Source organism: Gossypium hirsutum, chromosome A11, assembly GCF_007990345.1.
Source record: "Gossypium hirsutum isolate 1008001.06 chromosome A11, Gossypium_hirsutum_v2.1, whole genome shotgun sequence".
In the NCBI taxonomy this organism is placed as follows: Eukaryota; Viridiplantae; Streptophyta; class Magnoliopsida; order Malvales; family Malvaceae; genus Gossypium; species Gossypium hirsutum.
The window spans coordinates 35,431,180-35,503,268 of record NC_053434.1 but is presented as its reverse complement, the minus strand read 5'-3'; the positions used below and the strand labels follow the sequence as shown (position 1 = coordinate 35,503,268).

Sequence of the window (72,089 nt, the reverse complement as noted above, 5' to 3'; positions counted from 1 at the left end):
TGGTTGAAATGTGAAATAAATGAAATTTTTGGGCTTCTAGGGACTTATATGTAATTCAACCAAGCTTGGGTTTATTGAAAATATGAGAATTTTGTGTATTTGTGAAATAGAGACTAAATTGATTAAATGTGAAAGTTTAGAGGCTAAAGTGCAAATAGGCCTAAATGTATGTTTTGGACTAAATTAAATGAGTGGTTGATTAAAGAAGTTAATTTTGAATATATTTAGATAAAGAAAAGAGGAATCCGGAATTAGATCGGGGGAAAGGCAAGATTATCGAGTAATTGACTCATTTTGCCGTTTTCATACTCGAAGTAAACTCATATGTATTAATTTCATTATAAAAGTATGTTAAATGTGTTGATATTGCATAAAATATGATTATGAGATTACGGATAATGTTCGAATTGTGGAAACGACTCTACGAGTACATTCGATGATAGAAACGGAAGGTGTGAAATCCTGGTTGAACTATAGGAATAGATTTGGATACTAATGTCTTGTTATTAGATGATAAGTTGAGTTGGCTTCGGGCCATAATATTAGCACTTCAAGTGCGAGTTATACCAATTTGGCTTCGGGCCATGATAATTGTTTTTCGGATAAGTTACCTTCATTTGGCTATGGGCCATGCTATAGGTATTGATCGTATGAGACTATTAAGTATCCAATTTGTATTCTGGATGGTTCAACGGGTAAACAAATGATGTGTTTGAGAAAGAGGTTAGAACGAGGCGATACAGTTATGTACAAAACCTATTTGAGTATTAAATAGAGAAAGTTCAATGAGATGGTATTTAATCATGTTTTAAGACATGAGAAAGGTTTGTAGTTAATGTGAAATTGGTTGATTTACATTTATTCGATGAATTAAGTTATTTACATACGAGCTTACTAAGCTATGAAGCTTAATTTCTGTTATTTTTCTATGTTTTATAGTGAATCAAGGCTAGCTCGAATCCGGAAGTCATAGGGAACATCATCACACTATCGGACATCTATTTGGTACTTTTGAGTTGTGTATATATGGAATATGGCATGTATAGGCTAGATGTGGTATTTTAGTTGTGTTTATAGCCATGAGAGTTGGCTTGTAAATGATGTTAATGTTGATGTGTGTTTGGCTATTAGAAATGGTTTATTTTGACATGTATGGTATGAGCATGGTTATTGAATGAATTACACATTTGGTTGATGTTTTGTCTACCTAATTGTATAATGAAATCATACTATTTTGATTGTTTAGGTGTGCATGAATAAAGGTGGACAATTGGCCTTGCAAATGACCTATTTTTGTCCACACGGGCGTGTGTCTTAGCCTTGTGTGACACACAGTCTTGTTACACGGCTGTGTGTCCCTTGGTGTTGTGATTAAAATGAAGTCAGTATGCTCCACACGGTCTCACACACGGGCGTGTGATGGCCGTGTGGTACAAGTCAGTACACCCCTAATTGGCACACGACCTAGCACACGGGCGTGTGACTTGGCTGTGTTGCATAAGTCAGTATACCCTATAGTTTTGGCACTGCCTAGTGCATAGCCTGAAACATAGGAGTGTGTGGCCACTTCGAAGGGCACAGGGTATAGACATACGGGCATGTGGTTGACCGTGTGACCCAAGTCAGTATGTATGCCCTATTTCTACACGGTCTGAGACACGAATGTGTCTGAACCCTATATGTTTGAAATTTTTTCTAAGTTTCCAAAATTTTTGTATGATATCGGTTTAGTCCCGAAGCACTTCTAAAGCATGTTTAAGGCCTCTAGGCCCTTGTAAAGGATAATGTGACTGTGCTGAATGATTTATGAGAATGAATGTTTTGTGGTTAATAAATGTATGCCCTACATTGTGTATTGATCTGTAATACCTCTTAGCCCTACTTTGGCGACGGATACAAGTTAGGGGTGTTACAATTTGTATCAGAGCTACGGTTTAGTTGATTATAGGACTAACATAGCGTGTGTGAGAGTCTAGCTATACGTGCCATATATACTCTGCGATAGTGTGATGATTCTTGATAGCTTAAATTGTGTTTTCTTATAGTAATGGCTCCCGAAAGAGCTGTAGCTGATGATATAGAGAGTAATACGCCTGCTTCCGCTCTAGGGGCAACGCCATCAGATTCTAGTCTTGTAACGAGTAGCCACGAGGGAGAGGCTAAACAAGCCTTTTTCCAAATGATGAACGAGTGGTTCACGGAGTTCATTCAAACGAATCCGGCTACTCAACAACTTCCACCCCTACCTATTCCTCAACAAATCCCTGTTGTTCCTCAAGTGATAGACCGAATATGGTTGAACAAGATGCTAGTAGATAAGATTTGTAAACATGGTGCTGAAAAATTTCAGGCTACTGTTGATGATGATGCTGAGAGAGCTGAGCTCTAGCTCAAAAATATGATTCGAGTATTTGATGAATTGTCTTATTCTCCTGATGAATGTATTAAGTGTGTTGTATCTTTGCTAAGAGACACCACTGATCGGTGGTGGAACACGTTGATATCTGTGGTTCTGAAAGAACGGGTTACCTGGGAATTCTTTCAGACGGAGTTCCAAAAGAAATATATAAGTCAACGATTCCTTGATCAAAAGCATAAAGAGTTTCTAGAGTTAAAACAAGGCAAAATGACTATTACTGAGTATGAAAGAGAATTCGTACGATTAAGCAAGTATGTTCGAGAGTATGTGTCTACTGAAGAAAGAATGTGCAAGCGGTTTGTTGATAGGCTGAACAAAGATATAAATCTTCTAGTCGGAATTCTAGAGTTGAAAGAATTTTTCGTTTTCGTTGAAAGAGTTTGTAAAGCCGAGGATCTTAGTAAAGAAAAGAGAAAAGCAGATTCAAAAGCTAGAGACTCGAGAAAAAGATCGATGAGTGAGCCGTACCAATCTTCATCAAAGAAATTCAGAGATTCGTATGTTCACCCAAATGCTTCAAACGAATATTCAAACAAAGATCATAGAAAATAATACTCAGGTTCTAAAGCTCAAGCTACATTAGTAGCGAGTATTGGCAGCGTGAGAGACAACAAACCCGAGTGTCAGTAGTGTGGGAAGCGACATTATGAAGAATTCTGGAATAAAAATAATAAAGCTTGTTACAAATGTGGTTCACTAGATCACTTCATCCGAAATTACCCTGAGCTAGATGAAAAAGATAAAGTTCAGAATGTGAGACCAAGTAACGTCAAATAGAGGTAGACCACGTAGAATTGTTAGAAATGTAAGTAGTAGTAGAGGGGCGACAAAGGATTCAGCTGTGAGGTCAGAGGCCAGAGCACCTGCTAGAGCCTACGCTATTCGCGCTTTCGAAGAAGCGTCATCTCCAGATGTTATCACCAGTACTTTCACTCTCTACGATACTAATTTGATTGCATTGATAGATCTAGGATCAACTCATTCTTATATATGCATGAATTTAGTATCTAGTAAGACTTTTCCTGTAGAGCACACTGAATTTGTGATTAGAGTATCGAACCCCTTAGGCAAATGTGTCTTGGTTGACAAAGTCTGCAAGAATTGTTCGTTAATGCATCGGGATTTCTGTTCTCTGGCTAATCTGATGTTGTTGTTATTCGATGAATTTGATGTGATTTTGGGTATGGATTGGCTAACGATGCATGATGCTATAGTGAATTGTAGACGAAAGACGATTGAACTGAAATGTCCGAATAATGAGACTATTAGAATTAAATCTGATGATTTGAATAGTCTTCCAGTTGTGATCTCGTCTATGTTAGCTCAGAGATTTGTGAGAAAAGGGTGTGAAGCTTATCTTGCATATGTACTTGATACAAAAGTGACAGAAACAAAGATTGAATTAGTACTAGTTTTGTGCGAGTATCCAGATGTATTTCCCGAAGAATTACCGAGTTTACCACCTATCAGAGAGGTCAAGTTTGGTATTGAATTAGTACCGGGAACAACACCGATATCGATAGCTCCATACAGAATAGCTCTGACAGAGTTAAAAGAATTGAAAGCCCAGTCGCAAGAGCTTATAGGTAAAGGTTTTGCTAGACCGAGTTTCTCTCCTTAGGTGCACCAATGTTATTTGTGAAAAAGAAAGATGGCACGATGAGAATGTGTATAGACTATCGATAGCTCAACGAAGTGGCAATCAAGAATAAGTACCCTTTGCCACGAATAGATGATTTTTTTGACCAGTTAAAATGGGCAACAGTGTTTTCAAAAATTGACTTGAGATCGGGTTATTACCAGTTGCGAGTTAAAGACTAGATGTGCCAAAGACTACATTTAGAACAAGGTACGAACACTACGAATTTCTTGTTATGCCTTTTGGACTAACAAATATACCTACTATTTTTATGGATTTGATGAACCGAACTTTTAGGCCGCACTTAGACCGATTCGTAGTTTTGTTTATTGATGGCATATTAATCACTCTTGAGATGAATCTAAGCATGCTGAGTATTTGAGAATCGTGTTACAAACTTTGAGAGATAAACAGTTGTTTGCAAAATTCAGCAAATGTTAGTTTTGGTTACGAGAGGTTAGTTTTTTGGGACATATAGTTTCAGCCGCGGGTATCCAAGTTGACCCTAGCAAAATTTCTATGATTATATATTGAAAGCCTCCGAGAAATGTAGCCGAAGCCCGTAGTTTTCTAGGACTAGATGGCTATTGTAGAAGATTTGTGAAAGGCTTTTCGATAGTTGCGACTCTAATGACACGACTGCTTCAAAAAGATGTTAAATTTGAGTGGTCAGAAAAGTGTCAACAGAGTTTCGAGTAGTTGAAAGCATTATTGACAGAAGCACCAGTGTTAGTTCAGCCTGAGTCAGGTAAAGAATTTGTAGTTTTCAGTGATGCATCGTTAAATGGCCTACATTGTGTTTTGATGTATGAAGGCAAAATTGTAGCTTATGCCTCGAGACAATTGAAGCCACACAAAAAGAATTATTCGACGCACGATCTAGAGTTAGCTGCGATAGTGTTTGCATTGAAAATTTCGCGTCATTACTTGTTTGGTGAGAAATGCCATATTTATATCAACTACAAAAGCTTAAAATATCTGATGACTCAAAAATATTTGAATTTGAGACAACAGAGATGGTTAGAATTGTTAAAAGACTATGAATTAGTAATTTATTACATCCGGGGAAAGCGAACGTAGTTACTAATGATTTGAGTCGAAAGTCCTTATTTACTTTACGTGCTTTGAATAAACAATTAACTTTGTCTGAAGACGGTTCAATAGTAGCCGAGTTGAAACCGATACCGTTATTTCTACAACAGATTTGTGAGGCTCAAAAATTTGATAATGAATTGCAAGCAAAACGAGCTCAATGTGAATCGACTTCTGATTCAGAGTTTCAAATAGGGCCTGATGACTGTTTGATGTTTCATGATAGAATATGTGTGCCAAGAAATTCTGAGCTCATCCGGAAGATACTAAATGAAGCACACAGTAGTTGTTTATCAGTACATCCGGGAAGCACGAAAATGTATAACAATTTGAAATAGCATTATTGGTGGCACGGCATGAAACAAAATATCTCAGAATTTGTTTCGAAATATTTGATTTGTCAGCAAGTTAAAACTGAACATCAGGTACCATCGGGTTTGCTACAGCCTATTTTGATTCCCGAGTGGAAGTGGGATAGAGTAACAATGGACTTTCTATCAGGTTTGACTTTATCTCCAAGAAAGAAAGATGCGATCTGGGTTGTTGTTGACAGATTGACAAAATCAGCTCATTTCATTCTAGTATGTACAAATTTCTCGCTTGATAAATTAGCGGAGTTTTATATCTCAGAGATTGTTCGATTGCATGGAGTACCACTATCTATTGTTTTGGATAGAGATCCGAGATTCACTTTGTGATTTTGGAAGAAATTGTAAAAAGCTTTAGGTATAAAACTACATTTTAGCACCGCATTTCTCTTGCAAACGGATGGTCAATTCGAACGAGTTTTTTAGGTACTTAAGGATATGTTGCGTTGTTGCATTCTTGAGTTTGAAGTTAGATGGGAGAAATATCTGCCGCTAATTGAATTTTCTTACAATAATAGCTTCCAATCGAGTATAAAGATGGCACCGTATGAAGCTTTATATGGTCGTAAATGTATAACACCGTTGTATTGGACTGAGCTTAGTAAGAATAAGATTCACGGGGTTAATTTGATAAGAGAGACTGAAGAAAAGTGAAAGTAATTCGTGATAGTTTGAAAGTGGCATCAGATCGACAGAAATCGTACGCAGATTTGAATAGAAAGATATTGAGTTCCAGATCGGGGAAAAAGTGTTTTTGAAAGTGTCACTGTAGAAAAAGATATTACGGTTTGGTCGGAAAGGAAAATTGAGTCCATGATTCATCAGGCCGTACGAGATTATCGAGTGAATTGGGCCAGTAGCATATCGGTTGGCATTACTGTCTGAGTTATAAGAGATACATGATGTGTTTCACGTATTGATGCTACGAAGTTATCGATCAGACCCTTCGCACGTTATTTCTCCAACTGAAGTTGAGATACTGTCAGATTTATCATACAGTGAAGAATCGATTCGAATTTTAGCTCGTGAGATCAAAGAGCTGAGAAATAAGAGAATTGCATTAGTAAAAGTATTATGACATCGACAAAGGATTGAAGAAGCTACATGGTAACCCGAGGATTCTATGAGAAAACAATACCCAAACCTACTCACTGGTAAGATTTTCGGGGACGAAAATCCCTAAGAGCTGAGAGTTGTAACAGCCCAGTTTTAGCTAAATCCAAACAGTGGTTTCAGAACCACAAATCCAATGTTGGAAAATTATTTTAATATTATTTTTGGTATTTACAGCATGCTATTTAATATGTGTGAAAATTTCGTGAGCTAATTTTATCATTTGAATAGTCAATTTGAGAAAAATAACTTAATCGCGTAAAATGCAAAAGTTGCATACTATTTGTTTAAAGTGCTTAATTCTTATGATTTAATAAATCAAAGGTCCTTATGATGATATTAGGCCATTGGTAGTGTTAATGGACATTAATGGACCTGAAATGGATGTTATAAATGTTTATTCATTAAGGTTAAAAATGTAGTTCATTAAATAAAGGTTAATAAAATAAAAACAAAATCAAAGTGGTCCTGTTATCATCTTTCTAAAACCGATTATTAGGGCTAAGAAACACCATTATTGTGTTCTTCATTTGGCCAAGCTCGTAAAGCTAATTAAGATTCGGTTTTAGCTCGATTTTTGATGATTTTTATGTTTTTTAATCGTTGCAGCTCAATCTAGCAAGCCCGTACCTTTAATTTCGAAACTGTTAAATAGGGACTAAATTGATTAAATGTGAAATTTTAGAAGCTAAAGTGTAAATAGGCCTAGATGTATGTTTTGGACTAAATTGAATGAGTGATTGATTAAATAAGTTAATTTTGAATATATTTAGATAAAGAAAAGAGGAATCCAGAATTAGATCGGGGGAACCCCAATAGGCAAGATTATCGAGTAATCGACTCATTTCGCCGTTTTCATACTTGAGGTAAGTTCATATGTATTAATTTCATGATAAAAGTATGTTAAATGCCTTGATATTGCATAAAGTGTGATTATGAGATTATGGATAATGTTTGAATTGTGGAAACGACTCTACAAATACATTCGATGATAGAAACGAAAGGTGTGAAATCCCGGTTGAACTATAGAAATAGATTTGGATACTAATGTCTTGTTATTAGATGATAAGTTGAGTTGGCTTCGGGCCATGCTATTAGCACTTCATGTGTGAGTTATACCGATTTGGCTTCGGGCCATGCATATCGGATGATTTGGCTTCAGGCCATGATAATTATTTTTTGGATAAGTTACCTTGATTTGGCTACAGGCCATGGTATAGGTACTGATTGTATGAGACTATTGAGTATCCAATTTCTATTCCAAATGGTTCAATGGTAAACGAATGATGTGGTTGAAAAAGAGGTTAGTACGAGGTAATACAGGTATGTACAGAACCTATTTGAGTATTAAATAGAGATAGTTTAATAAGATGGTATTTAATCATGTTTTAAGACATGAGAAAGGTTTGTAGTTAATGTGAAATTGGTCGATTTACATTTATTTGATGAATTAAGTTATTTACATACGAGCTTACTAAGCTATGAAGCTTACTTCGTGTTATTTTTCTATGTTTTATAGTGAATCAAGGCTAGTTCGGATCCGAAAGTCATCGGGAACATCATTGCACTATCGAACATCTATTTGGTACTTTTGAGTTGTGTATATATGGAATATGGCATGTATAGGCTAGATGTGGTATTTTAGTTGTGTTTATAGCCATGAGAGTTGGCTTGTAAATGATGTTAATTTTGATGTGTGTTTGGCTATTAGAAATGTTTTATTTTGACATGTATGGTATGAGCATGGTTATTGAATGAATTGTATATTTGGTTGATGTTTTGGCTGCCTAATTGTATAATGAAATGGTACTATTTTAATTGTTTAGGTGTGCAAGAATAATGGTGGCAAATTGGCCTTGCAAATGGCCAATTTTTGTCCACACGGGAGTGTGTCTCAGCCGTGTGTGACACACGGTCATGTTACATGGCCATGTGTCCCCTGGTGTTGTTATTAAAATGAAGTCAGTATGCTCCACATGGTCTTGCACATGGGCGTGTGGCTGGCTATGTGGTACAAGTCAGTATACCCCCTAATTGGCACACGGCCTAGCACATGGGCGTGTGACTTGGTCGTGTTTCATAAGTCAGTATACCCTACAGTTTTGGCACGGCCTAGTGCATGGCCTAGAACACGAGCTTGTGTGGCCACTTCGAAGGGCACATGGGCTAGACACACGGGCGTGTGGTTGGCTGTGTGACCCAAGTTAGTATGTATGCCCTGTTTCTTAACGATAAGAGACACGGGCGTGGTTGGAGCAGTGTGAGGCACATGGTCTGTTCACACGGGCGTTTGACCCCTGTCTGTTTGAAATTTTTTCTAAGTTTCCAAAATTTTTGTATGATATCAGTTTAGTCCCAAACCACTTGTAATGCATGTTTAAGGTCTCGTAGGCCTTTGTAAGGGACAATGTGATTGTGTTGAATGATTTATGAGAATGAATGCTTTGTGGTTGATAAATGTATGTCATATGTTGTGTATTAATTGATAATACCTCTTAATCCTACTTCGGCGACGGATACGGGTTAGGGGTGTTACATTAACCACACAACTAACTTCGTAAATATTTTTAATAAATATTTACGAATCCGTTTTACGAAAACGGAGACCCGAATATACACTTTCCGATTACTCGTGACTATCGGGTCGTTACAATTCTCCCTCCCTTAATAAATTTTGTCCTCAAAATTTACCTAAAAAGAGGTGAGGGTATTGAGATCTCATAGTCTTTTCCGATTCCTAAGTCGCTTCCTCAACACTATGACTACGCCATAATACTTTCACTACCGGAACTAGCTTATTACGCAACTCTTTTACTTTACATGCCCTAAATCTTAACTTGTTCTTCGTATGATAAGTCAGGTCGAATCTCAATATCTTTTGTCGAAATAACATGAGATGGATCTAATCGATATCTTCTGAGCATTGAAACGTGAAATACATTATGTATTTTCTGTAATACTACAGGCAAAGCCAAACAATATGCTACTGGTCCCACTCTTTCTGTGATCCCATGCAGTCCAAAAAAACGAGGACTCAATTTTCCTTTTCGACCAAATCTCAAAATTTTCTTCCAAGGTGAAACTTTCAGAAATACCTTATCACCAACAGAGTATTCAATATCTCGACGTTTCAAATCTACATATGATTTCTGTCTGTCAAAAGCTATCTTCAATCTATCTCAAATTTTCTTAACAATGTCATATGTTTCTTGAATTAATTTTGGTTTGATCATTTTGCTCACTCAATTCCATCCAACAAACAAATGATCGAAAACTATAACCGTATAAGGCTTTATATAGAGTCATTTGAATACTTGATTGAAAACTATTATTGTATACAAATTCGGCCAAAGGTAAGTAACGCTCCCAACCTGATTCAAAATCAATAACACAAGTATGAAACATGTCTTCCAAAATCTGAATAACACACTTAGATTGTCCATCAGTCTGCAGATGAAAAGCTGTGCTAAAATTAAGTCGCATACCAAAAGATTCATGCAACTGTTTCTAAATCTTGAAGTAAATTGTAAATCCCGATCAGAGATTATTGACATAGGAACACTGTGCAATCTCACAAAATTTTTTAATATAAACTTCAGCAAGCTTTTGAAGTGACCAATCAATCCTAACTGCGATAAAATGAGCCGATTTTGTAAGTCGATCAGCAATCACCCATACAACATTTTTCTTACTTGCTGATAAAGTTAACCACGTTACAAAATCCATCATGTTACAATCTCATTTCCATTCAGCAATAGAAATAGGCTGACGTAATCCAGTGGAAACCTAATGTTCTACCTTAACTCGTTGACAAGTTAAACATTTAGCCATATACTCGACCACATCTTTTTTCATTCCTACCCATCAATAAAATTCTTACAGATCATGATACATTTTTGTTCCTTAAGGATGCAAAGTAACAGAACTACTATGAGCTTCACAAAATATCAACTCTTTCAATTCAAAAACATCTAGAATGCAAATTCAGTTATGAAATCTCAAACGACCATAATCATCAATGCTAAAATTTTCTAATATACCATTCTGAACCATTTCTCTTTTCTTCGCCAACTTGTCATCTTTTAATTGTGCTGACTTGATCCGATCAAATATCATCGGTTTGATTTTTATTTCAACCAATAGGCTTCCATTATCATTGATATTAAACTGAAGAAAACATTGCTCGTAATTCAATTGCTGATTTCCTACTCAACGCATCAGTTACAACATTAGCTTTACCAGGGTGGTAATCAATAACACAATCAAAATCTTTCAAAAGTTCTACCTAACGACACTATCTCAAATTCAATTTCTTTTGAGATAAAAGGTATTTGAGACTTTTATGATCGGTATAAATATAACACTTTTCACTATAAAGACAGTATCTTTAAATATTTAAAGCAAAAACAATAGTAGCTAGCTCTAAATCGTGTGTCAGATAATTACGTTCATGCATTTTTAGTTGACAAAATGCATAAGCAATCACTTTCCTGTCTTGCATCAAAACACAACTAAGACCACTCAAGGAAGTATCACTATAAACGACAAAATCCTTTCCATAAGAACCAAAGACCTTTAGTAGATTACCTTTGGAGTTATTCTTATAATCTTATATTTCTTTTTTACTCAATTGGTCTTTTGTTTCTTTTCTTTCCACTTAACCAGAAGTCCTTTCTTCATTTAGTTTTCTTAAAATCATCTCTATAATTCTATAGTTCCTTTCTGCATATATTTATCTAGCTTATCATTTGTATTCATTCTTTATCCTTTTTTATCATTTATTTTTATTATTATTCTTATCACAACTATCTCATACAAATCATGACACTATTCTTTTAACTTTTTTTTTCAGACTCTACTTATTTATACTTTTATATTCTCATTTTCATTTCCTTTCTTTTCTTTTTCTTTCCGAGGCAAACAATGATTATCCGAGTTATGGATCAGAGTTATTACTCTTAATCCAAACCTTTTAGAAATCTATTGGCCCGGTCGTTACCAATAGTCTCTTCAAGGTAAATGTTCCTTCCAAGGTTTGCCTCTTTTATTACACAATTTGCAGCTTTGCTATTTCTTTTTCTTCTTCTTCTTTTCACACTTTAGATCGCTCTTTATTCACTAATTCTTAAAATCATTTTGCTACCTTTTTATGCTCTTTAAAGTACTTACACTATTTTTTATGGTCAATTCTATTCTTATCTTCTATAATCTATTTTGAATTTTTTTTATATTCAATTTATCTTCTTATTAATACCCATTACAGACTATTTCTTGGTTTTCTCAACAATTCTGAACAATCCTTTATTCCATGTCTTTTAGAGCCATACTTAAAGCATCTTTTAGAAAATATCCAATATTCACCTCAATGAGATTTTCTTTTTCACATTTATCACAAGGTCGAATAATTCTTTTCCTTAAACCTTTAATACTTTTCTTGGAGATAACTTGAGACCCTATATTATCTTGCTCTTTATGTTCGTATACGAGTACAAATTCTCAAGCTTCTTTACCTTTCTTAGTTGATCATGATAGAATTGAACTTGTCATCGCTTTTTTACCTAATTCTTTTCTCTTTTCTTCTTTCCGTGCTATTTCAAGAAAATCTCCAATTTATCTTCTCACTAGGATTTATATCTTAAAAATATACCATTGATAATTTTCACATTTTTTTTAACAAAAATACTATGCTTCTTAACTAAAACTTATCTCTATCAACACATTATAATATTATATACCATCAATCTCTTAGACTTATTATATTCTCTTCATTCAAAAACCTCTATTTTCTCTTATTCTCTTATTAATATTGATTATTTACTTAACTAAGGTCTTTATTTCTTTCTATACTTCATTCTAAACAAAAAAATTCATTTTCTGATCTTCATAATTGGAAAATATTACTGTTCTATTCCACTTCTCATATTTCTATTGTCTTTTCTATTTCCAAAAGACTAACCTTATATTAATATACCAAAATTTTCATTCAAAAACTTTGACTTTCTAAGTTTTCATTTTGTACATGTACAACTATATATATACTTATTTTCCTTCACATTCACTAGTCCTTAACTTTTACTTTGTTTTTACTTTTAAACACTTAAATCCATTTTTGCGTCTCCTTCCATATCTGATTCTGTATCTTCCCCCAGAAAATTCTTTATATTAAGTTCCAAATTCTCTTAAAATTCATCTTCTACAATTCAATTTGGAAATTCCTCAGGATCTTCTTCCTCTTCCATCTTTATAATGGGTATTGAATCTATAAATTCTCTTGGTAATTTCCTAACAACTAATTTTTCCATCCATGGTATGTCAAAGACATTCTGCTTCCCAATCAACTTTCGTGAACCTACACTTTGTCTCACTATTTTCCTTGCTCTATCAAAGATTATAAACTTCACGTAGTGTATAACTATATTCCAATAAGTTCATGGTACCAATGTCTTTCAAAGTTGATCTAAAATCATTTGATGCTCTCGTTCTATTAATGTCCCTCTAAGGGTCAAGTACTTTATTCTTTCTAACCAGTTCATAACCCTTTCATAACACTTCTTGCATCTTTTTGTTTATAGTAATAAGATGTTGAACAATGTCTTCTTCTGGTTTCTTTCTATAATCTTACACTTCTCTCATCATCTTATCAACTTTCTCATTCTGTGCTAAAGTTGTTATCTCATCAAGCAATGTCAGATTTATTGCCATTTCTTCTAATATCTATGACAGAAAATAAGTTTTTATCAAATTTTAGTATTTATCTATTTTCCTCTTAAATCATTACTAACTAAGTCAAAATCATTTCATTATCAATAACAATTTAGATTTTCAAATTTATCAATACTTCTAATATTGATATCACATCTCATCACATCGATATATCCTATATGGCATGTACTTTTAGGCTCGTTCTTTACCCAAAAATCAGACAACCGAAGCTCTGATACTACTAAATGTAACACTCCTATACCTGGTTCAATCCAAGGAACCTGATATAGGAATACTACATTTGATGCCAAAGTGATTTTGGCTAATCACTAATATATTTGAACATTTAGAAAAGAAAAAAAAAGCTTTTATAACTTATATTTTTATCCCTACTACTTGGAACACACTTGATCTTCCTAAGTACATGCCATTCTATTCAAAATTTTGAAACATACCCTCTTGGCACTTGGAGATGTGATAAGATGGATGCTCACAACATCAATTATAACTCTTCAAAATCACTATACCTAATATGTGCACGGAAAACAAAACTGTACGCTGAGTAAAAACTCAATGGTATTTATATAATTCGAATAATTAAAGATAAGAAATTACAAATATACAATTGAAATATAAACACATATAAATATTTAATTTTTACAAACACCATATCATATTTCATTTATTTTAAAAATATCTCAATTCTCATACTTGCTATATAAATAGCTTTTCACAATTCATTTCACATTTCATTATACAATTGCATTATCCATTCCATAATCATTTCTTGAGTATACAACTCATATACTCCATATATTTGCAACATATTTCACATTCTATTTTTAATTCACTATTTCACTTCCATTTCTCATACCATACCATTTCAATATCAATCATAAAACTTTATTATTTATTTACCCCTATAAACACGACTCAGACTCGGACTCGGACGGATATACGGATCCAACCAAAACAAACCAGTTTGGCACCCAGTGCCTCATCGGATAATTCGAAGTAATAAATTGACACCCGGTGTCTCATCGGTTAAACTGAAGTAATTTGGCATTCAGTGCCTCATCGAATTTATCCGAAGTAGTAAATTGACACCCAGTGTCTCATTGACTCGAAGTCGAAGAATTCCCTGAAGTCTTCCAATCATCCGACTCAGCCCGATACAATTAATAGAGTTTTCAATTAACTTTTCCAATACAACCAATATTCATTTCATTTCAAATAATTAATATATTCAATATGTATATACAATCAATATAAATTCAATAAATTCATCACATACTAAATCAATTCTATTTCAATTGCAAAACACAATAATTCTCACCTCAACACTTACCATGTACATTAAATTAAATTATAACAATTAAAAACTAAATTTGGATTATAAAAATACAAACCGGAAATTTCGAGCTATTCCTCTTCAACTTTGTCGTTTCCCTTTTTAGTCGAAGATTCCAGTACTACATTAGCAATTGAGCTTTGAACTTTAAAAACCCTAACTTTTTCTCCTTTTTCTTTCTCTTTTTCCTTCTTTATTTTTCTTTCGTTTTACTTCTCTATTTCTATTTCTATTCCTTTTTCTATTTCATTTCTTTTATTTTTTTATTTATTCTTTTATAATTATTATAATAATATAATATAATATAATATATATACTTAAATATTAAGTATTACATATATTATTATATACATATGTATATTATTTTTACACATGTAATTATTTTTACCATACACTTGTTAAATAGGGTTTAATTGCTTATTTAGTCCATTTACTTTTTCTTTACTTTATAATTAAACTTTCACCCTTTATGCAATTTAGTCCTTATTCCTAATTACCCTTAATTCATGTAAATTTACCTAACCAAAACCTAATTAACGACACAAATAACTTCGTAAATATTTTTTAATTAATATTTACGAATCCGTTTTACAAAAACGGAGACCTGAATATACACTTTTCGATTACCCGTGACTATCAGGTCATTACACAAACGAGGAATTGGGGTGATGTAGATATATGTGTATTCGAGTCCACTTACTAAAGTTTATTAGATGAAACGATTAATGTGAAAATGAGAAATTGAATGAGATAAAGTGAACTTGACGTTCAAATGGAAGAATATTGAGTGCATTAAGAATAAAGTCTTGATATGTATGTGATTGTACTATCTTTGGATTGAATGAGCTTTTAAGATTAGTTATCTAAAATGACATGAATTGGCATGTTAAGTAATTATGACAATAAATGGTTTTGATTATAAGAATACGCTCACCTTATTGACATTTTGTTTTAGCATGTCCAGTCAAACTATGCCAAGTTAAAGTAGCTTATTGTATTTTGATAAAAGATAAAGTAAGTTTTGTTTAATACATATGAACTTACTAAGCATCCTTTATGCTTACCTCATTTGTTTTCCTTTTTCCTGTAAATTGTCACATTGCGAAACTCGTCAAGCCAAATCATCTCGAAGCTCACACACTATCACTGAATCGATAGTTATATGATCATTTTGAGTCTATGGTTGTGGCATGTGTATTAGTGACTTGATCTGTAGTGAGTGTTTACAACTTGTCAAGTTTGACTTAACCATTTCATATATTATGTTTATTTGGTGTTTTGATTCACATATAGAGATGAACATATATGTATTTCTTGCTTAAAGATTGATGATCTATAGCTATATATATGGCATGTGGAATCATAAAATAAAGTAGAAATGGTAGCTTGGTTAGTAGATGAACAAAAGAGTTATGTAATTGAGAATTTGATACTTGAAATGTACTAGTATAAGATGACTTAATCTTGATTGATGAAATTTAAGGTCTATATAGTGTAGATGTGTTTATGTGTATAAGTGTTTTTATATGAATTGAAATGGTAAGTTTCATTATAGCATGACATAAGAAAAGTTTGGTAATTGCTTGACTTGGTTATTAGGTTGTAATGACATGAAATGTTTAAGTTTAATTGATGTATAATGCATTTGTTTAGCATGTTTTTGAATCAAATGAAATTGGTACTTGGTGTATATATTTTAGGATTGGTTGGAAACTTTGAAATAGGTATAAAATTGTACATTTTTGCCAAAAAGATAGGATCCACATCTTGACGACCAACCTCCCTCGTCTCAACGTCGGCTGACAGTAAATGACGTTGTGATGTCGAACGTTATGAGGTCGTGACATGACTTATTGTTTTGACAAGGTCACGACGTCGACCTTGAACTTTTAAAACTTTACAATTTGATCTTGTTTTGTGCTCGAGCTGATAAAAGAACTTTTGTAAGCTTGTATAAGACTCATAAATGAGTGTTTAACATAACAATCAAAATCGAAGCGTGAGCCTATTAGTGAAGAAAATTTAATAAAGCAACAACTGGTACCATAAAAAAGCGGCCATAAACTGAAGAGTCTTGACCAATTTGAAAGATTATTTAATGTAGTTGAAATAACTAAATTTTGGGTTGTTCGATCAAGTAAGAGAAATTCGATGGAATTCATACTCAAATTTATTGTTATTTTGACTTTTTTTCTTTCTTTTTATTATCTGAATATTCAAGAACTAAGACTATTCCAATGCTCCTTTTCGCCATGCATAAACTGAACCAACAATTAGGATAAGCACGAAAATGAAAGCTTCTATGAATACGGGAATCTGATTGACATTGAATTGCATGTGTGAATGATTGTTTTACTGCATAATTAATTGAAGTTGCTCTAACAACCAATGTAGCATCTTATAACTCAGACTTGGTGATCGAGTTGGGCGAGGGGTGTTACAATTTATTTTGAAAATTTTATACATTTTAATTTTATTATGCACAATTTATTATTTCCATCAATTGTATATATTAATAATATATTTGATTGAGTTGGTGTAATAAGTTAACTTGACACAAACTCATAAACAATTTAATCTAATTTTTTTAATTTTAATATCGTACATAGTTCAGGTGTTATTTTATTAATTATTTTATTAATAATGTATTTTCATGTGTTATTTTATTAAGTAGTTTCAAGCTACATGTTTCATCATTTATTGTACGTTATTTTTAAACACGCATTTGTGCTCTATATGTGTTGTCTCTACACACATATACATGTGATAAGATTTCTATATTAATAATGTATTTGATTGAGTTTGTGTAACAAGTTAACTCGACACGACTCATAAATAACTCAATATAATTTTTTAATTTAATAACCATACATATTTCATAGTTATTTTATTAATTAGTTTCAAGGCATTCGTTTCATTATTTATTGTATGTTATTTTTAAACAGACACTTGTTGTAACATCAGCAATATCCTCGGAGCTGGGTACAGAGAGGTATCGGGTTAGGATTTAGAAAATGGTTAGAACCGATAGCAAATAAGAAAAAATCTAGGTTAGGAAATTTAATTTGGGCTATTGACTAATTTGTAGTAGCATAGAAATTGTTGTGGCCAAAGTAGGGAAACAAAAAGTTAAAGACGTTCATAGTTGTGGTAGAAAGGAAGGAAGGACTAAGGTGAAAGTTTACCAAAAGATAATTGTGAATCATCCAAGAAATTATAAAAGATGATGAAGGATAAAATGCCAATTAGTCAAGTAGATTTTTTTAGATATAATAATTAGGGGTTAAAGTGTAAAGATGGATAGCTAGAGGACTTATTAGCAATTTGACTATTTTAATTAAAAATCATGAGATATTTTAGTAGAATTGTGTAGAAAGGAAGAGAAAAAGATGAAACAAGTCAAATAGTCACCCCCTTTTCACCTTCACCAATCTTTTGCTTTTATCCCAAACAAGTCCTTCCACAATTGTTGAACAAATCCAAGCTTAAAACTTTCCTTTTCTCTAGTGTTTCCTTAGTAAAAATAATAGAGAAGTCTAGTGAGCATCTTAGTTTCATGAAAAGAGTCTCTATAGATGTGTTAAAGGAGAGAGAAAGTAATAACTAGGTATTTAATCTTAAGGGGTTGAGGTAGGGGATGATAAAATTTTCATGCCATACATGTTTGTTTCTATTAAATAGCATAGTAAAGTCACTTGATTATGGTTTTTAAGGTGAAAATGTTATATGTTTGTTATGAAATGGAAGAAAAAGAAAAGAAAGGAGAAGACCAAAATGAAGGAAAAGGAAAAGAGAAGGCCAATGAGTAAGAAAAGGAGAAAATACATCATCTCAACATTTTTTGTAAGTACTACAAGGAAACTTATTTATTTGCGTTAATTTTTAATTATATAGTATGCTAATTAGTTAGAATAATTATGATTCCATGTTGAATAAAAGGATTTAATTGTGAAAATCATGAAATAGGCTATGTGAATATGAAGAATAATTACAAAGTGGTATATAACAATGTATTTAGATGTCCATTTTTGTGAACGAGAAAAATGTATAAAAATTTCATAAAGGCTTGATATTTATGATTTAAGGATTTATTTGCAAAGAAATGGAAAATGAACATTTTATTGTCCAAATAGAATAGTTATCTGTTATAATCCAATTCAAATGCTCAAGTAGATCGAGTTAGAACTATTGGGTTATTAGTGACATGTAATTAAAGAATCTCAACGCGCTCTCCAATTATAGCACATTAGTGTTATCTGTTATCACCTCGGTGCTCTCTGTTTATTAGTGCATAAAAATGCACATCTGTATTTGTTCCGTATATCTTGAATGTTCTATGTAGTCTACTATGGGTAAAGGTTATGAAATGTGATCAAAACAAACCATCAAAGTATCGTGGTAAGTTCAATAACATTCAAAAATAAGTTTGATTTTGATGAGGTAAAGGTATGATTGTAGAAATGTGCATGTATGTAAATATGTTTTAAATTAGTAAGTTTAGATATAATGTTATTTTCTTCTTCTTTTTTATCTTGTAGTGCTTAATAAGCATTCACCGGTTTAACACGTTTATTTCAACGTGTAGGTACAGTTAGATTCGTTGAGTTAGAGTGAAGTTGTTAGTTGCCCATCTCATCATATCGCCAAGTCCAGAAAAAGTAGGTATTAATCCTGGTATAGAATAACATATACATAGGTGTTATGTTATGAATCTAAATATGTAAGATTAAAATGTAAATCTAGCAAACTTTGTATCTTTTGGTGGAATTGAGTTAAAACCTAATGTGCCTATGAAGTATGGTAATATGTTAAAATTATGAAAGACTTTTATACTAAATTGGTGATTAGGTTGAGTTCAAATTGAATTTTACTTGTTGGGACTAAGTAGTGGACATGGTTCCTGAGAGTTACACGACCTTGTGATAGACATAGGCTAGTGGCACTGCCATGTGACCATTAAAAAGAGGTTAATTTTAGAACCATACATTTCTCGTTTGTTACACGAGCTAGCCACATGGCTGTGTGACTCACACGAGCCAATTATACGACCGTGTGAATATTGGAGGCAATGGTTATTACCCATATGGACTCAAAGACTTACACGGCCTGAAGACATGGTCGTGTGCCCTATTTTTCTCAAAATTTTATTTTTGACCTTTAATTGTTGTTTTAAATGCGGAATTGATTTAAAAATAATTTATTGGATTCAAGTCTAATCTTGGTAATGGATATTTAAATACTCAACAAGTAATACTTCAATTATAATGAAGGAAAAGTTAAATGGTGGATCTGATACTCAATGTAGCATTCCTACACTTGATTCGTGTAACACCCCAAACCCGGCCCAGACGTTATGACCGGATCCGACATGCCACATCGAAGCGTTCAAAACATTTTATATTGTTGATCCAGAAAAACTTACTTAGTGTTTTAAAAGATAATTTCATTATAGGTTAAAGTGAATGGAAGCTGTGCACCAGGTAGGAAACCGGAAAAGGGGTGGTGAGTCCATCGGACTGCTTAAGTACCAAGCTCCCTTTGGATCCAATCCTAGACATGCATACCGCCATTGCCACACCTTAACATCATGGATATTTCTAGGAAACTGATTTGATTAAGTCATTTTTAGGAAAAGTGATTAATTTTGGAAAATACTTTCATTGCGGAAGCTTTGCTTGTTGTCGTGTTATTTTGAAATCAATTGTTGTTTTTGAAAACGCGCCCTAAAGCTATCCAATTTCAACAGTTAAAATAAGTAATACCTATCTTAGTAATACATATTAAAACCATCAAAAATAATTAAGCGGCCTTATTATATTTAAAAACCCAAAACTTCAAACGTAAATAAAATGATGTCCAGTTCACCAGAAGAAAATCAAACTTTCAGAACGGGTGGCCACTCCGAATTCCCTCACAGCTTCAAGCCCACTATGGTTGGGGATTACCTGCATGGATGAAAATAAAAGGGGTGAGTTTGGGGAAACTCAGTGTGTAAATTAACCCAACCATAGCCTATATCAGCTCAAACCACAGGAATAGAATAAGTTGGCCTTAGCCCAGAACAGAATTCAGAATAAAGCCCATAGGCCCATAACAGAACAGAACAGATATTACATGTTTTTGCAGAAACCCAACCCAGATTCATCTATAACACCCCCGTACCAGCCTTACAGTCTCCCCACCCAACCGCTACACACCACAGAAATTGCAGCGAGGCTGCCAGATATTGTGACGAAGTCGCCAGATATTGTGACGAAGTCACCAGATACAGATATTGTGGCAGAGCCACCAGAACAGATATATGTGGCAGAGCCACCAGATCAGATAATTGTGGCATAGCCACCAGGACAGATATATGTGGCAGAGCCACCAGATTAGATAATTGTGGCATAGCCACTAGGACGCTTCCTCCATAGTATAACCCAAGTCCCCATGCAACAGATATATAATCATGGCATACATCATACAGAATCAGATCGTCATGCTTTTCAGTCAAAAGTAACCCTAGGGGTATAATGGTAATTTTGCATACATAGGGGTATTCAAGTAATTTAACTATTCTTAAGGTTTTCATACATAATATAGTCATTTACGTACGATCAGAAACACTTACCGCGTTTTCTTACCAATTTGGGCCCGTTGGCCCATTATCCCGTTTTTGGCCCATTAAGCCCAAAAATATCGAAATGCACAGAATCGCGCACTCTGTAGTCTTATCACTTTAATTTACCATATACATCAAACTATTAATCTCATGAGCATTCACACACTCGCAAGATCTCAAAATACTGGCTTTTCGGCATTTCGGCTTTTCGGCTTGTGCCAATTTAGTCTATAAGAGGGTGTTAGTTACACACCTGTTTGTGACGATATGCTGACGAGATCCACACACGAACCGCCTACAATTGGATTACTAACACGTTAATCTAACTATTCAAATACGAACTACGTATTAACCCCTTACAATATTCGGCCAACCACACCTACAGATCAGAGTAAGCTTATAAGAAATCAATAAGCAACTCATTAACAAATTTTTGTCAGTGTTTACCACATAATCATAATTTCACTGCAAGTTGTCTTCCTGAGCAATAGTAACTAAATCATTTATAACTGGAGCTACAAAACTCCAAATCAAGTGCCATTAGTTTTCCCTGAAAATAGACTCATATATCTTCTATCCATAAAATTTTCAGAATTTTTGGTTTAACCAATCAATACCAGATTTTTCTCAAAGTTTCCCATGTTTCACTGTTTGACTAATCTGATCACTCTTCATTACAAATCAAATTTCTCATTGTACAGAATTCAAAATATGTTCTTGTTTATTTCATTTGAAACTAGACTCAATAAGATTTAATTACATAATTTATTCAGCTTCTAATTCATCTCCCACAATTTATGGTGATTTTCCAAAGTCACGTTACTGCTGCTGTCCCAAGCAGATTTATTACCAAATCACTCTTTCACACATACCTTGCATGCATGTTATTTAAACATGTATATCACCAATCAATCATCACATATCTATGATTTTACTTAAGTATAATCTCCATTTCATCATTTTAAAGCACAACATGTTAGCCGATTTTTCCCTTTAGCATCTAAGGCACATGCATGCTCATTTGTTTGGCTCAACTTCACCTATCTTCCATTTTTCATCAAAAGAACATGAAACAACAAGCATTTCCTTCATTTTAATTCATGACTAAATGCTCACAACACAACTAAAAACCAAAATATGCTTCAAGAGTTAAGGTAGAATCAAGAAGAACTCATGAACATCAGGATAGAAGCAAACTACCATGAACTTACCTTCAATTTTCTTCCCCAAGTGACCGAACATTCAAGAGCTTTCTCCTCTCCTTTCTCTCTCAAATGACAAAATCAAAGCATGAAATTTCTCCTGTCCTTTCTCTCACATTCAAGGTCCTATTTCATAATTTCACTCACAAATGACAAAATCAAAGCACGAAATTTTGCCAACATTCACAGAATTCCCGAAAATTGGGGCGTTACAATTCGGTTATTGGGTCGGGTATAGGGGTGTTACATTTGTGCTCAATATTTGTGGTTTCTAGATACAAACACGTGTGGTAGAATTTCTAATTTTCTTAAAAAAATTAAAATTTTCCATCAAATTATTTTTGGATATAATTGCAAAGAATTGCTTAAAATAATTAATATCAAATAAATGTTTAATACAAATTTTAAATTACCAATAAACTTTTCAAAATCCTAAAAGATAAGATATATGATGTGTTTAACCACACTTAAACTTATTAACGGCATACAATAACAATGATGCCAACTAAACTAATACTTAAGCTATAATAAAGCTATAATAAAGGGAAAAAAATTACTTTTGAAGTATTGTATCAAAAAGAGCAAATATAATAAGAATATATAATAAGATTAGTATTTTAAAAAAAACTTTTGAGGCATTAAACACTTTCTTTAAGATTTTATCATGCCTTTCGGATACAGTAAAATCGTGAAATAATCAGAATAATAAAAACAATTGATTATATATAATTTTTTATAAGCATTGAATTATTAACATAAATTGTGTATATTTCATTTTTAATCAAGGTAACATTACTTTCATTAAATCTTATATCACAATCATTAATATAAATTGTAATTTTGCGTACCGTAATTATTCAAAGTTCTGCCCTTTTAATGCACTAGAAAAAGTAAATCATATATTTTAATAATTAATATATTTGCGTTAATTTAATACGCTTACCACATTCTTTATTTGTTTACTCATAAATAATATATATTTATGTGTTTCAAGTATCACGGATTAATTCAATACATATTAGTTTAATTGAAAAAATTACTTTAAAACCTTATTTTAATAAATGATTTAATATTAATATAATAATTTATTAATTTTATACGAAATATTTAAATAAAAATAAAATATTTATGAATTAAAAAATATTAAGAAATGTTTATTCATAAATAACTTAATAATGATTTTTTTATATTATGCCTTTCTTTCAATATAACAAAATCTAATTTATTTTTAACATTTTCAAGTAATATGAAATTAAAATCAATAATATTACAAACTATAACACAATTTTGGCATATCAAACAATTTTCTTTTTAATCAAAATATTCTTTTACGTAATACCTCCAAAATTCAAATATAAATTCTTTTTTAAAAAAAAACAATGTATTTTAGTGGTAACAATATATCAAACAAGAACATGTGAAGAATGGACAATAATCTGGTGGAATGATGATGTAATGTCAATATTACAAAAGTAATGAGTAGCAAGCATACCAAAATTAACACTATGAAGAGCGCAACGACTTACCTCATAATTTATGCTTAAGCCTCAAATTTAATTGGAATTTGGCTAAAAATATCATTTTACCAATAGTTGGATTGAAATTTGGGTTAAATTAGCTATATATACCAAAAAAAAAAGTTAATTGGCCAAATATATCAGTTTTTCTCTAAAATTTATGAAATAAATCATTTTCAGAGAGTGTGTGTGAAAGCAGTACAGTTAGGCGCACTTTCTCTTTCAATCATATTTTTTAACTTTTTTTAATATGGTTAGTTTCTTTAGTCAAATGATTAAATGTTAGTGGTTTTGTCTTTCAGTTTTGGGTTTGATTCCTCTCCCACTCACATTCGTATTTTTTATTTCATTTTGTTTTAAGCATTTTATTATTTTTAATTAATGTTTTTAATATTTTAGCTTATTTGGTTAAATAATAATGATTTCATCCTTAAGTCTCAGGTTCAATTCCTCTTTTAAACACATTTATAATTTTTATTTCATGTTGTTTCAAGCTTTTTTTTAATTAATAAATATTTTGTTTTCAATTTTTTTATTTTTAATTCATCTTTTAAATTAATAACTCTTTTATTCATAAAATCAAATAATAAATATGTAATCAATATTTTTATACGTGAAATATTTCAATTAATTATTTTAAAGATCATTATGTTTATATTTGAAATATTTTAAATACACATACAAAAATATATAATACTAAAATTTACTACATTTATGATATGATTGCAAAATAAATATTACGCATAAAAAAAGTATTTTTACTAAAAGTAAAGGCATTTGTAATAATTATTTGATTTTATAAATAAAAGAGTTATTAATTAAAAAGATGAATTAAAAATAAAAAAAATTGAAAACAATATATTTTTAAAAATAAAAAAATGAAACAATATGAAATAAAAATTAAAAATGTGTTTAGAAGAGGAATTGCACCTAGATTCAAGGATGAAATTACTATTTAATAATTTAACCAAAGGATTCGATATGTTAAAAACATTAATTAAAAATAATAAAAAACTTAAAATAATATAAAATAAAAAATATAAATGTGAGTGGAAGAGGAATCAAACTTAAGACTTAAGAAAAAAAAACCACTAATTTTTAAATATCTGGTTAAATAAACTAATTATATTGAAAAAGTCAAAAAGTACAACTTAAAAGAAAAGATAGTCCAACTGTATAGAAAACACTCGAGATGGATGCGTTTTCATAGTATCTCTCCAAAAATAACATATTTTCTTTAATTTTTAAAAAGTCAACCTATTTAGCTAATTAACTTTTTTTTGACTAGTTTAGGGGATTTTTACTATAATAATATGAAGAAAAAAAAACAAAATGGGTTGCCCTTAAAATTATGTACGAAAATGGGTCATTCCAAGTGATGGAGGCTGGTGCATAGGCGGCACCACCCTCAAATCCAAACACTTTCTGACACATTTGCAAGTTAAAAAAAAATAGGACGAAAAAAATAATAAAATAAGGGTGGAGGGTACCCCACAGGCGTCACCAATGGTGCCTTTCTCACAACTTTGACCCCCTCTAATATATATTCACTCTGCTCCCTCCATTCGACTACCAGATTGGAAAAAAAATTTTACAGAAGAAGAAGATAGAAAGAAAGAAAGGAGAAGAAGAAAGAAAGGAGAAGAAGAAAGAAAAGAAAAGGTAATTTTTTTTTGTTATTTTTTAAATAAAATAGATTATGATAAGAAAAAATTATTTTGTTAGTATTATATGGTTTGTTTAGTGTTACTTTTATGTTTTGTTTTAAAATTTATTTTGTTTATTGTGAAATGTTAGTAAGTTTTGTGTTTAGATTAATTATGTGTTTATTCTAAATTTTATGTTTTAAATTTTTTAAATATACTTGAAAGTTTTTATGTAGTAAAACTATTATAAAGTAATTGTTAATTAGTGATAACAACTAAAAATATTTTTGTTATACATATTGTTAGAAATGACAACATATTTGGTATTGCCTGATGAGATAATAAGTTTAGCACAAAGGGAGAAAGTTGATAAGATGATGAGAGAAGTTTAAGATTACAGAATGAAACCAGAAAAAGATATTGTTCAACACCTTATTACCATAAATCAAAAGATGCAAAAAGTGTTGTGAATGTGTCATGAAATGATTAGAAACAATAAAGTACAATACTTAACCCTTAGAGGGACATTAATAGAACAGGAGCATCAAATCATTTTAGACGAACTTTGGAAGATATCGGTACCACGAACCTATTGGAATCTAGTTATAAACTTCGCGAAGTTTATAATATCTTATGGAGCAAGGAAAATAGCGAGACAAAGTATAGGTTCACGAAAGTTAATTGGAAAGCAAAATGTGTTTGACAAACCATGGATGGATAAATTAGATGTTAGGAAATTACCAAGAGAACTTATATATTCAATACCAGTTATAAAGATTGAAGAGGCAGAAGGTCCCGAGGAATTTCCAAATTGGATTGTAGAAGATGAATATGAAGAGAATCAAGAATTTCTAAATTGGATTGTAGAGAATTTCCCAGATGAAGATACGAGATCGGAGATAGAAGAAAATGTAGAACTGAATATAAGTGGTTAAATGTAAAAATAAATGTTGTTCATGTACAAAATTAGAACTGAAAAAGTATGGGCTTATGAATGAAAAAAATTGCATATTGAGTAATTAATTTTGTATTTAAGTAATTTATTTATTGTTCGAAATTGTTTTGAGAAATTTTGTTTATTTTTTTAACAGATTGAGTATTGAAGATGGATAATCAGTTTTTCGTATGCGTTTATTTCGATGGAATCATCTTAACAATAACTGTTGGATGCATATTTGAATGTCGGCAAAAATAGCAATGAGATTTAATAGAAATGTCTCATTGGATGATATGAAGGAAAGAATTAATGCAAAAATTGTTAGATGTTGTGGGAGAAGGATCTCAAAACTTTTTTACAAGTTTCCAGTTTCGACAGATCCTATCAAATTCACCGAAATGGAACTTGTAGACGACGAAGACGTGGAGACAATGATAGCTCTTTACTGTGGGAATGGGAGTGACAAAAATTCACCGATTCACTTATTTGCTGAATTAGCCGGTATGGAGCAGAATGAAGATCTCACTGCATATGGTGAAGAACATGCAACTGAAGAACCGTGCGTGGTGGCTCCAATTTCGTACGTTGATAATGAATCAACTATACGTGGGATCGATATCGATCTTAATGTTACACCAGATATTGACGTGGTTGGTGATGATGGATCGATAATAGTGATATTGTGATGAAGAGGTCGATAGTGATAGTGATCCCGATGTGGATGATGTCCCCGATGATATTGACGATGAAGATGTGAATGACGATGGAAACATTAACGCGTCTTCAGTGGGGAACCAGATGCGACGTATTGTGATACACAACAACCCTGGGCCACACATATCGCTCATAGACCCCGACGCGGCGTATGAAGCTGAGTTCCTAGAGTACCCTGAAATACTTCTTGCTCACTGGTTGGCCGTAAATTCTGATCATGAGGAGTTATTGGTAGGCCATAGATTTGAAAGTAAAGAAGAGTGTGTATTTGCTATTAAACGGTATAGCATGAATATATCAATGGATTACAAAGTTGCAGTGTCTAAACCGACATTATATATTGGAGAGTGTTAGAAGTCGGTGGAAGGCTGTAGTTGGCGTGTACGAGCTACATTTATTCAAAAATTGCAGATGTGGGAGGTACGTAAATTTGTTGGGCCTCACACGTGCATATCAATACGTATGACTGAAGACCATGGAAAACTTGATTCCAAAACTATCTGTACGTTTATCATGCCAGTGGTGAAGGACATGTCGACCATTAAAGTTTCAGTTTTGATTGCCGAAATGTAGGCACGGTTTCAGTATCGAGTATCATATCGAAAGGCGTGGATAGCTAAACAAATGGTAATGGAGCAATTGTATGGGGATTTCAATGCATCGTATAACGAGTTACAGGGATGGATAGCCGCTATGCGGGAGTACGTACCTGGGACTATCATTGAGTTACAGACACAACCTTATTACGGCTCGGATGACCAATTATAGCTAGAAAAAAGAATTTTCTATCGGATGTTCTGGACATTTGATCCATGTGTGCGCGCATTTCCCCACTACAAGCCGTTTGTGCAAGTTGATGGGACATGGCTATATGGAAAATATACACAGATCTTACTTCTTGCAGTTGCTCAAGACGACAACAGGAACGTGCTCCCGATAGCATTTTCTATTGTAGATATGGAGAACATGGAATCGTGGGAATTCTTCCTTACCAACTTGCGGAGGTATGTTATTAGCAACGGTAATATTTGCATCATCTCCGATAGAGGGAAAGGATTAATTGCCGCCATTAGGCGTTCCGGTGTACCATGAAGATCTGTTTACTGTATCCGGCACATCACAGCTAACTTTCATCGAGATTATAAGAATCAGACTGGAAGAGACAAGTTGTGAAAATGGGTAAATGATTCCCTTATCTTTTCAACATATGTTTTAATGCTTTAGGCCAATACTGTAACTTATCTTTCCTTAATATATATACAACGCACGAGCTGGAGCCACATATTTTTCGCCAAAGAATGGCTCGACTTGAGAGTGATATGGAGGGTCAAATGAACACATCTTTCCAACAGTGGTTGGATACTATGGAGCCGTAGCAATGGGCTCAAAGTTTTTATGAGGGCTTTCATTATGGTCAAATGACCACAAACTTAGTGGAGAGGGTCAACGCTGTGTTGTTGAAAACACGACATCTTTCTATTTCATCTGTCTTTTCGGCTACATTTTATAGGTTGGCAACCTTGATGCCAAAAATGGGTCAGCAACAAGTCAACCAAATAGAGGCGGGATACGTGTTTGTCGAAGATGTCAATGATGCAATGGTTGCAAACCGTCGGATGGTGAGGTCGATGAATGTAGAAATATATTCACGACGCCATGAAACATTTCGTGTTACAGAGACCATCGGTCGCCGACCCGGTATACCACCTAAGTCCTATGGAGTTGATCTCCGTAACAGACGGTGTGATTGCAGGAGGTTCCAAACACTTCATTATCCATGTGCGCATGTTGTGGCAGCGTGTGCTAAGGTGAACCTTAATATTGAACAATTTGTCGATGATGTGTACATACTCGAGCGCATGTTACGTGTCTGGGAAAATGAGTTCCCCGTACTGTCTGATTTGTTTACGTGGGAGGTACCTCCGACGACTTTCGAACTTGTCCCAGACAGAGGGCTACGCAGGAATCCGAGAGGTCGTCTGCAATCATCCAGAATTCGTAATGAGATGGACATTAGGGAGAAATCCGATGGTAAGCGTTGTGGATTTTGCAGGTTAGCTGGTCATAATCGGAGTAAATGCCCGCAGCGAAACTATCATATTGGACAATCGTCACGATCGGGTAGGAATTGAGCTATGTTGTAATGTATTTAGTTTATATAAAAAAATTATATTGTAAAGTTTGTTCCAATTAGATTAATGTTGTAATGTATTTAATTTATATTACAATACTAAGCTTGTTAAGTTTTAGTGTTTTAATGTTCAAAATGTCCAAATTAATCTAATTTACGTTATGGTCAAATTTTGTTACAATTTTCAAAGTTCCAATTAATCTAATTAAATATATAGAAAGAAATACAAACTTTTTAATAACAAAACCCAATAAACCCCTAAAGTTGATGGTTAGATGGTGTGGTCCTAGGGGTATACCTATTCGGAGGTCGACGTTCACGTTGTGGGTGATCGCGACGACCAACGTCCTCTTCAGTCACAGGTGAGGGTGTCTGATACATGGAAGAAAAATCATATGGCTCGAATGGCATTAATGAACTTGAGCCGGGAGGAGTGCCATGCTGCAGCGGATACATCCCAGGAGGAGTTGAGTACTGCGGTGGATATGGGCCGAGGCTAGTGCTGTACTGAGGGGGATACAGGCCGAGAGAAGTGTTGTGCTGCGATTAAGACGACTCAAAGATATCAAAACCTTAATGGTATCCGCCCCCTGACGAGCCCGGGAAATAGTCGTTGTTTGGGAAATCCGGATGATAAGAAGTATCAGCCGAATGTGAATGTGATTGCTCAGACTCGGCCTCAGGTTGTGCCTCGAGCTCCACCTCTCGCTCGGGGTCGAGATCTGGCTGTGGGTCGGGCTCTATATCGGCCACTGGCTCGTATACCCCAGGTCGCTGCACGTGCGAGGGGACTACAGTCGACTGGGCACCAAGTAAATATGGCTTTCCCATACTAAAGTACCATTGCATGTACTCTGGCGATGGTTGCAAATTGGAAGACATATCCATCCGAGGTCTTCGACCCATCCGATTATCCCACATCGCAATATATCTCCGGTGCACAACCCCCCAATGCATTCCATGTTTCCCTCTCTTGTTGATGCCGTGAACCTTCCCCACCTCCTTTGGCAGATCCGGGATATACTGGATGCAACCAAACTGTCGTGGTACTCTATCCCCATGGTACCACTCGACTACATTGAAACTGATAATTTGTGTGTTAGTACACCACAATTGAGAATGAATGTAGGTAGAAGATGGTGTAACGGCCACAATTTCTAGTCTACGATATGACATCCAAATAAACTGCACGATTCATACCATGGTTAAAATTTCACACGGTTTAAGTAAGATATATAAAGTAATTACATGTCGCGAATATTGGAATAGCTTACCCTTTCTCCGGCATGTTGCTCAATCAACAAACGATATATCGGGACAGTGTATGACCTCCCGATACCTGGATAAATACTCCATCTACAAAAACAAATTTCAAATAAATATAGTATCGCTAGAATAGTATCATTATAAAGATACTATCAATTAATAATAAGTTAAATTTTATCACTTGTTAACTAGTGGATATACGTATGGCTGGTGACTAACCGATGCCAAGAATGACATCCGATAAAGAGCCCATGACTGCAACAATATAAGGCATCCGCCTATGTCTGCAGCATGAGGCTTTGTCGTCTGACAAAGCTCACGATACAACATAGCCAGAACTGCGGAGCCCCAGCTATACGAGCGAACATTATACAAATCAGTTAATAGAGGTAAATACATGAGATGAACCCTGTTGTTGTTCGCATCGGGCATCAATACACCCCCTATAATATGCATAATGTACGCTCGAGCTGCGCACATCAACTTTTCTTTAGTGGCATTATCTGGTAAATGCTGAAAATTTGCTTTCAACCATGTAAATTTCAAACCCGATAAATTGGACTCATCATCGCCGGGCGAGGCTCCTAGGAGGCTATAACAAAGTGCAGCCGGCTTAGCTATCGCACTTACGCCCGTTACCGAACTCTCGTCGATTGGGAGCCTAAGTTGCAGTGCAACATCCTCCAGAGTGACAGTGCACTCCCCACACGACAAATGAAAAGTGTGGGTCTCCGGGCGCCAACGCTCAACCAATACGGATATTAAATCGTACCGCAAATCAAACGTCCGGATCAATGCTGCTGACCCGAATCCAGCTAGCTCCAAGTACGGCATCAGTCGTGCATCTGGGGAATATCCTAAACCATTCACCCGGCCCCTTAATACGCGGTACGATTCCTGACAATGTTAAATTGCAGAAAAAAAGTTATAATAACATAATTTATTTCCGTAAATTACATAAATCTTTTTTTAATGGAACTTCTGAGTAACAAATAACAATATATTACCGTTTTATTAACGGTGTCAGCTATGTGAGGATCTTCCTTAATCAATGAAGCCGTTGCCATACCTGCAATTTCAAAATAAATTTCGGTTATTAATTTCAATGTTTGATGGATTTTAAATATTTGTCAAAATAACTAAATTTTATATATTGCTGTTAATTACAAAAAAAATACCAAACCATTTTTCCGACAGCATATTTTTTTCCATACTACATTAAAAAAAATAAATATACCCAATTCAAATACAAATATTTTTATTATTATTTTAAAATGATAACAAGTAAAATATTTTGGTTTAAATTATAATATATATAATATACCCGGCATGTAGTTCAATATATTTTGGTATTTATTTTATTTTCGGATTTTATTTTTTAAAATATATTATTTTTGTATTTTATTTTTATATTATTTTAGTACATAATGTTTCAAATGTATTATTTTTGTATTTTTTATATTAATTTAATAAAAAACTCTGATTTTAGCCGTTTGTTTTTTATTTTATTTTCGGATTTTACTTTTTAAAATATACTATTTTCGTATTTTATTTTTTATATTATTTTAGTACATAATGTTTCAAATGTATTATTTTAGTTTTTTTATATTAATTTAATAAAAAACTCTGATTTTGGCCGTTTATTTTTTATTTTATTTTCGGATTTTATTTTTTAAAATATACTATTTTCGTATTTTATTTTTTTATATTATTTTAGTATATAATGTTTTAAATGTATTATTTTAGTTTTTTTATATTAATTTAGAAAAAAAACTCTAATTTTGGCCCTTTTTATTTTTATTTTCGGATTTTAATTTTTAAAATATACTATTTTCGTATTTTATTTTTTATATTATTTTAGTACATAATGTTTCATGTATTATTTTAGTTTTTTTATATTAATTTAGTAAAAATCTGTGATTTTGGCCCTTTTTTTATTTTGTTTTCGGATTTTATTTTTTAAAATATACTATTTTCATATTTTATTTTTTTATATTATTTTAGTACATAATATTTCAAATGTATTATTTTATTTTTTATATTAATTTAGAAAAAAACTCTGATTTTGTCCCTTTTTTATTTTTATTTTCGGATTTTATTTTTTAAAATATATTATTTTCGTATTTTGTTTTTTTATATTATTTTAGTACATAATGTTTCATGTATTATTTTATTATTTTATATTAATTTAGTAAAAATCTGTGACTTTGGCCTTTTTTTATTTTGTTTTCCTGAATTTTATTTTTTAAAATATACTATTTTCGTATTTTATTTTTTATATTATTTTAGTACATAATGTTTCAAATGTATTATTTTAGTTTTTTTATATTAATTTAGTAAAAAACTCTGATTTTGGCCGTTAGTTTTTATTTTATTTTCGGATTTTATTTTTCAAAATATACTATTTTCCTATTTTATTTTTTTATTATTTTAGTACATAATATTTCATATGTATTATTTTAGTATATTTATATTAATTTAGTAAAAAACTCTAAATTTGGCCTTTTTTATTTTATTTTCGGATTTTTTAAAATATACTATTAAGCTATTCTTTTAATATTTTTATACTATTTTTGTAAAAAAACTCATCACATAAAAAAAATCAAAATATAACATGCCAAATAAAATTAATAAAAAATATATCTAATTAACCTAAAACACACTTATCAAATAAATTAAATAAAATAATAATAAAATATTTTTTGTACATAACATAGATAGGATTTTTTACTTCAATAAAAATTAAAAATAAATTATGAATATATATAAAAAATAAAATAAATACAAACATACCTTAATATCTCTTTTTAACCAAAATATACCTTACAAAAAATTAAATTTAAAAATTAAATCAAAATCAATAAACAATAATAACATTAACAATTAATATAAATCATTTATTTCCTTAAATTAACAATTAAAAATTATTTCCTTAAAAAAAATATTACCTTTTTTTCCTTCCCTCTCTCTTCTTCTTCTTCTCCTTCTCTTTTTCTCTCTTTTTTCTTCCCTCACGAATGCCGCCTCCTCCTCCTCCTCCTCCTCTTCCTCCTCCTCCTCCTTCTTCTTCTTCACTCACGCACACAAAGAAATTGGGGACCATTTTAAGGTCCCCAAACACATAATAAAACAAAAGAAAAGGCAGTGAGGAGTCCCGTCGGTGCAGAGCAGTGACTGGTGCTGCCTGTGGGGTACCCTCCACCGGTGCCGCCTGTTGGGTATCCTCCACCCTTATTTTATTATTTTTTTCGTCATATTCTTTTTTTTAACCTGCAAATGTGTCAGAAATGTTTGGATTTGAGGGTGGTGACGCCTATGCACCACCCTCCATCACTTGCAATGGCCTATTTTCGTATATGATTTTAAGGGCATCCTATTTTAGTTTTTTTTTCATATTATTATAGTAAAAATCTCCTAGTTTAGGTTGAATTTTGATATTTTTTTATTAAAAAAATAGATAAATTAGAATTGTACCCGTTTTTAAAATTATAAATTGATAAAATATAAAAAAAATGGACTCACATAAAAAGGAAACAAATTTATTCATCTATTAAACAAAATAAATAAAATACAATCTCATAACATTCTCTAATTATTTGGATTAATTGGGTTAAATAATTGAGGCACCATCAGCTTGTATGAATCATGAGACGTCTAAGCTTAGCTGGCTGTGTTTGAAATGTTGATAAGCGTTGCAACGTGAGGATCTTAGGGTCTCTGCTCTGCCCCACTCACGGGCTACTCTATATTCTAAGCCTAACCAATTAGAGTTTGACTAATGTTTGACTTCCATCCCTCCTTACATTTCACATGACTAATATTTGTCTCCTCTCCTCCTTGGTTTTATTTATTTACTCAACTGAGTTTTCCATGCAGTCACCTATGTCTTCGCGCCTCTATTTACCATTTCAAGTTAAGGAATCCTTTTATATTTGGGTTAAACCACAATCTCGATAATTATTTTTAAATTATTTTTATTTAAATTTAATCTTTAAATTTAATAATTATTCTTATATTAGTGTATGAAATTTATGATTTTCAAATATTAATTTGGTAAAAAAAAGTTGAAAACCCAATAAAAATATAGTTGTTAAATTTAAAATCTAACTTAAATAAAAATAAATTCAAATAATTATCAAATTCAAGAAAAAAATAAAAAGAGAAAAATTATAAAATTGAAACCCAAAAAGAAAAGAAGGAATGGTAAATGGGATTTTAGTGGGGTTAAATAGAAGAAATAAAATGGAAAAGTTGAAATGAGTGGGGAATGGGAAGTAATAACTAATAAATAATAAAGGTCCAAAAAAACAAGCATCAAAAGTCCTCCAAGTCTCCCCACAGCTTCACGTGACTCTTACAAATATAATGGTTAATGGGGGAAACAAAAGCGATGGCACAAACAGGAGGAACGATGCCCCAAACCATCCCCATACCTTTCCTTCTTCTCTTCTTCTTCCTTACTTGTTTCTCTGAGCCTATAACTTACCCTCCCCAGACCAACTTAATGTTGCCATCCGACGCCGTTTCCATCCTCTCCTTCAAATCCAAAGCCGACCTCCATAACAAGCTTCTTTACGTTCTCAACGAGCGTTTCGACTACTGTCAATGGCGAGGCGTCAATTGCATTCAAGGCCGCGTCGTCCGCTTTCTCCTCCCCAATTTCGGCCTCTTTGGCACTTTTCCCGCCAACTCCCTCTCCCGTCTCGACCAGCTCCGTGTTCTCAGTCTCCATAACAACTCCCTCTCCGGTCCCATCCCCGACTTGTCCTCTCTTTACAACCTTAAGTCCCTGTTTCTCGGCCGCAACCATTTCTCTGGAACCTTCCCTTCTCCCATCTTGTTTCTTCATAGATTAACCTCCCTCGATCTTTCTTACAATGAATTGACTGGTCCCCTTCCAGTTAACTTAACCACATTGGACCGGTTAAACATCCTCCGCCTTGAGTGGAACCGGTTTAACGGAACGGTCCCGCCTTTAAACCAACCCTTCCTACTCATCTTCAACGTTTCAGGCAACAATCTTACTGGAAAAATACCGGTCACGCCCACTTTATCCAAGTTCAATACGACGGCGTTCTCTTTGAACCCTCACCTTTGTGGGAAGATTATCAACAAAGCCTGCACTACGCGTGCACCGTTTTTCGGTTCTTCTTCAGCTTCTAGTCCGGCAGTGCAAAGCCCGAAGGCCAACTCCGGAGGGATTGTAGCTCTGCCACCGCCGCATTTACCAAAGAAGAAGCACCAGAGACCTGGGATGGTCCTTGGATTTACTGTCGGCATTGCGTTGATAATATTTTCAGTTTTGTTAGCTTTAGCTGTAGTTAAAAAGCAAGGCGGTAAAAAGAGAGTAGAGTCGAAAGAAACTAAGCCAACAACAGCTTCATCCGAGGCAACGAACTCAAAAACCCAAGTGGAAGGAGTTTCGGAGAGAAAATCAGTGATAAACGAAATTCAGAAGCTGAAAAAGAGTGGGAATTTAGTGTTTGTTGATGGGGAAGTGGAAGGGTACAGTTTAGAGCAGTTAATGAGAGCTTCAGCTGAGTTATTAGGGAGAGGTAGCATGGGGATTACGTATAAGGCAGTGATTGATGGGCAATTGATTTTGACAGTGAAGAGATTGGATGCTGGGAAAACGGCAGTAACCAGCGGTGAAGTTTTTGAACAGCATATGGATGCTGTTGGGGCGCTGAGACACCCCAATTTGGTGCCTGTTAGAGCTTATTTTCAAGCTAAAGGTGAAAGGCTTGTGATATATGATTATCAACCCAACGGAAGCGTTTCCAATCTCGTTCATGGTATGCTCTTTTTTTTTTTTTAATTATCCTTTTGTCGGGTTTTTGCTTCTGCGTTTTGTCAAGTGAGTTACCGAGTTTTATGGCATTTAGTTGCAGTTGCCCCTTGAGACTGTAGGGTTTAAAGTGGGTAAAGAGAAAACTAAAGTGGGGCCTCTGTTTCTTTATTGTTGTTTGATAATTGGTAATATTCTGGACCAATCGACCTTTGGATTCTGGATGAAGTTAAAGCTAAAATTATGGCGAAAAAGTAGTGGAAGTACTGAGAAAAATGTTTCAACTTTTTAGGCTGACACCGACAATTCCAGCGATGTTTTTTTTATCAAAAGCTTGCAATTTGTCCATTGCAGGTTTATTCAGTTTTGTATATTTGAAGCTGTTAATTTGCTAATTGAATTATTTGCAAAGGTCGGCTTAGTTAGTACCTTAGACAAAGTTTATTAGACCAATTCATTGCTTACAACAGATGCGAGACTTAATGAATGAACAGGTTCAAGATCAACTAGGGCAAAGCCACTTCATTGGACATCATGTTTAAAGATAGCAGAAGATGTTGCAGAGGGCCTTGCCTACATCCACCAAGCATCAAGGCTTTTCCATGGCAACTTGAAATCGTCCAACGTCCTCCTTGGTTCCGATTTCGAAGCTTGCCTCGCCGACTACAGCCTTGTGCTCCTTGCAGACTCTTCTTGTTTTACTGAAGATCCTGATTCTTTAGCCTATAAAGCGCCTGAGATTCGAAAATCCAGCCGCCGACTAACTCCCAAGTCGGATGTTTATGCCTTCGGTGTGTTTCTATTGGAGCTTTTGACAGGCAAACTTCCATCACGACATCCGGTGCTTGTGCCTCGGGACATGCTGGAATGGGTTAGAGCAACACGTGAAGATGATGGTGGGGAATATCACTGGCTTGGGATGCTTACTGAAGTTGCTAGTGTTTGTAGCTTGACATCTCCGGAACAACGGCCAGCAATGTGGCAGGTGTTAAAGATGATACATGAGATCAAGGAGAGTGCGATGATGGATGATAGTGCATCTTTTGGTTACTCATAACGATCACGTTTTCAGTTCTATCTTTTGGGATTTATGGTATGATCTGATGTCATCTATTTACACGTGAGATTTATATCATATATGTAAATGATCAGCAAATTTTCATATCAGCTTTTGATGAAAAATTTACGTGTTGCATCTATGGAACAAGTTTTGACAAGATTAAATATGACACACACACACATATATATACAAAAAATAAAAATGAAAAGCCAGCCATACACAATTTGGCAGGAAATTTCATTTTCATGATAACGAAGAAAAAAAACATAACAGAAATCTACCAGTACTCTTCATGAACTCAGTCAAGCAATCAGCCATTTCCAGCACCCTCAAGGCCTACCAGTTTGCCGACATGCTTCAAAATGTGATGATTTAACCCTCCCCCAAAAATTTGAAACTCAAATATTAGCTACGGTTGGTAAAAGATTATATGGCAAGCACCGACCTGTTTATGGCTATTTACAATCTGCCTGCATTGATAGACGAAAAAGAAAAATACATGAAATGGGAATTTTCAGTCGAGCATAGACATCAGATTGGCTAATCAAGAAAACAACTAAAGGACACCAGGAGGAACCACAGAAAAAGAAAATTAATTATGTTGAATTAATTAAGACAGCAAATATGTGTATTCATCCAGGAGAATGAGCTAGCTATCGATAATCTATCAACCATAGCTTGGCTGTAAATACTGCAAGGACAGAAAACAATGTAGACGAATGAACTCAATCAGTGCATAAAGTCAGGTCACTAAAGCGCAAGGTAAGTGTATCGCCCAGACCAGGGATAAGAGAATATTTAATGTTTCTTATCATGTCAAAAAACAATCAACAAACTGGGACTGGAGTTACCTGCATTTATTTTCTCGGTAAACCATGCAGACCAGTTATGCCAGTCAAGATTTATAGATGGTGAATATAAGCTTATCATATCAGTTGAATCAGAGCTTGCGCGCAAGGCCTCGATCTCATTATTGTTTCATCACTGTGTTTAATCCATTCTGAGAGTTTCCATGGCTTCTGCCACTTCCATCTGAATTGAAGTAGCCACTGGTGATGACTTCTCTTCCACCTCCAAAGTTTTCCAGTCTGTCCCATGGCCGTTTCTTTCTGCATTGACAAATGTTCCACTGGTACCATCTGCGCACATAATATCTCTACTTTCTGATCAAGCAGAAAGACAACAATCTAAAAGACCACATGCAGCAGATAATTTACCTTCCGCCTCAGATCTAGAAATGCTACTGTGTCTGTCATAGATCCATTAACAATCCCGGGTGTAAATTTCAGTAGCTTGGGGACTGGGAGTGACATTGGTAAAGGGGGGGCGCTTAAAACATCTGCAAAGTGTTTTGATGAACTGCGAGAGTTCCCCTGTGGAATTACATTTATAGTGAGAATATAAAATTAAGAGTACATTATAAAGTTGAATATTGTTGGATTCCTGAACATTTAATTTATTTCTAGTGTTATTAGTGAGTGCTTAGTTGGTCAGGAGATGACTGCTTTTTCCTTTGTCAAGATTCTTAGGATCATCCATTTGATTTATTTGAAGTGTTATTGGTGAGTACCAAGAGTTGGTGTGAAGATGATTGCTTTTTCCTTCATCAAGTTTCATAGGATCATCCAACACTCATAATTCACAGATTACTAATGGACAAAGACATGAAATTATAGGTCATTTAGAAAATCCCCACCTATGGAATTCTTGAAATATTACTAGGATTTTTGGACATGAAATTAAATATTTTCAGTCCATACATCAGTTAATGGATGTTGCATGATTTGAGCCAAGTTTGAATGACATTTTTAATTTATTAACATTAATCATTAAAAAGCAAAAATGGGAGACTACAAGATGATAATCTCACCGTAGCTGATGTAGCCAGGGCAATAACAACAGCTTGCTCCCTCATCTTTTGCTCCTTTACAAGCTCTTTTTTCTCTGCTTCACTTTTCCATAATAGAGCTGTGAGATCCTTCAATTGCTGTTTGAGGTCCTTAATCTCCAAATCATTCTCCTGCAACTGACATCTGTTCATACAAGTACCACGGAAATCAACATGCAGGTAGTAAGGTCATTGGGACTTGGGGTTAGTAAAAACATGCCTGTGTTTTCATTCTATATCCTGAATGTGCAAAAGCAGTAATCAACCCCAGTATCCATATTTTCTGTTTGTAGGTGTTTAGTGGGCATAAGGGTACATTTTTACTAGCTTCTTGTATGTGTGCAGACAGAAAATGGGAATCTAGGCATTTCCAATGTCTGAGCTAGGAATAAATCTTCAGCTGCATTTAACCATCTATATGTAACTATTTATCTCAATAAATTTTACAGATGGGCCATGTTACTTCAAGTGTGAGATAATCAATTCGACAGAAGAAAGGGCAAGTTAAAATGAAATATTATTGAGATTCTAGTTTGTATAAGCACCTTGATTCTGCGGTAGCATTAAACAGGTATTGAAGCAAGCTCTTTGCCTCACTTAATGAGTGTACTTGGTTCCATTTCCTGCGACCAACCAAACCACACTCCCGTTCTTCTGCATCTGAGAGTTGAGACACCATTGCCTTGAGTGCATTTGTAGACATGCTAAGCATGTACTCAAGTGAGGCTATTCTTTCCATTCTTGCATTTGGTGACATAGATAACAATCTAATTGATAGGAAAAGACAAGGTAAAAGGAAATCATAAGTTATCCATTATATTTACATGATGTACTTATATAGTTTTCATATGATGTACAATTAAGTTATGATCTTGCATATTCCATCATATGCAGACAAAGCAAAATGATTATGTACCTAGAATGCCCATTGTTTACTCTGTGAGGAATGTCCCCGTTCAAAGATAATTGATCCACTTCTTTTAATAAGGTTAACTCCTCTGCCAGAGCACTTTGCCTACGCAATGATTAAAGTATCACGCTTTTAGAAAGCATACAAGTACTGAGTGTAAGAGAAACAAACTGATGGGTACTTACACTTGGATCTGCTTTTCATATTCAAAACGAACTTCGCACACTTTCACCATTACTTCTAGCTCATGGTCAACCCACTTTTGCAGAGACTTTTCATTTCTCTACAGATGCATAATCAAAATTAAAAATGGCCAATATTTAGTTATGAAACTTTAACACAATAAAAAACTAGCTTAAGGTTGGATTTAGAATTGCCCATTCCTTTTGTGATCAGGTGAAAAAGAAGTTGCAAACTCAACTGTACACCATGGTTAATTTACTCTCTGTTCCATCCAAGTATATTAAGCATTTTATTTGTAACAAAAATAGTTGTTTTCCTAACTAGTTTGCTATCCTGACACTTTAATCAGGATTGGAAGCCTAACCCTCATCATTTAACTATAATATGCTGGCAGATTTCATCAGATATGGCTGACCCAGAGTAACAAATTTGTCTATGAGTAAATGCTTAATTACAAACCGTTTACCTGTCCATTTGGTGTATGTCCATTGTGATTAACTGAAAATGGTAATAAACAATTAGTATATCATACAAAAGAACCGATAACAGGTTAATTTCACAAAAAAACAATTACCTGAGTTGTCACGTACAGAACACTTGTGCGCTTCTAATAGCTCTTTCAACCTTTTGATAGCTATTGTCGCCTCTTCTGTTTTCCTTTGAAGAACCTGCAGGAAAAAGTGTGATTGTTGGTCAGAGAATAGGTAAAACCTTGACAACTCTGCCATGTCCTGTAGGTAAAGAAGTATGCCAAAAGGCATGTCCAAAAATTTCATGTATAGGGGAAATTTCCTGAGAGTCTTGACTGCATCAATCCTCAGAATTGTCTGTGATCCTTTCAAGGAATGTTTATATAACCAGACCAGGTTGATAAACTGAATGCTTTAAAGAAATTTAGACTTCGGTTCATCCTTCAAAATGCAAGGGATTAATGAATAAGACAAATGTCTAGAGGCCTACCAAGAACACAAGTATTAATGCAAGTCTGCTATATACAAGTCAGACGAGGAATGAATGAATACCTTACGGGGATGCCCAACTTAGGACTCCAAAATGGGTACACAAGGGGGTCCATATTAAAATACTTTAGAATTTAAATAAAGGTGAAATCATAAAACATCAAAGACAAGCTGTGTCCGTCATGAACTGTTACCATTTTTTGGCGTTGATTCAGGGCCTCGAGTTTATGCCTTTCATACTCATTCCTCCTTCCCTCTTTTCTAAGCTGCTCAAGAAAAGTAAAATGCTAATAGAATTATAGTATAAAAAGACAATTAGATATAAAATACAAGCATAACTAGCAGGAGCTACTTTCAGAACTTTCAGAGCAGTGGAAGAAAAAGGTCACCAGCAAAAATATAAGCATCTATTAGAAGGCGAGTTTGGTCACCCTGAAACTTTTTGGAGAAGAAAAACCCTAGTAAAACGTCCCAATAGAAAGAGGTCCAAACATAAAGTAGTTACTAAAGAAAAATATTGCTAAAAGTGGTGGATAGATGCTTGGATACAATGAGGAAGTATTATTTTGGACCCAAGCACATTTGGATACTACTTCGCCTTTCGGGAAAACTTCAACAAAATCTAGATGATAATAGCCAAGTTAATGCATACTCATTCCCTTTCTAACTCTAGTTTGTTTTCCATCATAGTTCATAACAGAGCAAAATGGTTTTTCAAGTAACCCTTCTGCATTTGAAAAGAACAAAGGGAAGAGTGGAACTAGACTTGTTGTTAATGAAAGGTTCAGCACCTGTAGCAATTCCTTCTCACGAGAGGCCTTCCACTGACGAAATTGTTCTGCCTCTTGTTTTATCTTGCGCTGCAATTGAACCTTCCAAGAAGAGAAGGCACATTTCCAAAAATAGTTAGAAATTTTAAGCTACAATGTATAGATGTAAACATGGAAATATCACGGGGTGAAAGACAAACTTTTTGAGCCTTTATGTACTGTATTTCTGCTTGCAATCGTTTTGCTGCGGCATCACTTCTTTTCTTTTGCTTTAAGAGTTCAACCTGGTTTTCCTGTTTCTTCTTGACATCAGAAATCTGAAATTGGAAAAGAGAGAACGAAGAAAAAGAGAGAGAGAACAAGATGTCAATAATCAAAAAATAATATTGTCTCGTAAAAGTTTGATGATTAGATTCACAAAGTCACCTGTGCCTCAAGTGCTTTTATTTTCTGCACATTTATCTCTTGCCTCTTTTGCCTTTGTGCATCAGAATTAGCAGCATGATTCTCAACTGCAGCTAAAAATCGATCTCTGTCTTGCTGTGGTTGTGTCATACAAATTAAGAACTAGCACAAAGGCATATTAAACAACTGAAACTGAGTAAGGTCCTATAACCTGCACAATTCTTTTTTCTTCCTCAAGTTCCATGAATTTCTTCTGGAAATGCTGCTTTAGTGCTTCAGTGTCAGCTCCTCCAACAAGTTTCATCTCAGACTGCACAAAAATAATGGCCTGGATTATTAGCCCATGAGAAGATCAATTTATTTCTGCCAGAACTCTACCAGAAAAATACAAATTTATTTTAGAAGATAGGAAAGACTTTGTAAGAGATCCAAGCTTGATGCCATTCCATGCTTTTGAACAAGACAAATGCTCCTTGTAAAACTATTTGTAAGCACAGAAAATGGTTAAAAACAGATTAAAATTCCAACGCTGTCATATCTTTTTGGAACTCCTGCTGAAAGCCTATATAGATCATAAAATGAGATTCTACCTAGGGAAAGATCAACATTTATGTTTTATAAAAATAGCATCTCGATTGGAATAATAAACATTCTCTTTCAAGATTATAATTCGTTAATTGGTAAATGAATATGTCTGTGCACAAAAACCAAAGTTTACAGCAGAAACCTCTTTCTGCTCCAAGTGCTTGTTTAACTCGTTCAATTCTCTATCCATGGTATTTTGCCGAAGTGCATGCTCTAACTCTTTAGCTACTACATCACTTTCTCCAGGTTTTTCATCTGCAGAAATTTGCAAATTCAAATTAGTAATGCTGTAGTTTTATCTTTTCTAAGAATAAGACAGAATCAAAAGGGATTTTTCAATGTCCCAGGGTAACATGGATCTTATCCGTTCCCAACATCACCAACACAAGATGGGATTGAAGATGGATTTTTCATATTAATGGCCATTTAATTAAATAAGTGATCTACCTGACACCACTTCATCCATTTGACAATAAGATGAGTCCATGCTCTGAAAGGCCCTCTTATGTACATCGCTTTTCATAAAACATGCATGGCCATCCTGAGAAACAGAACAAAAAGGATAACATAACAACCAAGCAACTTACATTTTAGAAGGTTATTTTAAGATGAAACAAACAAGAATAACATATTCAATTAGAATAAAATATTATGATCCAGTTCAAAGCATACTATAACAGATTTGCATAGAATAAAGGGAAAAGGAACCTAGACTCATCAACTTACTTGAGCGCCACTCTCACAACACTCTAGAACAGCACGTCTGCTGCAGTATTCATGAAGTTCTCGACGAAGATCCTCGTTAGTAGCCTCCAGCCATGTAATCCTTTCTTTGAGAACCTGTTAAGGTATTTTATGTGCCATTGTTGTAATATCTCCATAGAAAAATTATTCAGAAACCATTACATTGACTGATGTCAGGAAAATACCTGTACGTCTGAAGTAGGCCCTCTTACACGAGCACAAAGTTCTGCTCGTAGGTATTGTAACTGTTGACACATTTTTTGCATCTCAGTGGATATTAGATCTCTATTCACCTGTAAAATAAATGGAAAGTTGTCCAGTTACCTAAGGTGATCATTTATGATCCATAAAATTGTGCAAGGATCCAGAACTTTTAATAAAAGGAAAGGTGAGCAGTAGAATTACAACGGACTAGCAATAAGAAAAAAGCCAAGAAAACACTTACAACAGGCTTGTTCTGAATATTGCGAGCACGATTAGCATATTTTAAAGTGTTAAGACTTTCCTCTGCATTAACGTCTGCAGGACTTATACAAGCTGGAAAAAAAAATCAACGTTTTACAATGACACTTAGTAGGAAAATTAAAGAATTTAAGCAACCAAAAGCAAGATTTACAATCCTACCATTTTACCTAAAACGTGATACAAATTAGACAGAGCAAGAATGAAAAACATGATAAGAGAACTAGGAAGCAGAGTATAAAATATGGGTTTTAGAGTATATGCATTAGCAACACGTGTCTAGAAAGCACATGAAGCCTGGCAAAAGATCTGAATCCAACCATCACATCTTAGAATTTTTGAACCGTAATTAGATTGATAATAGCAAAAAACGATGCTTGACCAAAAAACCAAGAAGTAAAGGCATAAGCTAAAGAAATAGCAGGATCCAGATGAGTGCAGAGCTTATATGTAAACCCATATAGCCTCCACATTTTTGTTTCTCTTTTTTTGCAACCTGCGTATCAAACATATGAAATATCTACCAAAGATACAGAGATTATATAGTATAATTTGGGGATGATAAGATAATATGGAGCAAAACAGTTGTCAACAGAGGGGCTTACAAAAATGACTAACTGGTGCACAGATTTCATGCATTCCAGTATCAATTTTTCTGGTGAAGAAAATACGTTGTTTTTTTTTTCGCAGCAAGAAAATACATTGTTTCTTTTTTTTTAAAACAATACATTGTTATTTAGATATGTACCTATCATAACTGTTTTGCTGTTTCCACCAAGTGAATCCTGAAACACAAGCAGACCAGATCAGAAGAAAAAGGCAGAAAACAGAACTTTTGAACTTTCTTTGAAGTTCCTAAATTACAAGCCTTTTTAAAGGCTCTAATAACTTAGGCCTTTTAAAACATGTAAGATTGAGATTAATAACATAAGAACGAAGATCATGAACCAAAAACCTAGATACTGCTGTACCAAAATTCACAACAAATAAGTGTTCAGCCTCAATTTGGTAAATTAGTAGCAAAGAGAAAATAAAACAATTAGAGAGCATTACTCTTTTAAGTTTTCCAACAAAATGCTATAGCTATAATTGCGACACATACGAGTAGTGTGTCGTGAGAGTTTATCAAAGCATTTGATATATACAAAATTCAATAAGGCTGAATGATCCTTAGTTTAAGGGCCTCTCTATATATATATGTATATGAGATAATTGAGAAAGCTAGAAATTGCTTTAAACTTGCACATACTTTGAAATTATGTCAATTTTTGGACATCTCGGTATCATCAGTTCAAATTAATTCTGCATGAATCTAAAAAAATAAATCTAACCTGCAAAAGTCGAGTCAGTTTGCTATCACGGTATGGAACATGCATCCCTTCTTTACGCTTTTTCTCATTCCCAAGGGCATTGATGACATTGCCCAGTGCAAGAAGCCCTCTATTAATATGAATACCTGCTCATGAAAATAGAATAGGATATTTAACACAGCCATCGCACAAGGATGTATTAAGTTTATATGCATATATACAAACCTTTCAACCGAAGACCGTCAGAACCTGTTCTTTTTGCTCGTTCAGATCCAGCAAGGTCCACCAAATGGAGCTTCGCACATAAATACTCTTCAGACATATCTTCATCCGGAGTGTTATTAACAGCAGAAATTGATTGCGTTTTGTGCATTTGTTCTAATGTGATTGTGAAGATGGCATGGGATCGACTATTAAAACCATAAGTATGGGACACGTCATTAAATGACGGAGATTAACAGATGGGTTTCGGAATGAAATAATCCATTCCCACAAAATAGCTTGAAGTTTCAGAAATATATCAACTTATTGATTCATTTAAATATTTCTTTTGAGATGAAGTGGAGAACATCAGAAGTGGAGACTGTACCTGGACTGGTTATTCATATTTGTGCTCCCAGTTGACCGGCTTATTGATCCATGCTCCAGGCAAGTAGCCATTTCTTGCAGCGTACTAACTGCAACTTCAGTTGATCCAGCTAGTGTTATAATTCCATTTGATGATTCGCGTATTTGTAAAGGTGGCCTTCCTGGAACTGCTGTTTTCACAGCATTCCCTTTAGGAGTAACAAGTTTGCCTACAGGTTCTGAATTCAGTAAATCCCTCACCTCTTCCCTCAGGATCTTCAGATTCAAACCAGCAAATTAGGTTACTCCTCAGAAATGACATAGTATACATTGAAAAGAAACAAATAGTCTACTATATTTTCAATTCATTAAACATATTTTACAGTGACTAGAGAGAATTCCATTTCGATTTTTCAAGCAGCCAGCAGGCAACAAGTAATGTACCTCTATGAAGGAAACATGTAGCTGGAACTCTGTTTGACGCTTCAACGTTTCAATTTTCTTGAACAACTCATTCATAACTTGAGGAATCAATCCTGTCTGGCAATCATCTTTGGTAGATGTTCCCATGGTATATGTCTTCCCAGATCCTGTCTGCAATAGTTGCGCAAGTCAACCATGAACATAATTAAAGACATTTAAAAAAAAAAAAAAAGCTGATGGAACTTAGAGCAGCTCTCGTATGTCAATTCATATTACCTGACCGTATGCAAGTACAGTAGCATTGTATCCTTGGAATAAACCATCGACAAGAGGAGCAACGCATTCCTCAAACATGGAAGAGGATGGAGAACCACCATTTCCATAAACTTGATCAAATGTAAAGGAATGTGTCCCAATTTGCACCTGAACACATAGCCCAAAATTATTAAACTAATAACCTAAAAGAAATAAAAACTCCATTAAAGCTTTTAACTTTTCCCGTACTTTATAGTTGCGAAATTATTAAACCCAGTAGAACCACAGTGCATAAATATACTATACTCCAAATAAGCTTGTACTTCAGTAAATAAAATTTAAGTAAATTCAGTCTTAGATTTTTCGTGCATGCATTTAGAAGGCATGATTTTCTGATAAATTCTACCTTTCAATCCTCACTCTGCCATGGCAATAATAATAATAATAATAATAATAAAGGATTTTGGAAGAAACTTCAAATGCATCATTACACTAGATAGTGGTTTTCTTTTTTAAAACAAAAAAATATGAAAATGCTATAATAGGGTTGGATAAAAGAAGGTTTAAAAATATTATAATTAAAGAATAATAATAATAAAGTCGAAAACTAATACGAAATGAAATCATGCTTGAACTTAACAAAAAATGGCCTGACGCATACAAAAAATAAATAAATACAGAAATGTTAAAAAATGAAAAAAAAATGTAAAGCTAAAAACGGAGTACCTGAGGCTTTCCAGTAGTAACAGTAACACATTCTTTACAACCTTGAGTTCGTTCGTCGCCGATAAAAGGCCTAATATGAACGGCGACCTTCACCGAGCAATTCTCAGCTGCTTCCATTATCAACAACGACGACGGTGACGACAAAAGAAAAAAAAGAATCCAAAGCCAGAGCCTCGAAACAATATTTATTTAATTTAATTTCTCTGAGAAACAGATTATTCTCAACCGCATTCTCAATAAGCTCAGATTCGATTTGGGTTTAAAGAAAAAGGACAAAAATGGGAAGGCGGTGGTGGAGATGGTGGAAGTGGTGGCGGTTAATATAACGAATTGGAATAGAATGTATGGACAAAGACAGTTAGAAGCTATCAATATTTTCTTCTTCACTGCTCCTATAACTTCCACCCCAGCATCTTGTGTGTCCATTTTATAATCCACCCCCCCCCCCCCAAAAAAAAGAGCGAAATTCCGGAATACGCTTTGTTCAATTGTATTACATCTGCTCAAATTAGTAACAAACTCAAGAATTAAATGCATAAAAATTACGTGGGAGTGGTTTTAGATCACGAATTGGTGGCGAGAAGGATTAAACAATGACCACACTTATGGGATTTAATAGCGTAGCTGAATTGTTTGGATGGGAATCGAAGATTGTAAGATACTGAACTTTGTAAGGTTGATCATTCGTATGTGTGTGTACGTCAAACCATAGCTTTGGTTGCTGTAGTTTTAATATATCATCATAAATGTACATCCTTCCTTTATTTTGATTTCTTGATTTAAATTTTCTGTATTTCTTATTTATTTTGTTCCAAATCTATACCACTCTTTATACAAAAAATTTCAGTTAGTTTGTGTGTGTTTTTTATTATTACCCAATTTAATATATTATATTTTACAATTTTCATCTTATAATATTGTATTATCTTTTTGAGAATATTACAATTATAAATATAATACTACTAATTATATATATAAAATCAACCCAATATAAAATGTAATAAATAAAAAGTCTTGTACATAAAATTGCACTGCATTAAAAATTGACTTATTAACAAATTTGACTACTAATTTTTACATGTTTTGTCACAATGATCCTAATTGTATTTTTGAGCTTTTTTTGCCATTAACCTTTGTTTTTTTTTCTAACAGATTTGATGAAAGTACTGTTAAAAAAATTAATAGGGATGATGTAAAATATTTTTAATAAGATGTAAGTTATTACTTAAGTAACCTAATAAAATAATTAGATATGCTCAAATATATTAAAATTAACTTGAATAGTCACAAATAATTTTGGTAGGCGTTATATATATAGATAATATAATGCGGAAATTTTTTCTTTCTCAATTGTATTAAAATAAACTTATATTTGGTATTAGTTTTGGCTATGAACCTCAACCTCACAAATAATTTTGGTAGGTATAATGTTGAATTTAATTTTTAATGTTTATATCTTTTATTAATTTGATTTTTAATTTTTAATTAAATTTGAGGGTTTTTTACTAAAAAATATAAAAAAATTAAAAAAATTCGAAAATAATATACCTAAAAAATTAAATACGAAAATGGTATAGTCAGGGTGGTCACGCCACTCTGACAGGCGACACCACCCTGACGTGACTCCTCCAACAGTAAAAAAAATTGAAAAAGAAAAAGAAAAAACACTGAAAACGAAAAAAAAAAGGTCCTGTTGGTGCTAGAGGCGGCACCAGTGTTGCCTCTGGCAGAGACAGCACCAGTCTTGCCTCTGGCAGAGGCGGCACCAGTCGTGTGGGTCCCATAGGCCGCACCTAAGCACTATAAAACCAAGCACAGCCAGCAACTTCGGGAGCAAGAATCAGGAGCAAGGAGAAGAAAATAAAGGGAAAGAAAGGAGAAGAGAGGAAGAAAAAGAAGGAGAAGGAAAAAAGAAAGAAAAGAAAAAAAGAAGTATAATTTTTTTCGAATAATGAATTTTTATATTGTTAATGTGTTTTTGCTGTTATTATTATTGTTGATTTTTTTTATTTTTTGTTGTTAGTTATTAATATTGTTAGTAAAAAATCCTTGTTATTATTGTTAGTAAAAAACTATAATTATTGTTAGTTATTATTATTGTAAAAAAAACCTAAAAAGCCTATTTATGTTATGTAAAGAATGTATTATTTTGTTATATGTGTTTTAGGTAGGTTTTTTTTTACCCTTATTATTTTAAAAATAAAATAAAATAGCGAAATAAGTTGTTTGAAAGATTAAGTACCATTTTTGGCACTTTTGGCACTTAATCTTTCAAACAACCTATTTTGGTATTTTATTTTATTTTTTATATTATTAGGGTAAAAAACTCGTTTTAGGTTGATTAGATAATATTTATGAAATTTATTTGGCATGTTATAGATATTGTTAGAAATGGCAACATATTTGGTATTACCTGATGAAATAACAACTTCAGTACAAAGGAAGAAAGTTGATAAGATAATGAGAGAAGTGCAAGATTACAGAATGAAACCAGAAGAAGACATTGTTCAACACGTTATGACAGCAAAATAAAAAGATGCAAGAAGTGTTGTGGAAAGGTTATGAAATGATTAGGAAGAATAAAGTTCAATACTTAACCCTTGAGGGACATTAATAGAACGGGAACATCAAATCGTTTTAGACCAACTTTGGAAGACATTGGTACCTCGAACCTATTGGAATCTAGTTATATGCTTCGTAAAGTTTATAATCTCTTATGGAGCAAGGAAAATAGTGAGACAAAGTATAGGTTTACGAAAGTTGACTGGGAAGCAAAATGTGATTGACATACCATGGATGGATAAATTAGATGTTAGGAAATTACCAAGAGAATTTCTAATTTCTAATTTCAATACCTGTTATAAAAATTGAAGAGGAAGAAGATCCTGAGGAATTCCCAAATTGGATTGTAGTAGATGAATATGAAGAGAATCAAGAATATCTAAATTGGATTGTACAGTATTTCCCAGAGGAAGATACAGGGTCGGAGATGGAAGAAATCATAGAACTAAATTTAAATGGTTAAATGTAAAGATAAATGTTGTTTATGTATAAAATGAGAACTAAAAAACTATAACCTTATGAATGAAAAAAATTGCATATTGTGTAATTAAATTTTTTATTTAAGTAGTTTATTTGGTGTTCGAAATTATTTTGAGAAAGTTTGTTTATTTTTTAACAAATTGAGCATTGAAGATGGATAATCAGTTTTTCGTATGCATTTATTTTGATGGAATTATCTTGACAACAACCGTTGGATGCATATTTGAATGTCGGTAACAAATAGCAATGAGATTTAATAGAAATGTCTCGTTGGATGATATGAAGGGAAGAATTAACGTAAAAATTGTTAGACATTGTGGGAGAAGGATCTCGAAACTTTTCTACAAGTTTCCAGTTTCGACAAATCCAATCAAATTCACTGAAATGGAATTGTAGACGACGAAGACGTGGAGACAATGATCGCTCTTTACTGTGGGAATGGGAGTGACAAAAATGCACCAATTCACTTATTTGCTGAGTTAGCCGGTATGAAGGAAAATAAAAATATCACTGTATATGGTGACGAACATAGAGCTCAAGAACCATGCATGGTGGCTCCAATATTGTACGTTGATAATGAATCGACTATACGTGGGATCTATATCGATCTTAATGTTACACTCGATATGGATGTGGTTGGTGATGATGGTTACGATAGTAGTGATCCTTGTTATCAAGAAGTCGATAGTGATAGTGATCCCAATGTGGACGATGTCCCCGATGATATTGATGATGAAGACGTGAATGACGATGGAAACATTAACACATCTTCGGTCGGGAACCAGATGCGACGTGTTGTGATTCACAATAATCCTGATTACCCTTCTTCGCTTCACTGAACAAGATTCAATCCCGGGACAGCCACACATATCGCTCATAGACCCCGACGCGACGCATGTAGCCGAGTTCCCAGAGTACCCTGAAATACTTCCTGCTCACCGACTGGCCGTAAATTCTGATCCTGAAGAGTTATTCGTCGGTCAAAGATTCAAAAGTAAAGAAGAGTGCGTATTTGCTATTAAGCGGTATAGCATGAATATATCAGTAGATTATAAAGTTGCAATGTCTAAACCGACATTATATACTGGGGAGTGTTGGAAGTCAGCGGAAAGCTACAATTGGTGGGTACGAGCTGCATTTATTCAAAATTCGCAGATGTGGGAGATACACAAATTTGTTGGGCCTCACACATGCACATCAACACGTATGACAGAAGATCATCAAAAACTTGATTCTAAAACTATCTGTACGTTGATCATGCCAATGGTGAAGGACATGCTGACCATTAAAGTTTCAGTACTGATTGCTGAAATATAAGCACGATTTCAGTATCGAGTGTCATATCGAAAGGCATGGATAGCAAAACAGATGGCAATGGAGCAATTGTATGGGGATTTCGATGCGTCGTATAACAAGCTACAAGGATGGATAGCCGCTATGTGGGAGTACGTACCAGGGACCGTCATTGAATTACAGACACGACTTTATTACGGCCCGAATGACCAACTACAGTCGGGAAAAAGAATTTTCCATCGGATGTTCTGGATGTTTGATCCATGTGTGCACGCATTTCCCCACTGCAAGCCATTTGTGCAAGTGGATGGGACCTGGCTATATGGAAAATATACACAGATCTTACTTATTGCGGTTGCTTAAGACGGCAACAGGAACGTGCTCCCGATAGCATTTTCTATTGTAGATAAGGAGAACATGGAATCCTGGGAATTCTTCCTTACCAACCTGCGGAGGTATGTTATTAGCTACGATAATATTTGCATTATCTCTGATAGAGGGAAATGATTAATTGCCGCCATTAGACGTTCCGGTGTACCATGGAGATCCGTTTACTGCATCCGTCACATCGCAGCTAACTTCATTAGAGATTATAAAAATGCAGACTGGAAAAGACAATTTGTGAAAATAGGTAAACAATTGCCTTATCTTTTTAATATAAGTTTTTAGGGCAATATTATAACTTATCTTTTCTTAATACATATATAGCGTACGAGCTAGAGCCACACATTTTTCGCCAAAGAATGACTCGACTTGAAAGTGACATGGAGGGTCAAACGAATACATCTTTCTGACAGTGGTTGGGTACTATGGAGCCGTGGCAATGGGCTCAAAGTTTTGACGAGGGCTTTCGTTATGGTCAAATGACCAAAAACTTAGTGGAGGGGGTCAAAGCTGTATTGTTGAAAACACGACATCTTCCGATTTCAACAGTCTTCTCGGTTACATTCTACAGGTTGGCTACCTTGATGCCAAGAATGGGTCAGCAACAAGTTAACTAGATTGAGGCGGGACACGTGTTTGTCGAAGATATTAGGGATGTAATGGTTGCAAACCGTCGGATGGCGAGGTCGATGAATGTAGAAATATATTCACGATGCATTGAAACGTTTCGAGTTACGGAGACTATTCGTCGTCGACCCGGTCTACAACCTAGGTCCTATGGAGTTGATCTCCGGAATAGACAATGCGATTGCAGGAGATTCCAAACACTTCATTATCCATGTGCACATGTCGTTGCAGCGTGTGCTAAAGTGAACCTTAATGTTGAACAATTTGTCGATGATGTGTACAACTCAATCGCACGTTACGTGTATGGGAAAACGAGTTCCCTGTCCTGCCCGACCTGTCTACATGGGAAGTGCCTCCGATGACTTTCGAACTTGTCCCAGACAGAGGGCTACGCAGGAATCCAAGAGGTCGTCTGCAATCAACTAGAATCCGTAATAAAATGGACATTAGGGAGAAATCCGACGGTAGTCGTTGTGGATTATGCAGGTTAGCTGGTCATAATCGAAGTAAATGCCCGCAGCGAAACTATCATGTCGGACAATCGTCACGATCAAGTAGGAATTGAACTTATGTTGTAATGTATTTATTTTATATGAAAAAAATTGTATTGCAAATATTCCTCTATATTTGTTAAAAATCCATCAAGCTGTTTTCTGGAGTTATAGTTACGAATTTATTTATATCTAGAGCTACGGAACTCCAAATTAAGATCTGCTAATTTTTCTAGAAACTAAGCTTACATATATTTTTACCATAAAATTTTCAGAATTTTTTATTTAGCCAATTAGAACAATTTATTCTTTAAAGTTACTCTTGCTTTGTTGTTCCACAGCTTCGACCTTATTCACTAAAAATAAATTATATTATAGTACGGGATTGGGATAATGTTCTTGTCTATTTCTATTGAAAATATACTCATTAAGGATTCTAAGCATATAAATTTCAACTCATAAATATTTTTGTGCAATTTTTAATAATTTTCTGAAATTAGAATAGGGGATTCTAGAATCATTGTGGATCTGTCTCACAATAATTCAAATATCTCATAATATAAAATTCTTTTACTTACACCGTTTCTTATATGTGAAACTAGACTCAATAAGCTTTAATTCCATATTTCATCCAGCCTTTAATTCAATTTCTACAATTTTTATTGAATTTTCAAAGTCGGTCTATTGCTACTGTCCAAACTATTTTTGTACAATATAATGATATTTATCATAATATCATTTTCAACTAATCATGAACTCACCATTTCATGGATCCCATGGTCAATTACACAATAAAACTTAATAAAATCATCATTCAATTCTCATGAAACACACATAACCAAACATTTTTACCAATTACCTACACTCAATCAACGAATTAGTCACATATACAAACAAGGTAATGGTTGAGTTTACATTTACTCAACTTGCATATATAACTACATATGTATCATCTATTTCATACGTCCATGAAATATCTATATATACTGGTAATAGTATGTTCCAATTTAATTAATGTTCCAATTACATTAACGTTGTAATGTATTTAAAGTTTGTTCCAATTTATATTACAAGACTAAGTTTGATTCAAGTTTTAGTGTTTTAATGTTCAAAAATGTCCAAATTAATCTAATTTACGTTATGGTCAAATTTTGTTCCACGTTTCAAAGTTTCAACTAATCTAATTAAATATATACAAAAAATACAAACTTTTTAATATCAAAACCGAAGAAACCCCTAAAATTGATGGTTCGATGGTGTGGTCCTAGGGGTATATTTCTGCGGAGATCGATGTTCACGTTGTGGGTGATTGCGACGACCAACATCCTCTTCAGTCGCAAGTGAGGGTGTCTGATACATAGAAGAAAAATCATATGGCTCGAATGGAATCGATGAACTTGAGCCGGGAGGAGTGCCATGCGCGATGGATACAACCCAGTAGGAGTGGAGTACTGCAGTGGATACGGGCCGGGGGTAGTGCTATATTGCAGTGGATATGGGCCGGGAGAGGTGTTATGCTGCTGTGGGTACGACCCAAACATATCAAATCCGTAATGGTATCCGCCCCCCGATGAGCCCGGGAAATTGTCATTGCCCGCCAAATCCGGATGATAAGAAGTATCAGTCGAATGCGAATGCGATCGCTCGTACTCGACCTCCGGCTGTACCTCGGGCTCCGGCTCTAGGTCATGCTCGGCATCTGGCTGTGGATCAGGCTTTATTTCGGCCACTGGCTCGTATGCCCCAGATCGCTGCGCGTGTGGGGGGACTATAGTCGACTGCCCACCAAGTAAATATGGCTTCCCCATACTAAAGTATCATTGTATGTACTCTAACGATGGGCGCAAATCGGAAGACATATCCATTTGAGGTCTTCGAGCCATCCGACTCTCCCACACCGCAATATATCTCCGGTGCGTAACCCCCCAATGCTGTCTATGTCTCCCTCTCTTGTTCTTACCGTGAACCTCCTCATCCACATGCATTGGCGGATCCGGGATGTACTGGATGCAACCAAACTGTCGTAGTACTCGATCCCCGTGGTACCACTCGACTACATTGAAACTGATAATTGGTGCGTTAATGCACCATAAATGAGAATCATCGTAGGCAGACGAGGGTATAATAGCTGCAATTTCTGGTCTACGGTATGGCATCCATATAAACTGCACGATTAATACCATGATTAATATTTAACACGGTTGGAGTAAGATATACAAAGCAATTACATGTCATGAATATTTGAATAGCTTACCCCTTCCCCGGCATGTTGTTCAATCATCAGACGATATATCGGAACAGTGTATGACCTTCCGATACCCGGATAAATACTCCATCTACGAAAACAATTTTCAAGTAAATATAGTATCATTAGAATAGTATCATTATAAAGAAATTGTCAATTACTAACAAGTTAAATTTTCTCACCTGTTAACTAACGGATATACGTATAGTTGGTGACTAACCGATGCCAAGAATGACATCTGATAAAGAGCCCATGATTGCAACAATATAAGGCATCCGCCCATGTCTACAGCATTAGGCTTTGTCGTCCGACAAAGTTCAGGATACAACATAGCCAGAACTGCGGAACCCCAACTATAGGAGCGAACAGAGGTAAATACTGGATATGAACCTTGTTGTTGTTCGAATTGGGCATCAATACACCCCCTATGATATGCATAATGTACGCTCGAGCTGTGCACACCAACTCTTCTTCGGTGGCATTATCTGATAAATGCTGAAAATTGTTTTAGCCATGTAAATTTCAACTCCGAAAAAGTAGACTCAGCATCGTCGGGCGAGGCTCCTAGTAGGCTATAACAAAGTGCAGCTGGCTCAGCTATCGCACTTACGCCCTTGACGGCATCCCCGTCGATTGGGAGCCCAAACTGTAATGCAACATCCTCCAGAGTGACTGTGCACTCCCCACACGGCAAATAAAAAGTGTGGGTCTCCGGTCGCCAACGCTCGACCAATGCAGATATTAAATCATACCGCAAATCGAACGTCCGGGTCAATGCTGCTGACCCGAATCCAGCTAGCTCCAAGTAGGACATCGGTCGTGCATCCGGGGAATATCCTACACCATTCACCCGGCCCCTTAATATGCGGTACGAGTCCTGACAGTGTTAAATTACAAAAAATAGTTATAATAACATAATTTATTTTCTTAAATTACGTAGATCTTTTTTTAATGGAACCATTGTGTAACAAATAACAATATAATTTATTACCGTATTATTAACTGTGTCACATATGTGAGAAAGCTCCTTATTGATCAATGAAGCCATTGCGATGCCTGCAATTTCAAAATAAATTTCGGTTATTAATTTTAATGTTTGATAGATTTTAAATATTTATTAGAATAACTTATAAAAAAATAGCAAACAATTTTTTCAACAACATTTTTTTTTGCTATACTACATTAAAAAATTAAATATATCCAATTTAAATACAAATATTATTATTATTTTAAAATGATAATAAGTAAAATGTTTTCGTATATTATTTTTTATATTATTTTAGCAAAAATGTTTCAAATGTATTATGTAAGTGTTTTTTATATTAATTTAATAAATAACACTGATTTTGGCACTTTTTTCGTATTTTTTTTATTTTCGTATCTTATTTTTTAAAATATATTACTTTCATATTATTTTATTTCTTTATATTATTTTAGTACATAATGTTTCAAATGTATTATGTAAGTGTTTTTTTATATTAGTTTAATAAATAACACTGATTTTGGCACTTTTTTCGTATTTTTTTATTTTCGTATCTTATTTTTTAAAATATATTACTTTCTTATTATTTTATTTCTTTATATTATTTTAGTACGTAATGTTTCAAATGTATTATTTAAGTATTTTTTATATTTTTTTAATAAATAACCTTGATTTTAGCACTTTATTCGTATTTTTTGTATATTATTTTTAAAATATATTATTTTCGTATTTTATTTTTTTATATTATTTGAGCAAAAATTGTTTCAAATGTATTAGGTATATTATGTAAGTGTTTTTTTATACTAATTTAATAAATAACCCTGATTTTGACACTTTCTTCGTATTTTTTTCGTATCTTATTTTTTAAAATATATTATTTTCGTATTTTATTTCTTCATATTATTTTAGTACATAATGTTTCAAATGTATTATTTAAGTATTTTTTATATTTTTCAATAAATAACCCTGATTTTAGCACTTTATTCGTATTTTATTAGTATATTATTTTTTAAAATATATTATTTTCTTATTTTATTTTTTATATTATTTTAGCAAAAAAAATTCAAATGTATTACTTAAGTGTTTCTTTATATTAATTTACTAAATAACCCTGATTTTGATACTTTCTTCGTAATTTTTTTATTTTCGTATATTATTTTTTAAAATATATTATTTTCGTATTTTATTTCTTTATATTATTTTAGTACATAATGTTTCAAATGTATTATTTAAGTGTTTTTTTATATTTTTTTAATAAATAACCCTGGTTTTAGCACTTTATTCGTATTTTTTTCGTATATTATTTTTTAAAATATATTATTTTGGTATTTTATTTTAGCATAAAATCTTTCAAATGTATTATTTAAGTTTTTTTATATTAATTTAATAAATAACCTGACTTTGGCACCTTGTTCGTATTTTTTTATTTTCAAATTTTATTTTTTAAAATATACTATTTTCATATTTTATTTTTTATATTATTTTAACAAAAAACTCGTCACCACCACTTTCCCCAAAAAAGTTTTTTTTCGTATTTTATTTCTTCTCGTATTTTATTTTTTCATTAATATATTTTTAATATTTTATTTTTATACTATTTTTTGTAAAAAGTTTAAAACCCCCATCACATAAAAAATAAAAAATAAAAATAATTCTATAATAAGTCAAATAAATTTAAAAAATCTTTTTAAACAACCTAAAACACACACTTAACAAATAAATTACATAAAATAATAACAAAAAAATATTCTTTACACATAAATGCTTAATACTTCAATGAAAATATAAAATTAATACGAACATACCTTAATATCTCTTCTTAACCAAATAACACATTGCAAAGAAATAAAAATAAAAATAAAAATTATATCTGATTTAAATCTAAAACAAATAACTTAAACTAACATTAATTATTCAAATTTATAAAAAAAATTACATTTTTCTTTCCTTCTTTTTCCTTCCCTCATCTTCTTCTCCTTCTCTTTTTCTTTTTCTTTTTTCTTCTCTCAACCGACGGCCTCCTTCTCCTCCTCTCCTTCTTTTTCTTTCTTCTTCTTCTCTTCTTTCCTTCTTCTCTCTTTTTCTTCTTCTTCTTTGTTCCCGAAAATGAAGCTTAGGGACCATATATTATGGTCCCCCAAACAAAAAAACAAAACCCCTCTGCATGAGGGGTCAAATCGGCAGCAAAAGCACCTGGCACCGGTGCCGCCTCTGCTAGGGGCAACACTGGTGCAGCCTCTGGCACCAACATGACCCATTTTTTTTATTTTTTTTCGTTTTTAGTGTTTTTTTTCTTCAGTTTTTTTTCTGTCGGAGGAGTCACGTCAGGGTGGTGCCGCCTGTCAGAGTGGCATGACCACCCTGACTATACCATTTTCGTATTTAGTTTTTTAGGTATATTATTTTCAAATTTTTTAATTTTTTTATATTTTTTAGTAAAAAACCCTAAATTTGACCTTTAATTTTTGGAAAAAAATTGAAATTTGACTATCAACATTTTGAAAAAGAGTCGAAATGATTTTTTAACGAAAATACGGGCTAAAATGTTAAGTTTTTACATGTGATATCTTGCAAGACAGTCCATGTGTATTTCATACTAATTTCCTTTTTTGAATTTTAAAGAACTTTTTATAATTGTTTGAACTTTGATTTTTTTTACAATTTTTTAAAAATTAATTATTGACATGACATATATAACAAATAGTGTCATGTAATCATAAAGTGCATGTTGATTACCACACCAACAATGTTAAAAAAATTTAGTGTTTCAATTAAAGAAAAATAATTTGACTCTTTTTAGAAGGTTAATGGTCAAATTTAGCTTAAAAAAGGGGGTCAAATTGATAGAAAATGTAAACGTTAAGTGCTAAATTTATCATTATGTCTTTTGGTTAAGTAACATAGGGTTAATGCACTATTTGAAGCCTTAAATTGATAATTGTTCTCATATTAGAGTTTGAATTTTTTATTCAAATTAGTCTTTAGGCTTAATAATTGTTCCCACATTGAGATCTAAACTTCTTTTGTCCAAATTAATCCCTAATATTTCTTTTAAAAATTTGACAAACAAAAAAAAATTCAAACCTAATATAAAAATAATTACCAAAAAAGAAATGCTAAATGCTAAATTCAGGCAAATAGTGCATAAGAAAGTAGAAAATTCATATATACATTACACCTTGTACTTAATTGAAAGGGCAAGATTAGTAACTAACTAAATTTAATTCATTAAAATAACGTGTAAATTGTTTCCTACCACAAACTTGTTTTCTTTTTTTTTTTTCTTGAGAAAAGTTAATGGCAGGTTTGAATGAGGATTAAATAAAAGCATGAGGACATGGATAAAAGATTGCTTGAATTTGTGAGTTTGTGACAGTAGCAAACCTGAAATGCTTGGACCAAAATTGAAGCCTATCCAATACTAAAGGTAAGGTTTGATTCAAAAAAGTGAAAAAAGAGAACATTAAAAGAGTTGGATGAGATCAAATATTTAGTTGTTATAGTTTTAAGATAATAAATACATTGTACATCTTTTAATGTGATGTATTTTATGAATGTCACAATAATTTATAGGGATGAGGCTATATTTAGTCTTTAAATTTACTAATTTTTTTCTAACTTAGTTTTTGAAGTTTTTTCTATTTTTATATTAGTTTTGAAATTTGATAATTTTTTAAATTTAGTTTCTAAATTTAGATTTTGTTAAGATACGATGATTTAAAATTTTAATATATATAATTTTTTTTAATTATTCAAATGATGATGTGATACAATATCTAAGTTCAAAGACTAAATTGAAAAAACTGCTAAGTTTTGGCATTAATGTGAACAAAAAAAAAATTAAAGACCAAGGTGAAAAATATTGTCAAAATCAAGGACTAAATGTTACTTTATCCTAATTTTAGAATAAAAACATGTTTCATAACCTATTTTGAATCCAATTCTATTTGAAATAAATCTCAAAAGTACAAATAAATTTTAATTTAATATACATATGCAAATTTTGATTATATAATTGTATACAGGATATTTTAATTTAAATTTAGTTTTCACAAACTACTAACACCGTTATTGATGTAGTACAAATTTAAGATCACATATTGTATAAATAAACAACTATAAATATACAACATAAAAATAAATAAAATGTATATACTTCCAAAAATGTATGCAATAATATTATTTATTTAACTATTATAATTTGAGTGATTAACTTAGTGTCATAAGTTGAGTAACACCAATTTAAAAGTACAACCCCCCAAAAAAATTATCCATTTATAAGAACTCTTGTTCCTTAAAGAAAAGGGAAAAGACAAACATATAGTGCAAAAAACCTGTTCACATAGCTATACAACATACTTTTATCATCATATATAGTGACTGTCACATTCCATGGCATGAATCGCTGTAAGAAGCCACCCCTGTATTCTATATTGCAAACACTTCACACCATTTGTGGGGAACTTCAATGAGATCCATGGCTCAACTAGCTTATACTGCCCCTAAGAGCACGGATCAGTAAAGTTGACGACAAACAAGAGGATCAATATTATCAAGATCAATATTATGACCAATAAGAATGTTAAAGTGATCAGTATGGAGAAAGCAGATACTAGCAACATGACTACGATTAATAACAATATTATTCATAACAATTAGGGATGATTTAGATCACAATCAAAATGGCCAACCGAATGACCAAAGAAACTACTTTCGGGGAGATCAACAGGAACAATTGTCGAGACACTACAAGAGCACCTGAATCGACCAAACTCCTTAGAAGGTAATCATCAACCACAACACCAAGTGGTTAAGAATCCAACTATGTAAAATCATAACTTAAAGATGTAGCAGTACACAAAGATTCAAAAGCAATTTAAGCTCTTACTAGAGAAATACATTTCGGGAATGTTATGAGAAATGCATAAGTAGTTAGTTGTAAGTGCTAGTTTGTTAGTTAAGCTCAAGTTAGTTAAAGCAACGGTTGTACTCTACATGCATTAAATATGTGATTGTAACCCTCTCTTATTCAATCAAGAAAGTAAAACTCTTTGCTGAAGCTTGTTCTATACTTCAACATGGTATCAAGAGCCATGACTTTTCTGGTGTAAATTTTTTTTTCTCTCCTTTGGTTTCATGGCTATTGAGCCTGCGCTTGGGGCTGATACGCCTCGCCATTCTTCTAACACTGCGGCTGCCTTTCCTTCATCGGGTTCGGGTAGTACGGCGTTATCCACAGTTCATTACTTCTCCAAGCATGATACCATCAAACTTAATGAGCACAATTTTCTTCTTTGGAAGCACCAACTACTACTCATTCTTGAAGGGTATGATCTTGATGGTTTCGTACAAGGTACAGTTCCAGTTCCCTCTCCTCTTATTCCTGGTGTTGATGGTGAACTGGTTGATAATCTAGTTTTTTTTGCTCACAAGAAACAAGACAAATTTCTTGCCTCTTGGTTACTGACCACCATCTCTGATGATATCTTAGTTCATCTTACTAACGCCAAAACAAGTTTTGCCATTTGGTCTGCTATTGAAAAGCGGTTTGGTGTTAAGTCCACTATAAAGATTTCCAGTATACGGTATGCATTGTATTCTCTCAAGAAAGCCAATCTCACAATTAAAGAGTATTTGTAAAAGGTTAAACAACTGAGTGACAACCTTATTGCAGCTGGCACTATTGTTACTGAGCAAGAGCAAATCAGTGTTATCTTGGTTGGACTCTCGCTTGAGTATGAGTCCATTCGGGTGATAGCTTCTGTTACTCCTATGTCTATTGATTTACTGACAGAAATGTTTCTTGATTGTGAAGCGCGCTAGCTAGCGTTGTTAACTGAAGTTCCTATGCAAGCCAATGTGTCTTCGTATTCCAAGAACCCTCCTCACTCAAAAACTGTTGATGCTTCTAACAGTTATTCTCAAGATTTCAAAATAAGGCAGCGAGGGCATGGTCGAGGTTGGTCTCGTGGTAGACACGTGGTACTGGTCGAGGTTGGTCACGTTCCAGGATACAGTGTCAGTTGTGTAGAAAGATCATCCATGTGGTTCAATCTTGTTACCACCGTTTTGATGAAAATTTCTCTGGTGTGGATTCTACCAATTCCAAGACTGTCAACTATCATCATTTTAATAGTCAAGATTCGTCTGCTCTTTGCTGTAATTCCTATTCACAGCCCCTTGCTTCCTCCATTCAGCAGCCTTCTTGTTCCTCTTCTTCTAGTTCTACAGTTCAAACTTGGTACCCTGATTCTGGAGCCACCAATCACATCACTCCAGACATGACTACTCTCTTGACTGCTTCTCCTTACATAGGTACGGATCAGATATCTATGGGCAATGGTGCATCTATTTCTATAGCACATATAGGTACATCTTCTCTGTTGACTGGTTCGAGACTGTTGCATCTTAGGAGTGTTCTCCATGTCTTACTGTTTGCAAGAACTTATTGTCAGTTGGTTAATTTGCTAGGGACAATGGCGTTTATTTTGAATTTCACCCCTATTTGTGTTTTGTGAAGGATATTCAGACAAGAATGATCCTTCTAGTGGGCCACATGCAAAATGGCCTTTATCGATTTGATGTCTCGCGTACTGGTTATCCTAAGGCCTCTGCTGCAGATTCTCGATCAAACTCAATACGTGTGTGCCAGGCTCAACTATCGTCTACTTCTATTCCTCTACTATGGCATAACAGACTGGGGCACCCATGTCATAACACTCTTGCGTGTGTCTTGTGCTCTTGTAATATTTCTTTCAAGCATGATAGTCTGCCTCATGTGTGCTCAGTTTGTCAGTTAGGCAAATCTCATAAATTGCCATTTAAAGCTTCCACAACAGTGCATTCGTTTCCATTTGAACTTGTTGTATCTGATGTTTGGGGGCCATCCCATATTAAATCAAATGGATTTTCTTACTATGTGTCTTTTGTTGATATGCACAGCCGTTATACTTGGTTATATTTTATCAAGGCTAAGTCTGAAGTATTGAAATGTTTTCTTCACTTTTACCAAATGGTTCAAATGCAGTTTGGTGCTTCTGTCAAAATGCTCCAAACTGACTGGGGGGTGAGTATCACTCCTTATCTGCTGAGCTGTTCAAACTTGGCATTCAGCATCGAATCACTTGTCCTCATACCTCGGAGCAAAATGGTGTGGCCGAGAGGAGGCATCGCCAGGTGGTTGATATAGGGTTGACCCTCTTGGCTCAGGCTTTTATGCCTCTGGATTTTTAGTCTTCTGTATTCTCTCATGCTGTGCATGTGATCAACAGACTACCTACGTGTAATCTTCAAAATAGCAGTCCCTATGAGATGCTGTATAAAGTCAAACCTTCATATGCTCATTTGCGAGTCTTTGGTTGTGCTTGCTTTCCTTCCTTAAGGCAATTCATCACCACAAGCTCAATTTTCAATCTAAGAGAGGTTTGTGTTTCTTGGCCTTGCGCCTAATCACAAAGGCTACAAGTGTCTTGATGATACTGGTCGAGTGTTTATGTCTCGCCATGTTGTTTTCGATGAGGCTCAGTTTCCGTTCCTACATAGTTTTTATTCTCTTACTCATTCTGACTTTGTTCAACTAACTTATCAGCAGTCACACGTTCCTCTTGTTACAGTCTCAGTTCCCTTGGCTTCTGTGGCTAGCTCCAGCTCGACTCACAATGACACTACTCTTCCTGTTGGTTCCTTTTCATCTATAGCTCAGTCAGTTGATCAGTCTGCTCCAACTGATAGCCTCCATCTCCCACTTTGGCTTTAGCTCAATCATTTGATCAGTCTGATCCAACTAATGTGCCTCCCTCTCTCCCACTGGTTGATCCTTCTAGCCGTGTTACTCAGAATGTTTATCCTATGCAGACCAAGTCTAAGAGTGGTGTTTATAAGCCTAAAATTTTCTCTTCTGTCGTAACTGAGAAGGAACCAGCTTCCATCACTGAGGCTTTTAAAAGTCCTCAGTGGACAGCAGCTGCCCAAGCAGAGTACCAAGCTTTGCTTTCAAATCGTATTTGAGATCTTGTGCTTTTACCTGTAGATCAAAGGGCTGTCGGGTGTAAATGGATTTTCACGCTTAAAAAGAATACTGATGGTTCGGTAGCTCGATACAAGGGTAGGTTGGTGATTAAAGGTTATCTTCAAGAGGCTGGTATTGACTTTCATGAGACCTTTAGCCCTGTTGTGAAGCCTACAACAATTAGGGTGGTATTGGCCATAGTAGTCTCCTTGGGTTGGTCCCTCAGACAGGTAGATGTCAATAACGCATTTTTAAACGGTGATTTACTTGAAGAAATATACATGGTGCAACCACCAAGCTTTGAACAGATAGGAACCAATGGACAGCAGGTGGTATGTAGGTTAAGGAAAGCTTTGTATGGCCTCAAACAGGCACCCCAAGCTTGGTTCCACAAACTAAGGGAATTTCTTCTTTCTAACCAGTTTGAAGTGTCAAAGGCTGATAATTCCCTCTTTATAAATCGCTCTGGAGCTCAGTTGCTCTACGTTCTAGTTTATGTGGATGACGTCATAGTTACTGGTTCTAGTGAAAGTGCTATAAGTCAGTTTGTTAAGGAACTTAATGATAAGTTTTCTCTGAAGGACTTGGGAAAGTTAAACTACTTTTTGGGCATAGAGGTTAAATACATCTCAGATGGCATTTTTCCTAATCAGAAGAAGTATGTACTGGATCTACTTAAGAAGGCTTCTATGGACAAGGTAAATAGTTCCCCTACGCCTATGGTGTCTACTTGTCGATTATCAGCTTCAGAAGGAAGTCCGATTGAAGATGAAAGTCTTTTTCAGAGTATAGTGGGTGCTCTTTAGTATGTTGTCATCACCAGACTAGATATTGCTTTCTCAGTCAACAAAGTCTGTCAGTTCATGCACAGACCTCTAGACTCACACCTCAACGCTGTTAAGCGAATCTTGCGTTATCTACATGGCACGATGGATCAAGGGCTCCACTTTAGTCGTGCGTCTAAGCTTGTCCTTGATGGTTATTCTGATTCCATCTGGGGGTCTGACCTTGATGATCATAGGTCAACATCGGGCTATTGTGTGTTCTTAGGAGGAAATCCAGTCTCTTAGAGTTCGAGGAAACAGCAGGTTGTATTCAGGTCAACGGCCGAAGCTAAATACAGAAGCTTGGCAAATGTTACTGCTGAAATGGTCTGGCTTTGATCGTTGTTAACTGAGTTCACTGTTCCTGTTTCAAACAAGTCCCTGATGTGGTCCGATAGTTCAGCTGCAGTTGCTGTAGCTGGAAATCTAGTCATGCATTCAAAATTCAAGCATGTGGAATTGGACATGTTCTTTCTGAGGGAGAAAGTAGCAGCAGGTGTGTTTCAGGTTGGTCATGTGTCCAGTCAAGATCAGATTGCTGACGTACTGACAAAATCGTTATCTGCGTGTATGTTTAACAAGTTCAGAAAGAAGCTCAAGGTTGCTGCTTATGAAGGTTAAGCTCCAGAAGGAAGGAAAGTCAGTAGAGCACGGGGAATGTTATAAGAAATTCATAAGTAGTTAGTTGTAAGTGCTAGTTTGTTAGTTAAGCTCAAGTTAGTTAAAGAAACGGTTGTACTCTACATGCATTAAATATGTGATTGTAACCCTCTCTTATTTAATCAAGAAAGTAAAACTCTTTACTGAAGCTAGTTCTATACTTCAACAACAATAAGAGACTATGCAACGAAATGCTCGAATTATTTGTGAACTTAAGGTGAAGTGAGCCCATCCAGAAACAGTGAAGCAGGTGCCAAGGTATGAAGAAGTTGTGGCATCTGAGGCTGGGTTAAAAGAACATCTCACAAGAAAAGGAAGAAGGGACTCGAAGCATGGCCTGAAAAAAACGAATGCAGTACTGGAAAAATCCCTATTTGGATAGTAGATGGAGGCTCTAATGAGGGTAATGGTTTAGAAATTTAATGAAATGTTTTAATTTACTTAACAAAATATTATTCTTTCCCAATTTTATTGAAATTAATCTTCCCATAATTCTTTTTAATCTTTATTATAATTATTTTTTTCCTTTTTACTCTTTATTGTAATTAATATTTTCATATTAAGATGTGGCAGATTATTATCGTAACAAGTGGCAGCTTATAAGATGTGCCATACAAGAATTATTTCTTAACTATAACTTTAAATTGCAATAATATATATATTAGATTATTTTTTACCTTTTATCTAATAAATATTGTAATCTTTGATTATATTTGGTTGAATTCTTTTATTTTAATATGGAAATCTGTATTTGTGGTAACATATAAGATTTTTTTAATGAAACCTATTAGTTACTGTTGTAGTCATATTAGTGTGCCAAATGCCAACACACATATATATATATCATTACATCCTCTTGTAATTATAAGGAATTATAATTCTCTAGATACGTTTAGTTGACAATGTGTAATTACATCGTAATTGTTCGAGTTGTGTGACACGAATCTCGTTTGATCTGGCTTGAAAAGTTTGATGTGCAACTCACTTGTTAAAGATATAAAATAGAGAGGAAAAATAGGGGATCTATGGCAGGCTATGGCCTTGCGGTGCAGACCATGCCACACAAGTTGAATCCATTTAGAACTATACGTGTTTTTCCCGAAAAGAGTTTTCCACGTAAAATCTATGTGTTCTTATTTTTTTTTCTTATTGCTTTGCGATTATTCCTACTGCCATTATCGATATAAAGTATAAAAATATTTGCTTTATGTCATGTTTAGTAGTATAAATTGTAATTACGTAGTTATATAATTTACTTTTTTTAAAAATATTAATTACTATAAAAAATTATCAGTAATACTGGAGAAAAAAATTTCTAAACAAGTAATAAAAATCAAAATTAAATCATCATATGTAATATTTTAGTCCACAATTTGATCACTAATTAAAAAAAAGAAAATTGACAATATATATAATTTTATTTAATTGCTCTAGCATGCCATATTTGTTAGGTTATTCCTGTTGAAACATTTTAACATATAATCATTGACAAATTTCTTCATCATCTAAATCACAATATGAATTCATATCATTAAAATGATCAAGATCTTCTTTTTTTATGCACTCTCTAAAGTGAAAATCATCTCAATTCTAACTATGATCCAACTTTATTTTTTAAGACTATATTGAGGTGGTGTTGTTAATATGATGATTTTTTTTTAGAATTGCACATGTCCTCTCAACTGCATTTCGAAACTTTAAATGTTTAAAATTAAAGAGTTCACAAGTCATCTTTAGTGCTTGGGTCTAGTTTTATTCTCTCAAATAATATCATACCCCATAATATAGTGTGAAAAAAAAACTATTTGTATTTGCGTATCCAATATCCATTGCATAATATTTTCCTACAAAAATAATATGTAACTATTTGAATAATTTATAAGAAAAATAAAATAAATAACAAGGTAATGAAAATATTAGTGGATTATCAAATGCAATTTTTAGCCTTTTTTGAGATCTCTCTCAAACCACATTTCTTAACACTCAAGGATTTGAGGTGCAGTTGACTTATGCTAAAGTGTTCAACAACAAACCAACTTTACAACCCTTTCTATAAAGTTTATTATTATGATTATTCCATGCAAATTAGGTAAAGTATATATAACTTATAATACATCTTTTATAAAAAAATGTTTTATAGTTTTTTAATGCATGTTGAAACAGGTTTCCATGGAAAAATATTATAGCCTTTATAAATTTAATTTGCTATTAGGTCAAAAATTGCACGAAACATTTTGACTTGATGTATCCAACAGTAAAATAATTTTTATCTAATAATAAATATATAATTATATTTTTAAAAAATAAATATATATATCCCAAAATTTAAATATTTTATTATTGTATAAATTTGTATAAAAAATAAATTTTTAACCTTCAATTATATATATATATATGTTGAGAAAGTCATAGGGTTATTAATAATTGTTTGTACTTACGAGCATAGTTACCCTAATTCACAGCCTCCCTATGAATTGGAGTGCACAAATTATATTCAATCCAATAGAATACATTAATTACAATAGTTATTTAAATATGTTACACATATATAATTATAAGTAATTACATCTAAATTCGATAATAATAAATTTTAAATTTAGAAGAAAAAAAATTCTTTTCCTTTGAATTACCTCAAAACAATATATTTATATATAAACATAATAAAGGACTGATGAGACGATTAATAAACTGATCATCATATCTCTAAAACCATGATTTGCATTCTGGGTTTAAATCAATGAACAAATCCAAGTCAATGAACGCAAGCATGTTAAAACAAACACATGATTGCTATTCCTCTTTCAACACAATCATGTCTAGCTGAAGGTCTCTTATTCTTACTTATCAACATCCTTGTTTTTTTCCCCTTTTGCTATGAAATATGTATTCATATAAAATATTTCATTTTTTTAATAATCAACAATTGGACGGTAACTTACATGAATGAAATGTTTTCTTCTTTAGAGATATATTTATTCATAACACTTAACCTTAAAAGGGATTAATATGCGTAATTAGAGGTTGACAGGGATATCCTAAAATATTTTTTTATTTAATTCTTTAAAATTATTAAAATTTTAAATTAGTAAAGGTAAAATTGTATTTTGTTCTTTAAAAATTATAAAAAATTAATTTAATCTTTTAAAAATTATAAAGATATAGACTATTAAAATAATAACATTACATTTTTACTATCATAAAAATTACAATTTAATTTTGACTCCTACTTTTCTCCTAATCACCTTAATAGTTCGGCTTAGTTTTATAATCCTTATATCAACATATTTTTTGTCTTAAACATTTATATTTACTTATGGCACAAAGAATTTTGGTCTCTCTTAATTAAATGGTTTAATTTTATTTTAATAATTTTCAATATAACGGTTAAATATGACTCCTATTTTCAGTCAAATTTTAAAAATAATTTTTCAGTTAAACTTTGTTTACTTGTTTCAATCAAACACTGATTAGTTTAGATTATTTTATTATTATTTGATCTATGAATTTAGCCTATAAATAGGCTCTTTTACAACCTTAGAAAATATACCCATTAGAGATTAGAACTCATAACACATTTAGAAAATTTTGTGTTTACGTTTTGTGGGTTCTTTGTTTTTGGGTTTTCGGGGTTTAATTTTTATCTCCATCTTTTATACTTTTCGTTCTTTTGCCATTATAGTAAAATTATCTTTGCCCGTGGTTTTTTTTATCCTCTTTGGAGGGGTTTTTCCACGTTAAATTTGTGTGTTCAATTTCTCAATTTATTCCGCTATTTTCTTGTTCGTTGCTTAATCAGGTCGAAATCTTAACAAGTGGTATCAGAGCTAGTTCAATTTTCATAGATCAGCCCTTTCAGAGATGGCAGCAACAAGTTTTGAAATTGAGAAGTTCGATGGTGAGACGAATTTCAATCTGTGGCAAGTTCGGATGATGGCAATTCTAGTTCAATTCGGTTTGAAAAAGGTTGTTACTGGGAAAAAGCCTGAGAATCTAAATAAAATAGAATGGGAAGAGCTTGATGAAAAGGCTTTGTCTGCAATCCAGTTGTGCCTCGCGAATACGGTATTGCAGGAGGTATTGATAAAGAATACCTCATCCACCTTGTGGAAAAGGTAAGAAACTCTTTATGCGACTAAGTCTCTGGCTAATCGTTTAGTGTTGAAACAACGTTTATTACGTTTCGCATGAACGAAGGTGAGCTTCTTAGAGATCACATCAGTCAATTTATTACTCTTTTAAATGACTTAAAGAATGTTGATGTTCATATTGATGATGAAGATCAGGCTATGTTATTATTGTGCTCTTTACCCTCTTCATACAAGTCTTTCAGGGAGACCCTAATTTATGGCAGAGACAAACTCTCGTTCGAAGATGTGAAGGGTCATTTGTTGAGTAGAGACAAACTCGACAATGAGCTTCATTTGGATAGCAAGACAGATAGGCAAGCTTCCGTTTTGGTAGCATTAAAGAAACGAGATAAAAGGTGTCACTATTGTAAAATGTTAGGTCACGTCAAAGCAGATTGTTATAAACTGCGAAATAAAAAAGCTGCTGAGAGTAACAAAGAAGATGTAGCTGGTGCTAATTTGGCCGATGAAAATGGTGATGATTTCTTGTTAGTGTCAACAAGCGATAACACCAAGCTTACGTCCGAGTGGATCCTAGATTCAGGATGTTCTTTCCACATGTGTCCCAATAGAGAATGGTTCTCCACATATAGTTCGATTGAAGGTGGAGTTGTGCGAATGGGAAACGATTCATCTAGTAAGGTAATTGGTATTGGTACTGTTAAAATTAAGATGCACGATGGGACGATTAGGGCACTCTCAGATGTCAGGTATGTACTTGATTTACGAAAGAATCTCATCCCCTTAAGTATTTTAGACTTGAAAGGATGAAAAATCAACATCGAGTCGAGCGACATTAAAGTATCTCGTGGAGCTCTCGTTTTGTTAAAAGGTAAAAGAACCGGCAGTCTTTATATTCTGGAAAGTTATATAGTGACCAGTGAAATCAGACGTCCCTCGTCCGTTACGGAGTTGAAGTCAACTTGTTTGGAACGGAGGCAACTTGGTCATAGGAGGGAAAAAGGTATGACCGTTTCGTTGAAGAGAGGTTCTCTTTTGGATGCAGGTTTTGAAAAGTTAGGGCACTGTGTTCGTGAAAATCAAACCCGGGTTAGTTTTGATTTGGCAGTGTACAAGTCGAAGGCTTGAGGTCTTCCAGTTTCTAAGCACAAATTCGACTCAGTTAATTCCCTGCATAGTTCAAGATAGGCTCGTGGCGGGCTTTGGCAAAGATGGTGTTGTAGAAATATGAGTCAAGGTGGAGATTTGTTAAATATGACTCCTATTTTCAGTCAAATTTGAAAAATAATCTTTCAGTTAAACTCTGTTTACTTGTTTCAATCAAACACTGATTAGTTTAGATTATTTTATTATTATTTGATCTATGAATTTAGCCTATAAATAGGCTCTTTTACAACCTTAGAAAATATACCCATTAGAGATTATAACTCATAACACATTTAGAGAATTTTGTGTTTATGTTTTGTGGGTTCTTTGTTTTCGGGGTTTAATTTTTATCTCCATCTTTTGTACTTTTCGTTCTTTTGCCATTATAGTAAAATTATCTTTGCCCATGGTTTTTTTTATCCTCTTTGGAGGGGTTTTTCCACGTTAAATTTGTGTGTTCAATTTCTCAATTTATTCCTCTATTTTCTTGTTCGTTGCCTAATCGGGTCGAAACCCTAATAATAACAATTTAGTTTAAATTTTTTTAACTTCGTTGAAATGAA

The 72,089-nt window shown here is 33.6% G+C and overlaps 4 protein-coding genes across 7 annotated transcripts; 2 read left to right on the top strand and 2 right to left on the bottom strand.

The window, feature by feature from the left end:
• The first annotated feature begins 28,932 nt into the window (after window positions 1–28,932).
• LOC107960097 (uncharacterized) lies at window positions 28,933–29,436 on the top strand. The gene has a single exon (XM_016896309.1). The coding sequence runs from the start codon at window positions 28,933–28,935 to the stop codon at window positions 29,434–29,436; it is 504 nt and encodes a 167-aa protein (XP_016751798.1).
• A 572-nt stretch (window positions 29,437–30,008) lies between these two features.
• On the bottom strand, window positions 30,009–31,768 carry LOC121210002 (serine/threonine-protein phosphatase 7 long form homolog). The gene is made up of 4 exons (XM_041082061.1): window positions 31,709–31,768; window positions 30,883–31,598; window positions 30,710–30,791; window positions 30,009–30,620 (listed from the first exon to the last, which is right to left on the bottom strand). Exons 1-4 carry the CDS (start codon window positions 31,766–31,768, stop codon window positions 30,009–30,011), a joined length of 1,470 nt encoding a protein of 489 aa, XP_040937995.1.
• A 3,160-nt stretch (window positions 31,769–34,928) lies between these two features.
• LOC107901595 (probable inactive receptor kinase At5g67200) lies at window positions 34,929–37,651 on the top strand. Its single transcript, XM_016827662.2, has 2 exons — window positions 34,929–36,496; window positions 36,984–37,651. Exons 1-2 carry the CDS (start codon window positions 35,074–35,076, stop codon window positions 37,544–37,546), a joined length of 1,986 nt encoding a protein of 661 aa, XP_016683151.1. The 5' UTR covers window positions 34,929–35,073; the 3' UTR covers window positions 37,547–37,651.
• On the bottom strand, window positions 37,627–48,472 carry LOC107901576 (kinesin-like protein KIN-4A). 4 transcript variants are annotated; one of them, XM_016827634.2, is made up of 26 exons: window positions 47,737–48,472; window positions 47,032–47,178; window positions 46,777–46,926; window positions 46,355–46,608; window positions 45,991–46,175; window positions 45,787–45,911; window positions 45,204–45,240; window positions 44,439–44,530; window positions 44,179–44,286; window positions 43,976–44,089; window positions 43,697–43,790; window positions 43,392–43,504; window positions 42,876–42,974; window positions 42,686–42,799; window positions 42,460–42,576; window positions 42,281–42,361; window positions 41,684–41,755; window positions 41,105–41,198; window positions 40,997–41,028; window positions 40,533–40,630; window positions 40,354–40,452; window positions 39,983–40,204; window positions 39,420–39,582; window positions 38,767–38,922; window positions 38,401–38,688; window positions 37,627–38,019 (listed from the first exon to the last, which is right to left on the bottom strand). In XM_016827634.2, exons 1-25 carry the CDS (start codon window positions 47,851–47,853, stop codon window positions 38,476–38,478), a joined length of 3,096 nt encoding a protein of 1,031 aa, XP_016683123.1. In that variant the 5' UTR covers window positions 47,854–48,472; the 3' UTR covers window positions 37,627–38,019; window positions 38,401–38,475. The 4 variants fall into 4 exon arrangements, with proteins under 4 accessions (XP_016683123.1, XP_016683131.1, XP_016683139.1 ...); XM_016827642.2 differs by lacking the exon at window positions 37,627–38,019 and adding an exon at window positions 38,026–38,240 and having other exon boundaries at window positions 47,737–48,405; XM_016827650.2 differs by lacking the exons at window positions 37,627–38,019; window positions 38,401–38,688 and having other exon boundaries at window positions 38,772–38,922; window positions 39,420–39,569; window positions 47,737–48,414.
• Window positions 48,473–72,089: the final 23,617 nt, after the last annotated feature.

Bases quoted from the DNA above. Each gene is read 5' to 3' on its own strand.
- LOC107960097 (XM_016896309.1), top strand. From the start codon at position 28,933: ATGAATGTAGAAATATATTCACGACGCCATGAAACATTTCGTGTTACA.
- LOC121210002 (XM_041082061.1), bottom strand. From the start codon at position 31,768: ATGGCAACGGCTTCATTGATTAAGGAAGATCCTCACATAGCTGACACC. The intron at 31,599-31,708 runs GTAATATATTGT...TAACATTGTCAG, and splicing joins CTGACACCGTTAATAAAACG to GAATCGTACCGCGTATTAAG. The intron at 30,792-30,882 runs GTGATAAAATTT...TTGTTTTTGTAG, and splicing joins GTATATCCACTAGTTAACAA to ATGGAGTATTTATCCAGGTA.
- LOC107901595 (XM_016827662.2), top strand. From the start codon at position 35,074: ATGGGGGAAACAAAAGCGATGGCACAAACAGGAGGAACGATGCCCCAA. The intron at 36,497-36,983 runs GTATGCTCTTTT...ATGAATGAACAG, and splicing joins CGTTTCCAATCTCGTTCATG to GTTCAAGATCAACTAGGGCA.
- LOC107901576 (XM_016827634.2), bottom strand. From the start codon at position 47,853: ATGGAAGCAGCTGAGAATTGCTCGGTGAAGGTCGCCGTTCATATTAGG. The intron at 40,205-40,353 runs GTACATAATCAT...CCTATCAATTAG, and splicing joins GTAAACAATGGGCATTCTAG to ATTGTTATCTATGTCACCAA. The intron at 38,689-38,766 runs GTAAATTATCTG...TTATGTGCGCAG, and splicing joins TTCTAGATCTGAGGCGGAAG to ATGGTACCAGTGGAACATTT.